General features: G+C 45.1%; 3 protein-coding genes and 1 non-coding gene across 4 annotated transcripts in view; all 4 read left to right on the top strand.

Moving 5' to 3' along the window:
* Window positions 1-34,036: 34,036 nt before the first annotated feature.
* Window positions 34,037-60,486, top strand: LOC132808619 (zinc finger protein 226-like). Its single transcript, XM_060822181.1, has 4 exons — window positions 34,037-34,209; window positions 34,895-34,982; window positions 53,163-53,370; window positions 60,338-60,486. Exons 1-4 carry the CDS (start codon window positions 34,037-34,039, stop codon window positions 60,484-60,486), a joined length of 618 nt encoding a protein of 205 aa, XP_060678164.1.
* trnae-uuc (transfer RNA glutamic acid (anticodon UUC)) lies at window positions 48,491-48,562 on the top strand. The gene has a single exon. It is a non-coding gene; the product is annotated as a tRNA-Glu (tRNA).
* Window positions 60,487-66,546: 6,060 nt separating the features above from the next.
* Window positions 66,547-67,667, top strand: LOC132808613 (zinc finger protein 239-like). Its single transcript, XM_060822178.1, has one exon. The coding sequence runs from the start codon at window positions 66,601-66,603 to the stop codon at window positions 67,498-67,500; it is 900 nt and encodes a 299-aa protein (XP_060678161.1). The 5' UTR covers window positions 66,547-66,600; the 3' UTR covers window positions 67,501-67,667.
* A 2,203-nt stretch (window positions 67,668-69,870) lies between these two features.
* Window positions 69,871-72,089, top strand: part of LOC132808620 (zinc finger protein 420-like) — an 8,545-nt gene continuing 6,326 nt past the window's right edge. Inside the window, exon 1 of the mRNA XM_060822182.1 lies at window positions 69,871-71,138. Coding sequence (XP_060678165.1) covers window positions 70,275-71,138 — 864 coding nt within the window. The 5' untranslated portion in view covers window positions 69,871-70,274. The remainder of the gene's footprint in view (window positions 71,139-72,089) is intronic.

The following is a 72,089-nucleotide window of genomic DNA, read 5'->3' on the forward strand; positions in this document are numbered from 1 at the left end:
AAATGGAAAAGCGAAGAAAATCAATTGTTTTAAATTTCGCCATTTCAGGCACCTTTATCCTGTCATATTTGTTATTTGTAATAACGATTATCTATGTCCGAGTTGCTAAGGTTGCTTACTTCTCAGAATCCGATTTAAGTGAAGAGTCATTCCTTCTTTAAGAAACCGGATACATGCTTGTCTTCTTGACTTCCTGTGTCAATCCATTCATTTATGCTGGGACCCAAAGGAAAATCAGAGTCGAGTTAAGGCATGGGCTGAAATATCCGCTGAGAGTATTCATTCAAATGTTCAAAATCTGAAGATAGGCAAAACTTCAGTCGCTGTACATTATTGCCCAGCACGTTTACCTATTGACCAATGCATTTATGTTACCACAAGTTCACTCAGCTTAAACCTTCACCCAAAGTGAGAGTTGAAGAATGAACAGAGGTTATTGCACCCCCCCAGTACAGGATTTGTATTCAGATGTTGATGATTTGGAAAACAAATCAAATGAAAAATTATTTGATGAATGTAATTATTTGTATATTTATACTTATTTATTAGTTTGTATGTTTCAGCATCTATTCATTCATAGATTGTGGGCGTTACTGAAACACACTGCACTCACTTCCCTTTTTGAGTCAGAATCGTGACTGTTCGTTAGGTTTGGAAGATGTTCTGCATCATTATCGCATTCCTTTTGAATTTAAGTGAAAACTCTCCATATTTCTTTCCACGACATTCCTCTGTGCAATTCATGCTAACTTTAAGCTAATATCAGCTTCAGACTAACTATTCCCCTGGCACTCTTCTATTTTTCGGAATGTGAATGGCCGGAGCCATCACTGTCTGTTTCTGCTACTGCATTTTGTCTATTCTGCACTCGGCTGCTTGCATGCCTATTAACACTTCCATGGCACACTTGCCTACTTGAGAATATGTTTACTGGTGGAAACTTTACGAGTGTTATCCAATATGCACCATGAGGCCTTTTGGTCTTTTGAAGAAGAGGAGTAACTTTCCAGGGACTCAGAATCGAGCTGCAGATTTACATGATCTGCACGAGTGAGAAAAATGACGAGAGGACAAAAGAAGTTTCTGACTGGTCATCATTTAGGTATTTAGCTGCTGGTCGTGCATATGTGAGCAACATACCTTTTGACGCACAGCTTGTCTCTCAAGCCTCTCCATTCGGTAATTACCTCTAATGTGACGTCACTTGCGTAGCATCATGAGTAAATGGTCTACCTCCTTTTCTTCCCACCGTAGGCCATTACCTTCACAGATGTGGGGGTGAACATACTGCCTCCTATCCTTGACCATTGACTTTTCATTTTAGCTCTCTTCCCCTGCTGGTATATAATTTCTCCAAAACATATATTGGACACAAATGAACATAAACACAAACGTTCAACAAAAACACACACAAAAACAGGCAGCAACATGTTGATGAGCAACTTCCTTGCTGTTTTTATACAGCTGAACCAACCTCTCCAAATTCAAATACCATTGATCTTTCTAATGCTGACCTTATTTGTGCACCTCATGCACAAACATAATCTTGTTATGAACAGCTTAGAATCTTTATGTACTTGTTAAGTCTGATCTTTTTGCAATGATCACAATACAAAAATTTACACTGTACTCAGGTACATGTGACGACAATTCATGAAATCAAATCAACACTCACACAGGCACATGACGTCCATGCTCTTGTAGGCAGACGTGATTCTGGAAAGGGCAAGGCCCTTGCCCGTCCTCTCTGCACTGATTGTGCAATGATCAATGAAAACATTCACACTGTACTGTGGTGTAGCGTGAATCTGACATTGTTCTGGCAATGAATGGTGATACTATCTGGGACATTTCTTGCTGATCACATCAATGCCATTCAGTCGAATTAAAGGCTGCAAATTTAATATTGTACACTCCCCTGGCCTGAATGTTTGAGGCACCGGTCCATCTTTGAATTCTGCAGACATTTCGGGATGTGAAATCATAACACAGTTTGCCCACTATAACAGAGCAGTAAAGCAGTATGAACCACGACAGCGGGAAGCAAAATGTCTCAACACACATCAATGAGTTCAGGCAAATCCATTTGCCATTCCAGTTTCTTCTGTTGCGAGGTCAATGCTGCAGGTTTTGCAAATTATGCCAGCTAGCTTTCACTTGTGGCAACTCCTAATTGACTACCGCCCCAAAATGTCAGAATTTAAGGGTAAAACATTAAGAAGATGGTAATCTCATTTCTGCTTGTATAGATATGCTCTCCATTAACGTGCAGTGTACAATCTTCGCAATCGTTGTGGCAGCCATTGAAATCTAGGTGTAATTCATTATGAAACATTCTCTTTCTAATGGGCAATAGACAATATTGATTATTATTTAAGCTGATATTATTTACTATTCCTCTGTGTAATTACCCGACATTTAAATTAAACCGCCAATCTGAAATTCAAGAGACTTGAAATGGAAGCGTTACGTGCATAGTTCTAGTTCCATACAGAGTAATTGCACTGATTGAAACTAGGTTTCCCCAGTTTTTGTGTCATTGAATTACAATTGCAGATGTTTACACACACATCACATAGTTCTCCGTTTAATATCAAAACGTATCGACGTTCAGACTTCGTCATAAGTTCTAAAAGTTGGCATCAGTCGACTTTGTCAAGTAACAGTCAACGAATGCATCACTGTCTGCAAAGAGAAGACTTCCATCAATGCAGACTTTGGAGAAAGGTGGCCAGTGATTTGTGCCTTTTGGGTCTGTTCACAATAGGACAGTGTGATATGATGCTGCACATAACAGGAGGCCAGAAATTCATCTGCAACATTTAACTAAAGACCTCGAGTTCAGGGGCTGTGCAATTTAAGTCCAGTCACTAGGAAGGTGAAGAAGCGAATACTTGATGATGTGTTCACAAATTTGAACGTCTGCAACCTTATAATGAGACTTCACCACAAGTGAAGAACAGGCTCAGTTCAGAAGTAATATTTTATATTCGCAACCGGACAGTTTTTCTTTCTTTGTTGTAAGGCTCTTATCTGTGAAGGGAATTTCTGAGCTGCAAGAACTGGATTTAAATTCAGATTATCAGAACTGAAAAGTCTTACTCGTTCTCAAATGTCAGACAGTGGAATGTGAGGCGTGTGTGAGTTATTATGCATTCATGTTTCTTTCGAAGAAATAAAAAGAATAGGATCTGGCGAACGTGTGGTCAATTGTTTCAGTAAGGCATTTTAAAGCGAATGAAGCAGTGATACGTCATTGGGGTTGATGGGCTGCACATGATATTTATAGGGAAATGAGTATTTTTTTCAATTAGTTGTTGATTACATCTCGAAAAAATTTGTTTCATTTTGGGATTAACTGTATTGAAATACTGATACAGTAAAACTTCAAAAATAAAACTGGCAATCATGGAGACTGGCCCATATTTAAGAACACAATGGCTGACTGAAATATCTAAGCCACTCCAGTTGAAAAAGGTTGCGTGCCAAAGAGTCAACTGGAAAACGTGAATGAACCAGGATATCCCTTGCCTACTCAAGTAAGTTTTCACTCTGGGATCCATGTTGTTCAGTGTTAGCACCATATGGGATAACAATATTGTGTTACATTTCTGTCAAAGTCTGTATCATGCTCAGTGTTGCAGTTCATTGTCTGTTGAATGTCTCCAGCAATGAAAACCAATGTTCCATTTGCTTTCCTGATCACCAGCTGCCCCTGTAAATCAACTTTTAGTGATTCATTTATGAGCATTACTGAGTTCCTCTGCACAGCAGCATGCAGCAACCTTTCACAATTTAAATAATGCATTTACCTGCTACTTTTACTTCCAAAGTGGATAACCTCACATTTACCAACATTGTACTCCATCTGCTCGACCCTTGACCACTCAGTTAACCTATCTAAATCGCTCTGCGCAGGTTGCTTTTCCACTCAATTAAGTTTCGTCAGCAAACTTGGATACATTACACTCGGGGTCCTCTTCTGAATAATTTATACATTCCATGAGCAGTTGCGGGCCCAACACCGACCCCTGCATCATCCTGCACACCATTGATCTCCAACCAGAGAAACACCCATTTCTTCCAACTCTCTACTTTCTATTGGTTACCCAGTTCTCTATCTATTCTAGTGCACTCTCCACAACTCCATGCATTCTTAATTTATAGATGAGCCTTCTATGCAGAACCTTCTCGAGTGTTTTCTCGAAAATCTAGTACATAACATCCACCTGTTCCCCTCCATTCACCGAACTTGTTACATCCTCAAAAGTGAATTTTTCAAACTCGACCTTCCCTTCCTGAACCCATGTTGCACCTACCTGATGGAACCCTTTCCTTCCAAATGTCTCAGTATTTCCTCTTTAATAATAAACACCAGCATTTTCCCAACTACTGAGGTTACGCTGACTGGCCGATTGTTACAAGCCTTTTGCCTACACTCGTTTTTAAACAGCAGCATGACATTCACTGTCTTCCAGTCCACTGGGACCTGTCCATAGTGAAGTGAAATTTTGTAAGTTATAACTAACACATCTACTCATGCCGTTTCTTTCAATACCCTGATAGGTATTCCATCAGGATCAGGGAACCTATCTATTTTTAGACTCCCAGGTTTGCTCAACACTATCCTTGCAGTGCTAACAATTGAATTTAGGTCCTTACATCCTAACATATCCTTAAAATTATTTAGATTAGATTACATTACTTACAGTGTGGAAACAGGCCCTTTGGCCCAACAAGTCCACACCGACCCTTGGAACAGTGACGCATCCCCCTACATTTACCGCTTCACCTAACTGTACGGACAATTTAGCACAGCCAATTCACTTAACCTGCACATCTTTGGACTATGGGAAGAAACCGGAGCACCCGGAGGAAACCCACGCAGACACGGGGAGAATGTGCTGCCCTACCCCCTTGCAAATAACCTACCATCGCAACAGTTCCAATGAACAGATGTTATCCCCCTGACCCTATATTCAAGTCTGAATAACAAGGATATCTACAGCAGTCTCCTACCTATTGACTAAAGTACCGCATTGAACATATAATTTCAACGGAACTATTCTCCACCCTCTCGCACCGAGGTCTCTCCTCCACTCTCTACAACTGGATCTTTGACTTCCTGACCACAGACAGCAATCAATGAGAATGGGCACCTACACTTCCTGCACAATGATCCTCAACATCGGCACCCCACAATGCTGCGTCCTCAGCCCTTTGCTCCGCTGACTCTATCCTAAGGACAGTGTGGTCTCATTCTGTGCTACCCGCATCTTGCAAGATCACTGATTACACCACCATTATCAGCAGGATTTCACTGATTCGCACTGATTGCCGTTTTGCTCAGGTTTCTTGAAGACACTTTGACGAATGTGCCCTTGATATCATGGGCTATGACTTTTGCCTCAACCTTGGAATTCAGCGCTTTTGTCTATGTTTGAACCAAGGCTGTAATGAGGAAAGGAACAAAGTGGTCCTGGTGCAAATCAAACTGCATGTTATTGCGGAGCAGGTGTGGCTTTTTCTTTTTGCTACTGTTGATGACACCTTCCATTACTTTATTGATTCCTGGCAGTTTACTGATGATGTGATTGTAATTGTTGAATTTCTCCCGCTTTATCTGCACAGTGCATACCTGAATAAATTTTCCCACTGACAGGTATGAGTCAATGTTGTAACTGCAATAGAAGTGCTTGTCTCAGAGAGCACCAGGTTTGGGAGTGCATGACTTCAGTAGTATTTTCGGATGCTGTCACTTCCATAGTCTTTGCATTATCTAGTACCTCCAATAGTTTCTTGATACCATGTGGAGTGACATGAAATTACTGGCGTGTACTGGGGAAGGGGAAGGTCGGTTATCTACTTTGTCCATCTGGCTGAATGTGTCTGTGAAAGCTTCAGGTTTATTTTTTAGCACTGATGTGTTATCCTCCTCCTATTCCTGAGGACGGGAATAATGGTGGAGCCTCTTCCTCGAGTTCTCCGCCGCCATTCATGACCTGATGTGGCAGCACTGCAGTGGTTGGTTGATGGCTTGTTTTGGTGTGACTGTCAATTCCTGCTGGTTGCTACTTTCATAGTCAAGTGGTCATGGAGTCATTGTGTCAGAGAATCCTACAACTCGGGAACAAGCTGTTTGATGCAAACTGGTCCATGTTGACCAAATGTCTTGCTCGGCAGCTCAACCACGTAGATACCTCATTGTTATATATTCTTGCTGCTGCTCCTGAAATGCCCTTTTGCATTCTCCATTGAACTGGACTGAGTTGTAATGGTTGATTGGAGACATGGCGTACTATGATTTTAAAGATGGCGCTGGAGTGCAATGCTACCGCTATTGATGCTCACAGTGCTCTCGGGGTACTCAGAATTGAGTTGCTAAATCTGTTCAAGTCTTGTCCAATCTAGAACGACGATAGTACCAAACAACACCATGGAAAACATTCTCAATGTGAAGTCACAACTTCGCCTTCACAAAGACTGTGCGGTGGTCACACTTACCAATACTGTTATGAGAAATGCATCTTCAGCTGGCATGGATAGGGCTGAATATGCATTTCCGGCCGGTTGTTTCACTCCCACAAGCCACGAATCAGTCTTGCACCATGTACGTCAGGACCCAACTAGTTCAATATTAATGCTGATGCTGAGCTCACTCTACATGACAAACACTGAACTCCCCAGACAGAGTACATTCTGCGCTCTTGACACTCTCCATGCTTCTCCAAATACCTACGTTCTCACACAGAGATTCAGGAACATATTGTGCCAGATTGATGATCACATTCTCTGAGAGCAGTGTGCGAGAACTTCCTTGCATTCTTCAAGCGAAATGGTGCATTCTGCACTGAAGTCAGTGGTTAATCCCATTGATTTCGTCAGGCTCCAGTATCGAAACATGTAGTTCATTTTTCATAAAACAAGGAAATGCAAACTGTATTATGTCATACATTTTATTTTAGAAACATCTCCGATTCCACAGGGAAAAAATACTGGCAGATTCTATTTCATCAAAACATAAGGACCAGCTGGGCAACAGTCGATGCCACCTCTTTCCACAAAGTAAATTGCTTATTGTGAAAACAAAATTAGCTCCCTGGTGCCTGAAAACTTGTGTAAATTTGTCAGGTTTTCAATGTTGTGTTGGACACGGTCAGAGTTTCTCTTAGAAATGCATGGAATACCAAGAGGGCTGGTGTTTGCCATTTACTATCCCGTCCTTGCAGCTATTGGCCTTCCAGGTAATTATTGTAGTTAGTTACTCGCTGCGGGAATCACTGGTCAGCTGGATCGATTCTCCCACTTTAACAATCATCCATCTTCAAACAGTCTTTACTCTTTGTCCCGTTTAATGTGATGTATTATTCCACTTTGTGAGTAGATTTACTTCACTTGGCTCATGTGTTTGTGTTTGGAATGTTTTTTAACTGCTTTCAATTCTTAACACGTCTATAATTCATTCAATTTGATGATTTCATTTTCTCTGTACATTCTTGTAATTTATTTAGGTGTAACAATGTCTTTTGTATAACATGGATAACATACTCTAAGTGCCACCTCACAAATAACTGAGACAACTGTAACATAATGTTCCATTTCCTTTACTCAACACCCTGATTGATGAAGGCCAGCACGCTAAATCCCTTTGCACCACTCTGTTTCCTTTAAAGCCCTTTTCTCCAACCAATGTACATGTACTTCTCAATTCGACAACACTCCTCAGGAACTGTGGCGCTGGAAAAGCACAGCCGGTCAGACAGCATCCGAGGTGCAGGATAGTCGACGTTTCGAGAATCAGCTCGTCATCAGGAATGCATATTCCCAAAACGTTGACTCTGCTTCTCCTCAGATGCTGCCTGACCAGCTGTGCTATTCAAGTGCCACATCTTTTGATTCTGATCTCTAGCATCTGCAGTACTCACTCTCTCCTTGTATTCAGGAACTGACCGTTTTTGTACATATTCTGCCGTGATTTGACTTTCCAGAGTGCAACACCTCATATTTCTCTGTACTGAATTCCATTTGCCAATCGTCTTCCCACTTCCCCATCTGACCAATATCCCTGTGTAATTTTTAATGACCTTCCTCGCTATCAGCAATACCTCCTAACTTTGTGTCATTTGCAAACTTACTGATCATGCCTACTGAATTCGCATACAGATCATTTATGGAAATACCAAATCACAAAGAGCTCAGCACCTACCCCTTTGGCACAATATAAGTCACAGGCCTGAAGTCCACAACCATTCGCGCTGCGCCCTACTATCGAGCCAACTTTGAATCTAATCATCTCGCCCTCCTTGGATTGCACGTGATCTAACCTTCCGGACTAGTCTCCTGGAAATGAACCGATTTTGAATCCACTTGATCAAATTCCCTTGTTTCCCATGTGCTTAGGCCTTTTTGATAAGTCAACGATGTGGACATTGTCAAAAGCTTTGTTATACTCCATATAAACTACATTCACGGCACTACCCTCATGTACACACCTGGTCATATCCTCGAAAAATCTATAAAATTTGAAAGGCATGACCTCTCTCTGATGAAAGCACCCACAGTTCATTCACAGGCTCTCCTTGCTTGTTAATATTGCTACCATCGTGGAGCGAGTGGTATCCTACCTATTTCCTTTTGAACAGATTCAATTGCTTTTCTCCTCCATCTAGCTTGGACAGACCCTTCCTTATTTAACTAAGTGCTGCACCCGCCCAATCCAAAACTTCCGTTTTCTAAACATAACTGTCAGTTTTTGTCCTGAAGAAGCTTAATTTTTACCATGCTTCGATCGCTGTCATGAAAATGAAAATGCGAGCACCCACCAGTCCCACATTATCACCTGCATTAGCTGCCAGGCTTCATTCCCCAGAATTAGTTCCAAAACAACTTTGTCCCTTTTGCTCTCTGTGCATATTGCTCTGAAATCTCTTGTCGACACATTTCAAGAAATCTACTCCATCCAATTCCTTAACACTGTGTCTACTGAAGTTAACGATGAGAACGATTAAATCACTGCCCCTTTTGGATTTATCTTTACACATCTCCATGTATCGGTCACAAATGTGCTCCTCAGTTTCCTGCCTACACTCCGGAAGTCGATAATAAACACGTCACAATGCAGATGACGCTTTTTACTTCCTTTTTAATCCTATGCTGCATCCAGAAAGCAACAATGCACCCTCCAAGATATCATTTCGCGCTATTGCAGGAATTGACTACTTAAATAGTATTGCAAAACCTCCTCCTCTTTTACCTTCTTGTATGTCGCCTGGAGATTCTATATCCTGGAATGTTAGGTTATCAACCCTGCCCATCCCTTAACCACGTCGTTAGGATAGTTACAATCTCAAACTTTATGACTTTAGTTCATCTGTTTGTCTGTGATACCTTCAGAATTACAATAAAAGTCAATCAGCCATGCCTTAGCCCCTTGAAAATTGATATCGTTGCACTCTCATTGGCTTGATTGTTTCACAAACAATGCGACGCCCTTATTCTGCTAACGGTCTGTGGCCCCTCCCACTTCCGAATTAGGCTAAACTATTTTGATGTGAACCCAGTTCCATTGTGGCATTGGCAATATTCCTGAAGAAAAATTCTCATCCACGATTAAAGCTGTGTTGCAAATGATGTCAGTATTGCAATTAAACGAACCTATCAAATTATTACTTCTTTGTAAATGAAGGGCCACAGCAATTTTCACACAGTCCATGTGGCGAATGACTGTACCGTAATTAGCATGCTGATGTGGGCCCATGGTGTAATTTCCATTGCCACATAGAACATAGAACAATGCAACGTGGTACAGGGCCTTTGGCCCTAACTTTTGAGCCGACTTGTGCAACCAATCTGAAGGCCATCTAACCCACACTATTTCATTTTCATCCGTGTATTTATCCAATGCCCATTTAAATGCCCTTAATGTTAGCTAGTCTATGACTTCACAATAACTGAATTCTTCTCATGATATCACGTAAAAAATATAGATCTATCACAGCATTGACTTCGACGGTGACACAGTAAATATCAAATTAGTCAGTGACCCATTTGGCTGAAACAAGAAAATTCTCTCCATCTGACGGGACTTGAACCATTGTCAGTAATAGTTTTGCTCATTGACCAGAAGTTTCATGTTTGGGTCTCACTGCATTTCTTTGTGGACCACGCAATGTACATTCATAATGTAGGTGAATAGATTAAATGTCATCTTTCATGTTAATCGTAGCTATCTCAATCAGTTTCCGGATAATTTGTTGAAGGAGCATCATTAAGCCTTGAATGATTAATAGATACGTGAATAATCTGAACGACGCCTTATACTGACTGATATGTGTTTGGCCAGACCTCACAACACGATATTTCTGTCGTCTGTCACTAATAGTCATTGTTTCAACCGATCTCTCCTCTTTCACATGTTCTATCACTGAAGATTCTGAATTTCTTACCGCTGAATTGAGACTTCCTTCTCGTCCTTGAATTGAACATTATTTCATATTGTTCATATCTTCTACAGTTTCTCTGCATTAAAGATGTATCACAGCTGATAGTATCACTTGCATGTTTTCTGTTTTAATTATTGTGGGGCGGCACGGTGGCTCAGTGGTTGGCACTGATACCTCACAGTGCCAGTGACCTGGGTACAATTCCTGTCACGAGCAACTGTCTGCGTGGAGTTTGCACATTCTCCCCGTGTCTGCGTGGGTTCATCCCTCAGACCAAAGATGTGCACGTTAGTGAATTTATCCATGCTAAATTGCAAGTAGTGCTCGGTGCATTAGTGAGGGGTAAATATAGGGGAATGGGGACGGGTGGGTTGCTCTTTGGAGGTTCGGTGTGGACTTGTTGGGCCGATGGACCTGTTTCCACACCCCTGTAGGAAATCTAATCATAACAGAATGACAGAGATCAGTTATTTGTTCCACCCAATGCCCAAACAAGGAAGCGTTTCATTGGAGAAGTCGATATATCTAAATTAGACTGCAACATCTGTCATGTCCAATTTTCAGTTTGACACCAAAAATCTCAAGTATTTCGGAGAAAATCTCAGTATTTCATTACTTTCCCGATGCTGATTTACTTGGACAAATGTAATCGCTATTCATTTCATTCTGGTTGAATGTATTCACAGAATTAGATGATCCACAGCGTTTGGAAAGAAGCCACTCCCCCAATAAATATGCAAAGACCATGCCACCCAGGCTCATCCGCAGCTATTCCTACAACTCTACATTTATAAAGGGTAATTCACATCCACCGCATATTCCTGGACAATACAGGCAATTTTGTATGACCAATCCAATTTCCCTGCACATCCTTGGACTGTGGGATTAATTGGAGCCTCTGAAGGGAAACCCACAGGAGTTTTGAATAAATTGTATGCCAAAGTTGCCCAGAGAGAACAATTTCACAGCAAATCATTGGAAGCAGCCACATTTGATCGCCACTGAGACATTATCCACGGGTTTGTTGGTCTCCATACTTAAAGTTGTGAGATAAAACCACGTTCGCATTTTCATCAATGAAGTGATGTCTTCTGATAGTTTCTACTGTATTTGAGTTTGGGGTTACTTTCAATGATTATACAATTTTTTTTCTTTGTCTTCGAATATATATTATTTGTCGGTTCAAATGTCTTTGACACACTTTGTAGTGTCATAGAGTCACAGAGATGTACAGCATGGAAACAGACTCTTCGGTCCAACCCCTCAATGACGATCAGATATCCCAAACCAATCTAGTCTCAGCTGCCAGCATCAGGCCCATATCTCTCCAAACCCTTCCTATTCATATACCGTTGCAAATGCCTTTTAAATGTTGCAATCGTACCAGCCTCCACCTCTTCCTCTGACAGCTGATTCCAGACACACACGACCCTCTGTGTGAAAGCGTTGCCCCTTAGCTCTCTTTATGACTTTCCACTCACCTGAAATCTATGCCCTCTAGTTCTGGACTCCACAACCCCAGGGAAAAGTCTTTATCTATTTACCCTATCTATGCCCCTCATGATTTTGTAAGCCTTTATGAGGTCATCCCTCAACCTCCGACACGCCAGGGAAAACAGCCCCAGTCGGTTCAACCTCTCCCGATTACTCAAATCCTCCAACCCTGGCAACATTCTTGTAAATCTTTTCTGAACCCTTTCAAGTTTCGCAACAACTTTTCAACAGGAAGGAGACCAGAATTGCACGCAATACTCCAACAGCGGCTTAACCAATGCCCTAGCCGCAACATAACCTACCAACTCCTGTACTCAATACTCTGACCAAACGCCTTCTTCACTATCCATCTACCTTTGGCTCCACTTTCAAAGATCAATGAACCTGCACTCCAAGGTCTCTTTTTTCAGCAACACTTCTGAGGTCCTTACCATTAAGTGTATAAGTCCTGCTAAGAGTTGTTTTCCCAAATTGCAGAACCTCGCATTCATCTGAATTAATCTCCATTTGCCACTTCTAAACCCTTTGGCCCATCTGGTCAAGATCCCGTTGTAATCTGAGGTAACCCTCTTCGCTGCAGATTACACCTCTAATTTTGGTGTCATCTGCAAACTTACTAACTGTGCCTCTCATGTTCACATCCAAATCATTTATATAAATGACAAAAGATAGTGGACCCAGCACCAATCCTTGTGGCGCTCCACAGGACACAAGCATCGAGTCTGAATAAAAACCCTCCACCATCACCCTCTGTCTTCTGCCTTTGAGCCAGTTCTGTGTCCAATGGCTAGTAATCCCTGTATTCCGTGAGAACTAACTTTGCTAACCAATCTCCCATGGGGAACCTTGTCCAATGCCTTACTGAAATCGATGCAGATCATATCTACCGCTCTGCCCTAATCGATCCTCTTTGTTACTTCTTCAAAAAAAGCTCAGTCAGGTTTGTGAGACATGATTTCCCACGCACAAATCCATGGTGACTATCTCTAATCAGTCCTTGCCTTTCCAAATACATGTTTATCCCGCCCCTCAGGATTCCCTTCAACAACTTGCCCACCGCTGACGTCAGGCTCACTGGACTATTGTTCTCTGGCTCGTCCTTATCACCCTTCTTAAACAGTGGCAGCACATTAGCCAACCTCCAGTCTTCCGGCACCTCACCTGTGACTATCGAAAATACAAATACCTTGGCAAGTGGCCCAGCAATCTCTTCTCTAGCATCCCACAGAGTTCTAGGGTACACCTGATCAGGTCCTGGGGATTTATCCACATTTATGCGATTCAGGACATCGAGTACTTCCTCCTCTGTTATATGGACCTTTTGCAATGTGTCACCATCTATTTCCCTACATTCTATATCTTCCATATCATTTTCCCCAGTAAATATTCGGGTATTATTTCCCCAATTTTCTGCGGCTCCACACAAAGTCCGCCTTGCTGATTTTTGGGGTCCCTTATTCTCTCCATATTTACCCTTTTGTCCTTAATGCATTTGTAAAAACCCATTGTGTTCTCCTTAATTCTATTTGCCAAAGCTATCTCATGTCCCATTTTTGCCCTCCTGATTTCCCTCTTATGTATACTTAGACTGCCTTTATAGTCTTCTAGGTTTTGACTCAATCTATCCTGTGCAAGCCTTATATATGCTTCCTTCTTTTTTTTAACCAAGTGCTCAATTTCTTTAGTCATCCAGTATTCCCCATACTAACCAGCCTTTCCTTTAACTCGAACAGGAATATACTTTCTTTGGATTCTCCTTAAGTTATTCCTGCATGTTTTGCGTTTTCCAGCTATCCCTCTACCTATGAACATCTGCCCCCAATCAGCTTTTAAAAGTTCTTGCCTGATGCCGTCAAAAGTTCCCTTTCTCCAGTTTAGAACTTCAACTTTTAGATCTGGTGTATCCTTTCCATCACAGCTGTAACGCTATCCCTTATCGCCACTCTCTCTCCTCTCTCGCCACCCTTTCTGTCCTTCCTGTAACATTTCCTTCCTAGACCATGAAGCTGCCAGTAATGCCCATCCCTGAGCCATGTTTCTGTAATTGCAATGATATCCCAATCCTATGTTCCCAACCACGCCCTGAATTCATCTGCCTTCCTTGTTAGGCCCCTTGCATTGAAATAAATGCAGGTTTAATTTATTCCTCCGAACTTGTCCCTGCTTATCCTGACTGCTTGACACTCTTCTGTTCTCAACTGTATCAGTCTCAGATTGATCAGTTTCCTCACTATCTCCCTGTGTCCCACCTTCCCCCTACCGCCCCTCCTCCTTCCTGGTTTAAATGCTCCTGAGCTGCTCTAGCAAATCTCCGTGCCTATATAATATTCCCCTGCCAATTTAGGTTCAATCCGTCCCTCTTGTACAGACCACTTCTATTCCAAAAGAGATTCCAATGATCCAAAAACGGGAAGCCTTCTCTCATACACCAGCACCTCAGCCATGTATTCATCTGCTCTATCCTCTTACTTTCGCCCTCACTAGCTCGTAGCACCGGGAGTAATCCAGATATTTCTACTCTTGAGGACCTTCTTTTCAAATTCCTGCCTAACTCTCTGTAATCACCTTTCAGAATGTCAACCTTTTCCCTTCCTATGTCATTGGTTCCAATGTGGACAAAGACCTCTTGCTGGCCCCTCTCCCCCTAGAGAACGTTCTGCACCCCCCTGAGACGTCCGTGATCCTGGAACCATGAAAGCAACACACCATTCTGATTTTTCACTGCTGGCCATGGAAACGTCTGTCTATACCTTGGACTAGAGAATCCCCTAACACAATTGTCTATTCGAACCGGACGTACCTCTCGTTGCATTCGAGCTTGTGTCAATACCAAAAACTTGGCTGTTCGTGCTACTTTCCACAGACAACCCTTCATTCCCTACGTTTTCCAAAACAGAATACTTGTTTCAAATGCATATAGCCACTGGAGACTACTTCACAAGCTGCCTATGTCTCTTACCTTTACTGAAGTTAACCCATCTATGTGACTGTAGCTGTGACTTTTCCCCCTTCCTATAGCTGCCATCCAACAAATACTGTTGCTGCTGCAAATTCCTCTTTGCTTCTAAGTGTCTCTCCAACCGATCCACGTGATTGGATAAGACTCACAACCAACAGCATTTATGGCAGAAGTAATCCACAGTAACATTAAACTCTGTTTAAACTTCCAAATCTGACAAGAAGCGCCTATTACTCTACTAAAGGCCGTTTTTGCTCCTTCGCACAATCTCAAGACCCAGAAAATAACACTGTCTTATTTCTCGACAAAACACTGCCCCAGGTTAGATTAATAAGTACGGCTTATATTTTAAATTTAATCAAGAGATATATCTCAAAAAATATATAGTCAAGAAAGAACACACTCTAATCACTGCTACAGACTTTCATTCATAAGACTGCTGTAAAAGTCAAGATCACATCACAAAAATGGACAGCATCGTTAAAATGTATGATGCTATTTGGAGTGAAAATGTAACTTTTAGATTCACACAGTGTCACACACATTCATTCTGTATGTCAGACTAACTGTCTCTCTTGTTGTCTCTATTCCAGCTAATCTGGCAGTGAATGTCATCCTGTGCCGAAGAAGATGCGGTCTCTCTGCATGTATAACGTACTACCTGGTGCCCATGGCAATAACGGATCTCATGCTCCTAGTCACGGCTGTAATATTAAAACTAATTGCTGGGATTTATTTCCCATACAGCTTCCTGTTTATCGCCCCAGTATGCAGCCTCTGCTTGGCCTTTAATCATGCAGCTATTGACAGCTCTGAATGGCTCATAGTGGCTTTCACCTTTGATAGATTTATGGCTATTTGTTGCCAGAAGATAAAAACAAAATATTGCACAGAGAACCTGTCAGTGCGCGTGATCGGAATTGTATCTGCACTGACCTGTTTAAAAGGTGCCTTCATGTATTTTGCATTTGAATCCATGTACGTACTTAACAATATTCCTTGGTTTTGTCGGGCAAAGTTAATATTTTACACTTCACCAGCTTGGACTGTGTATGACTGGATGCGGCCGATTGTAAACCCTTGTCTCCCCTTTATTGTGATTTTACTGCTGAATATTCTGACCGTCAGACACATTCTGTTGGCTAACAGAGCCCGCAGGAGACTGCGGGTCCACAACAACAGGATGAATCATGGTGATCCCGAAATGGAAAAGCGAAGAAAATCAATTGTTTTACTTTTCACCATCTCAGGCACTTTCATCCTGTTATATTTGTTGTTTGTAATAACGATTATCTATGTCCGAGTTGCTAAAGGTGCTTACTTCTCAGGATCCGATTTAAGTGAAGATTCATTCCTTCTTGAAGAAACCGGATTCATGCTTGTCTTCTTGACTTCCTGTGTCAATCCATTCATTTATGCTGGGACCCAAAGGAAAATCAGAGTCGAGTTAAGGAATGGGCTGAAATATCCGCTGAGCCTATTGAATTAGTCGTTCAAAATCTGAAGCTACTCAAACCTCGCGAGCTGTACACTATTTTCCAGCATGTCCACCAACTGACTATGGCATATACATTACAGTGCACTTGGTTTAACCCTTCATCCAAAGAATGAGCAGAGGACATTGCACCCCCGCCCCACCCCACATTTCAGGATTTGTAATCGGACCTTGATGAGTCAGAAACTTCAAATGATGGATTAATTAATGGATGTAATTATTGATTAGATGTACGTTTAAATGTGTATTTATTCATCGGGTTTGGTAGTTACTGAAAAGCTGTGCACCCACTTCCCTTTGCGATTCAGGTTCCTGCATCGTCTGCAACTGCCTTGAATCGACGTTAGAACCTCGCCACATTTATTTTCCCATATGAACTCTATGAAACATTGCAGTGGGACGCAGCATGTCTCGAAAGACATCAATGAGTTCAGGAAGTTCCATTTGATATTCCACTTTCTATTGTTGCGAGGTCAATGCTGCAGACTTTGTGAATCACGGTGGCTGGCTTTCATTTGTGGCAACTCCTAATTGTCTATCGTCCCATCCCGTCAGAATTTAAGTGAAGAACATTAAGATGATTGTAAGCCCAATTTAGATATAATTATCAGAATATTTGTGGCCACCTTCGACATCTGAGTGTAATTCATCACAAAACATTCTGTTAGTCATGGACAATAGACAATATTGATTATGATTTAAGTTGATATTATTTTGTGTTCCTCTGTGTAACTACCTGACATTTAAACAGCCAATCTGAAATTTACAGATTTGCATTGGAAGCACTATGTACAGACTTCTAAGTCCGTATAAAATATTTTCAATGATTGAATCTATATTTCTCGGGTTACTGTGTGATTGCATTGCAAATTAGGGATTATACATAATATATGGACATACACACACACGGACACAACCTGCGCACACACACTTAGGGTTTTCTTTTTTTTTCGTAAACATATTCGACGTTCAAACTGCATCCTAAGTTATAAAAGTTGGCATCAGTCGACTTTGTCAAGTAATAGTCAGCCAATTCATGACTGCCTGCGAACAGAAATCTTTCAACAGCAATGCAGACTGTGGAGAAAAGTGGCCAGTGATTTGTGCGTTTAGGGTCTGATCGCAATAAAACAATGTGTTATGATGCTCTACATAACATAACAGGAGGGCGGAAATTCTTTTGTACTATTTCGGTGAAGACGTCGATTTCAGGGGACTGTGTAATTTAGGTCAAGTCCCGAGGAAGGTACTGAAACGAATACCTGATGATCCGTTCATAAATTTGAACGTCTGCAACCTTACAATGAGACACGACCACAAGGAAAAACAGGTTCAATTCAGAAGAAATATTTCATATTAGTAACAGGACAGGTTTTTCTTTCTATGCAGTGAGCCTCTGATCTGTGAAGGCAATTTATAAGCGGCTGGAACTGAATTCAAATTCTGATAATCAGAACTGGAAAGTCAAACTCGTTCTCAAATGCCAGATATTGGAATGTGAAGAGTTTGTGATCTGATCTGCTTTCTTTGAAGAAATAGGAAGAACAGCATCGGGAAAAGGTGTGGCTAATTGTTTCAGTAAGACATCTCAAAGCGAAATAGCAGTGATACTTCATTTGGGTTGAAGGGCTGCAAGTGATATTTATGGGGAAATGAGTAAGTTTTGCTCTTTCTTGCTGATTAATTGTCAAAAGATTTGTTTCATTTTGGGAATAATTGTACTGAAAGACTGACACAGTAAAACTTCAAAAATAAAACTTGTAATTTTGGAATTGGGAGACTGGCACATATTCAAGAACACATTGGCTGACGTAAATAACCATGCCACTCCAGGTTACAGATGTAATTATCAAGTGTGGAAAAGACTGTGAGCCATGGAAGTTAATCCACATGATCCTCAACTGGAAACCGCGAATGAACCGGGATAGCGCTTGACTACAAAAGTAAGATTTCACTCTGGGATCTGATCTGCTCAGTGTTAGCACCTTATGGAATGATAACATCGTATTACATTTCTCTCAAACTCTGTATCACGATAAACGTTGCAGCTCATCATCTGTTCAAATCAATAGCAGACATCTTGGACTTTATTGTACCAACGGCAATGTTACCCTGAGACACTGTCTTGCTAACCACATGAAATCAATTTTTTTTCCAGTGAGTTCAGTTTGCAATTGATAAGATTTAAAACCATCATGAGTTCTTCAGTGAACTAAATGTTAAGTTGATTTTAATCATGAAGACAGCCACATTCACTATATTTACGGAACTATCTGAACAACTACGGTACATAGTCAAGGATCCCACTACGGCATATCTCGTCGGTTCTTCTGAAAATCAGAATACAATGGTATTTTCCTCTTTCTGGCTTGTAAGCACCCAGAATAGTAAATGGCACAGTGCTGATCTGAGGCGATGGAACAGTTTCTATTGGACTGTTTGAGATTGGTAGACTGTCCTTACTCAAGAACCCAGAAGCCAACGTAACTGAATATGCAAACCAGTTACACACTTTGCTGGTATCATAGTAATCACAACAGCAGGAAGCTATTTTGCCCATCGAGCTTCCTCTGCTATTGGTTAACTTCATGACTGATCTGTACATCATCTCAGCTACTCCTATCCCCATAACCTTGAATTCCCCTACCATGAAAATCCCATCCAATTGTGTCTTGAATATATTTAATCAAGCTGCCTCTACGACTTCCTTGGGCGCAAAATTCCACAGATTCACTACTTTTTGGGAGATGCTGTTCTTCCTCATTTCTGTCTTAAATCTACTCTCCTAATCTTGAGTCCATGATCCCTCGTCATCGTCTCACCCAGCAGGGAAACAGTTTGTCGGCCTTTATCTCATCTATCCATTTCATCATTTTGTATTTATCTCTAATATCCCCGCTCAGTCTTCAAAATTTTAGCGAGTACAGTCTCAGGCGGCTGAACCTTTCACAGAGGAATAATAGAGTCATCGAGATATATAACACGGAAATAGACCCTTCAGTCCAACTCGTCCATGCAGACCAGACATCCCAACACAATCTAGTCCCACTTTCCAGAACCTGGCGCACATCGCCCCAAACTCTTTCTATTCATATACCCATCCAAATGCCGTTTAAATGTTGCAATTGTACCAACCTATATCACTTTGTTTCTGGCAGCTCATTCCATACACGTATCACACTCTGTGTGAAAAGATTGCTCTTTGGGTTTCTTTTATACCTATTCCCTCTCACCATAAAACTCTGCCCTCCCGTTCAATTTATCCAATCCATGTCCCTCATGATGTTGCAAACCTCTACAAGGTTACCCCTCAGCCTCCGACACTCCAGGGAAAACAGTTCCAGTGTATTCAACTTCTCACTATACCTCACATTCTGCAACTCTGGCAACACACTTGTAAATATGTACTGAACCCTTTCAAGTTTTGCTTCGGACAGATTGATCAACCGTGAAGGTGTGTTGGGTTTGATTAGATTAGATTTCGTACAGTGTGGAGACAGGTCCTTCGGCCCAACAATTCCGCACTGTCCCTCCAAACAGTGACACAGCCAGACCCATTATCACTCTGACTAATGCACCTAACACTGTGGGCAATTTTAGCATGGCTAATTCTCCTACCCTGCACAACTTGGAAGGAAGCCAGAGCACCCGGTGGAAACCCAAGCAGATACGAGGAGAATATGCAAACTCCACACAGAGAATCATCCGAAGCTGGAATTGAACCTGGGACTCTGCTGCTATGATGCAGCACTGCTAACCACTGAGCCACCGTACCGCCCCAGTTGTGCTGTGGTGTCCAGTTAAAACCTCACTTGTCGAGCTCTCTACAAAGAATGGCTGTCATGAAAACCTAAAATCAGAATTAAATAAAAGAAACCAGCTTCTTTCAATCTTCAACCGATTCTCTGAGGACTTCCTGAAGTTCCCCAATGGCGACAAAATGTCTTTGAATACATTTAGTTATTGTCAACAGGGAGGTTAGAATACCTTGTTCTTATTCTATATACACATATGCTCACAACTCTATTAACCAAAGCACGGAATATCTGCCTGTTCCACACAGTACACAACACAGTTGCTTCCTTCGCCAGTGAAGATTTGCAACTGCTCATTTAATGGTACTTAGAAGAAGTTCTGGTTGTAGAATTTTGAAAGATATCCAAGCTTTCACTTTCAATGCAGATAGAAAGGAGATACGAAGCGATGTGATGACGAATCGGAGAGGCAGGGAAAAATGCAAGTCAGAAGAACACCTTGAATATGTAAACCACTTTCACGAAACTTCCTATATTTAGGCACCAACAGGCAACAGCCATTTACATACAGACAACAAAGTGGATACACACAACGACGAAATAACAATGAAGATTTTCCGTTTTGGTTAAAGTACCTTAATCAAACTGCAAGAGGAAATGTGTTTAGGACACTATCGAGGACTCGATCAGTAAGGCAATATGGGCAGAGCTGAGAAATGGGAAGGGTGCGGTAAGAATGTTGGGGATGTACCACAGACCCAACAACAGAGAGTGTGTGATACAAATATGGAAGCAGATTATGGAAAGATGTACGAGCTACAGGGTCGTGGTGATAGGAAATTTTAGTTTTGGCAACGTTGATTGGGGTTCCAGTCGTGTTAGAACTCTAGATGGAGCAGAATTTGTAAGGAGCATCCAGGAGTGTTTTCTGAGCATAATGTAAATAGTCGAATTCGGGAAGAGGCCATACTGTTCCTCGTACTGCGGAATGAGACCGGCAAGGGGCTTGAAGATTGAGTGAATAGGAGAGAATGGGTTATGGTCCCAACACGCACCCGTTATGCCAGGGGTTACACTTCGGGTCCACTCTTCCTTCACTCGCAACACCCCACACCCACCTCCCATACTGCCAGGTCACTTTCGCCTGCAACTGCCGAATGTGTAACACCTGCCCATTTACCTGCTCCCTCCTGAATATTCAAGGGCTCAAACATACCGGGCAGGTGAAGCAGCACTTTTGCCACAACCTAGTCCACTGCATTCGCTGCTCACAGTGCCGTTTCCCCAATGTAGCATGAAGCATAAACTGGGTGACTGCTTCGCAGAACATCCCGGTTCTGCCCGCAGGAAAAAGGCCTCACCTTGCGGTTGCCTGCCACTTTAACACATCACCCTGTTCCCTGACCAACATCTCTGTCTCAGGCTTGCAGCAGTGTTCTAGCTCCAGATGAAAGAACAACACCTCATTTTCCACTTGGAGACCTTACATCCCTCCGGGCTTCAATATCGAGTTCCATAACTTTAGCGCCTGAACTCCCCCATGTCCTTGACCCCTATCACACAAACGACTCCTTGTTATCACCTCGTCTGCTATGACACACTACGTATTGTTAGCCACTAACAGTCTCCATGAACATTTATTCGCCCTCTCACGCGGATCATTATTCACTCATACGTCCTTCCTATTGTTCTCTCCCTGAGCTGGCGGCAAACACAGCAATGTGCATTGGAGACTCTGAGTGAGCTGAAACTTGCTCAGTGTGAAGTACATTCCACGTTGCTCCAAAAATTGCAAGCAGCAAAGCGTTTCCAGAACTTCTGCTTGTCATTCTGTCCCCGGGGCAATGACGTTTGTATCATCCCAAGGAACTGGACTATCTCCACTGCTCGATAATTAAACCAGTTTATTTTTACTTGCACGTTGTTCTGGCGGGTGGGGCGGGGTGTAGGGTGGGGTGCGGGTAGAGTCCATTCGCTCTTCTGCACTCTCTCTCTCTCTCTCTGAAAACCTTGGGGTGAGAGGTGTCAGTTGCATTAATGCGGGGAACATGAACAACTTTGATTGTGAACTTTCTCCAAAGGTCTGTTATCGGAGAGATAGAAAGATGCTGTGCTGGCAGGACAGAAAGAAATGGACACCGAGGACTCTTCGCCCAGGTAAATTCACATTGTTGTGCAGCCTTCTTGGTGTTCAGAAATCGTCTTCACGCAGCAATCTTACGGAAAGTCTATTGCAAAGTGGGCATTGCTTTCTTTGTTGCTACCGCGCAGCAGTTAACATCTGAGCCCCAAATGTCCCAGATGAAGAGAATCCGAGTGAAACCTTCACTCACTGAGAGTCATCCCCACGGCCCTGAGCTGAGGGACTGCAGGCAGTCCAACACGGAAGGGACGGTTAAAAATGAACCAGTTTTGCTCCCTCAGCCTCTCTGTCCCAGAGACAGGCAATGGGATGGCATAAACACGTAGCACCATTCTCGCGCAGACGCAAACCGTTCAACCCATCGAGTCCACGGCGACTGCCTGTCTCTCTCTCTCTCTCTCTGAGGTTACTCACAATCGGTGGGATCCGTCCTAATAGTGGGGGAACTGTGTCTGAGTCGTGATGCGGTTTTTGTCATATTGTCATTCACGTCTGAACCAGGGTAGCGAATTACTGCAGGGAATGGACGAAAATGCAAGACATTTGTTTCAACTTGACCAGCTGATTGGCATCGCAGAGAACTGGTTTTGCGATTCAGTTAAGAGAAAACCGCCGGAAGAACAAAATGTCACTGAGACTTGTAAAACAACGCCACTTGAATGGAGTGGATTTGGCGAGGATACGCTACCTGCCCTTCGGGTAAGTCGATGCAAAGGAAAGCAGCTCGACTTGCGGGTGGGGCGGGGTGTAGGGTGGGGTGCGGGTAGAGTCCATTCGCTCTTCTGCACTCTCTCTCTCTCTCTCTGAAACCCTTGGGGTGAGAGGAGTCCGTTGCATTAATGCGGGGAACATGAACAACTTTGATTGTGAACTTCCTCCAAAGGTCAGTTATCGGAGAGATAGAAAGATGCTGTGCTGGCAGGACAGAAAGAAATGGACACCGAGGACTCTTCGCCCAGGTGAATTCACATTGTTGTGCAGCCTTCTTGGTGTTCAGAAATCGTCTTCACGCAGCAATCTTACGGAAAGTCTATTGCAAAGTGGGCATCGCTTTCTTTGTTGCTACCGCGCAGCAGTTAACATCTGAGCCCCAAGTGTCCCAGATGAAGAGAATCCGAGTGAAACCTTCACTCACTGAGAGTCCTCCCACGGCCCTGAGCTGAGGGACTGCAGGCAGTCCAACACGGAAGGGACGGTTAAAAATGAGTGACCGCTTGAGTGACCTGAGACGTGCTCACTATGCAATACATTTGAGATTGCTCTAAGAATTGCAAGTGAGAGCACGAGGTGGCACCGATACAGTCATCAACGTAGCTGCAGAAGACTGACTTTTCTATTTACCCGACGAAGAGACAGGCATAACTGGTGCCCACTCCTGTGCCCATGGCTACCCCTTCGATCTGGCAGAAGTGGGAGGATTCAAAGCATAAATTATTGAGGGTGAGAACCAGTTCAGCCAAATGAATAAGTGTGTCATTGGAGGGGTACCAGAGGGGACCCCAGGAGAGGAAGAAATTTGAAGGCCTTGGAGCCTCAGTGCCAGCCAGTGATGTCCATGTATTTTAAACTGCCTGTCTCGTATTGGTCAACCGCCTTCGCATCATAAAGATCATTGTGAGCTGTGCCTGGAGATTGACCAATTGAAATTCCTGGAGGACCAGAAGGCTGTTCAGTTTTCCTGTCAATCAGAACCCCCTATTGTCTGATTGTAGAAGTTGGACCATGAGTTCCTGAAGCTGCTGCTGCTGCGCCTCTCTCTCTGAATGAAGATTGAGCTTCACCCCAGACTGCAACCTCCTTCCTCTGTCTGATATCTGTGAGTACTACACACTCGTTTCTCACCCTTTCCTTTTCCTTTTATTTTCACATTCTGAGGTTAACTTGTTGCCTTTGCAGGAAATGAAAGTGGGATAGAGTTTATAGGATGAGAGGGCTTGTTCCAGCTGCTCATGGTATTGGTGAGACCAGAGCTCAAATATTCTGTGCATTTTTGGTTCATTTCCTTAAGGAGGGAATTGGAAGCAGTTCAGAGAAGGTTGACTCGACTGATTCCTGGCATGAAGAGGATTGTCTTACGAGGAGAGGTTGAGCAGATTGGGGAAGCAGTCACTGGCTTTGAGAAAAATGAGGGTTGACGTCATTTTAAACAAATAAAGCTCTGAGGGTCGTCTCATCAACACAGGTTCTGATAAAATGTTTCCTAGTCAGAAAGTCGAGAGCTCACTTACAAAGATTTCAAATCAGGGCTCTCCCAATATCATGCAGAAATTATGAATTTATTCTCTCGCTATTGTGTGTAATGCTTCCCCACAGAGAATAATGGAGACTAGCCCATGGAATGTCTTCAAGGCTGAATTGAACATAATTTTGAGTGACAGGGATATGAAAGGTTATAGACAGCAGGCAGGAAATGGAGTTAAGGCCATAGCAGCACAGACATGACCTTGTGGAATTGCAGAGCAAGCCCCATGAGCTGAATGGCCTACTCCTGGCCCAGTCTTTTACAGCCTGTGTTCAGGGCAGGAGAAGGCGAGCATAGATCAGTCAGTCAACATTTTTCAGCATTGTTAGGAGAACGGGAATGAGGGTGATAATAGCTACAGCAGAGTAAGAATGGAGGGAGACTGTAGCATTAAGATTCAGATTTTTTAGGGAAGGAGAAAAGAAAGAATGTTCCACAGAAACCAGAATTGTCTGTTTTGAATTTCTATACTGTGTAGACAGCAATGTCTTCTATAATCTCCTTTTACAGGAGACGAGAAAGGGAGGATTTACAGCCAGAAATCTGAAAACAAAATCTGATAGAGACAATCAATTCATTGGCACGGTAATATCATCGGCCTTTGAATCTAGTAGAATTTTTTTTTAAAATTTCTCTCCTGTCCTGTCTATTTCACAAGGTTTCAAATATCAGTGAGACTAAGGTATGCATACCTGAGTGAGAGCGTTCCAATGAAGTGACTGTGGGAAGAGCTTTAAGCGGGTACACAGCCTGAAATAGCTTCACCCCATTCGCAGCAGCAATAAATGGAACACGTTCCGTACATGAGTGGTCTTTCAACCGATTGTCAAAGTTGGAGAGAGACAAGGATTCCCACATCATGGAGAAATCGTGGGAGCAAAGCAATATCTTCGCCCTTTCCATTCCTCATCCTAGGAGGGAGAGACAGACAGGTAGGAAACAATATTCAGTTGTAGCAACTGAAGTGAATCCAGGGAGGGAGCAGACTCTGCAAAGGTGTCAGATGTTCTCTGTCCTTCTTAATGATATAGTCATTTTTTTTCCCTCAGTTTGACACGTTTATTTAAATACAATTTGCATTGTGGAAAAAGATGGCTTCTTTCCTCATGTTCAGAATTAAAAGGATAGTTACTCATGGGATGGAGCAGAATCTAAGGGATTGGCACGTTGATATAAAATGTAGACATGCGTTGCTTCATATGGTGTATGCATGATATTATTCACTGTTATAAAAGCTTTGTAGCTATTATTTTTCACATTCTAATCTAGCACTGAAGTTATATTCTGTATTTCTTGTCATCTTTTTAATCGAATAGGATAGCAGAAAGTCATTCAGCAACTTTACTGGTTTGTTTTTCTCATGTAGCCTTGACATTTCATTTCCATTGTCCTTGATTCCTCCCACCATATCTCCTGCATATAAACCGGCATTTTCCCAATCACCATCAGTTCTGTGGAAGGGTCACATGCAACTCCTGTTTTTTGTTTCTGATATACAGCATCCGCAATTCTTTCGGATTTTCATTGAGAGGGAGTTGGAAATTGTTTCGAGAGAGAGGGGGAGAAACAGAACAGACATGAACTGTTGATCTCCGTTGTTACTCATAACGGAAAATCATTGCAGTGCGATCACTTCCCTTAAGCATGAATAGAGGGCAGCTGATGTCACTGCGCTTGTGGCGCAACGGTAGCACGTCTGACTCCAGATTCGAAGGTTGCGTGTTTAAATCACGTTAGACTCAATAAAAATCGGCTTCTTACATTTCAAATCAAGGAAGGATTACGTTTACTCCGTATATCTGTTGAGCCAAGTCTTCTTTGGGGAAACTTTCGATCACACGTGAAGCTTTGCTGTCAGTTTGATTTGTGAACACTGTGTCAGGGAGGTGGTGTGCCCAGTGTTTGGGTAAATGCTCAGCTTCCCCGAATGTGAGAATGAAAACACAAACTGTTCATCACGGGATTTAAACACAGCCTCTTCGGTCAGTTGGTGACAGCGTGGTGTGAATAACATTATACCAACAGTTTTACAGTATAATCCATAACCTCCCATCTTTATATTTCAATCTATCAGGAGGTCCCAGCTCCTCCTGTTGCAGCAGAGTGAGAGCGAGTTCAGATAGAAATGTTTCCCACCAACAGCAAATTCTTTCCTCTCACTGGACACAGTTAAAATTATCTTTATTCAACAGAAGGAGCGGAAACTACAGACTGACGGCCCCTCTCCACATTAACGGTGAGCCTGAATTGTATAAACGGTGTCAGTAAAATCCAATGGTGGACACTGATTTGGTTCAATCGTTTTTATTTGCCAAGTGTAATTCACCGAGAGGATGCTGCTGTGTGAAACAGCGTGGGGAATTACTGCAGGGCCTCCTGCGCATGGAACACACCGCAACAGATGTGTTTCACCTTCACCAGTTTATTCCTACTCTCGGAGAAGAGAAGTTTGATTATTCGGATCACAGCAGCCAGACTGAGAACAGGAGAAGAGCACTCAGCCCTTCACAAGCTTGTCACCACAGCTGGGTCATCGTGGCCCGTGTATCAGTATGGGATAGTAATCTGCATCTACTGACTGGAAGCAGAGCAAATTGGAGTGCTGGTGGGACTATCACACAGGAGAAAACGGCTTCGACAGATCAACTGGAGTGGTGCCCAATGCGCAACTCCGCTCACCTCAACTGAATAACTGCAAACAAATTACTCAGTGATTCAAAGGAATACTCAGTTTTGAATCTGCATTGTGTCATGCACCTTCGAGAATGATGTCAAAACACCTTCATTGCTGTAATGGAGTATCCTGTTGGGCAGAATATATCCGTTGTCAAATTTCCTCCATTCTGTTGGTCCAACTCCGATTTCACTCAGAATCACGAAATCTGTGACAGCGCAGACTGAGGCCATGCAGCCCACCTTAGCTCTGCTGGTTCAAAACAATATCTAAATAAGTGTCCCACTCTGTCGCCTGTTCTCTGTAAATCTGCACGTTGTTACATTGAACATGTCCACCGAATTTCCGTTTGTGTCCATTGAATCTGCCTCTTTGTCACTGTTAGATAGGGATTTACTGACCCCACTCCCTGTGCGAAAACGGTCTTCCTAATGTCACTTTTACTTATTTTCCTGATGACTTTAAATCTCTGCCAAATCGTTCTCGATCTTTTCAGGCCTGGGATCATTTTCACTACATTATTTCCTCTGTCTAAAACCCTCATGATGTGGAAAACCTCAATCAGGCCAGCTTTCAGCCCTCTGTTCTCCAAAGAGAATTGCCCCAAACTTTCCAATCTCCCTTCATTGCTGACATTCCTCAGGACGGCACCATTCACTTCAACCTGTACAGTGCTGTCTGCAATCACTTCACTTCCCCGCTTCCTGAAGTATCACCCTCAGAATTGAGCGTAATGCTGGTGGAGGATTCATTCAGACTCGGATTGCGCGGGCGAAAAATCTGCAATACTTGTTTTCACTTTCAACACGTGTTTCCCTTCGCCTTGTTCACAGCAATGGCGGCTCCGCGCCGTCCCTAATTCAGGCAGTCCAATCTTATTTAAGAAGCGGCTTTTTGAGAAAATTGATTGGGCATTTTCGCTCATGTCAATTTAAGAAATGAGAGTTCGCCTGGGATTGGAATCCGGGAACTCTCATACGGCTGCATATACTAGAAGACCCAAAGCTAGAATCATATCCCAGACTAACGAGCCCCCAGCCATGGGTGCAGCCACCTCCTGAAGTAGCTGAGACTTGCTCAGTACGAAATACATTGTACATTGCTCCCAGAATTGCAAGCTGGGACGAGTTTCAAGAACATCTGCTTCTCAATCTGCCTCCCTGCTCCCTGGACGCTGCTGTTTGTCCCATTCCCTAGGGACCGCTATCTCCACTGGTGGATAATTGAACCATTTTGTTTCTACTTACAAGCTGTGCTGGTGGAAGCCAGAGCCCATTCGTTCTTCTGCTCTCTCTCTCTCTCTCACTATTAAGTGAGGCAGGAGAAGTCAGTTACAGTCATGCGGAGGAAATGGGCAACTTTGAACGTGTTCCAAAGGTCCTGTTAACGGAGAGATAGAAAGATGCTGTGCTGTCCGGACAGAGAGAAATGGACACCGGAGACTCATCCCTCAGGGAAATTGTGATGAGTGCATTTTTGTGCGGCCTGCTTGGGGTTCAGAATTTGTCTTGACACAGCAATCCTACAGAGAGTCTTTTCTTACACGGGCGTTGGTTTCTTTCCTGCAGCAAATGCACAAAAGCAGCAAATCATGTGTTTCAACTTCACCAGTTCATTGCCATCTGAGAGAAGAGGTTTCACAAGAGATCAGAAGACAGCGACAGAGAACAGGACAAGACAACTCAGAGCTCCACCAGCGTGCCAGCGCAACTGTATAAATTTGACTTGCGGATCGATGTGACATATTTAACTCAGATACCCGAAGTTTTGGGAAGCAAGGTAGGGGAGAGAGCAGAGCGCCGTGATACGGGAAAGCTGCTAAAGATGACATTGAGTGAATAGGAGGAAATGGTTTCGCTTCTGGGTTATCATCCCAGCATGTACCCGCTGTGCCATTCTCCTGCACCTGCACGGCAGCTTTTCCAGAGAAGCATTCAGCTTTTCATCTGGCGTGTGACTTGCAAGTTCGAGAATGACGTTAGAAGATCTTCACTGCTGTAGTGTCATGTGCTGTTGTGCAGATATGTCGTCAATGTGCAAATATAAACTCAGAGAGCAATGTACACTAGAGACTCTGAGCCAGCCGAAACTTGCTCAGTGTGAAGTACATTCCACATTGCTCCAAGTATTGCAAGTAGCAAAGAGTTTCCAGAACTTCTGCTTGTCATTCCGTCCCCGGGGCGCTGATGTATGTCTTATCCCCAGGAAGTGGACAATCTCCACTGGCGGATAATTAAACCAATTTGTTTCTACTTGCACGTTGTTCTGGGGGGCGGGGGTTGGAGGGCAAGGGTCCATTCGCTCTTCTGCTCTCTCTCTCTCAATTCCTTGGGATGAGAGGTATCTGTTACACTAATACGTGGGAAGTGAGCAACTTTGATTGTGAACTTGCTCCCAGGGTCTGTTATCGGAGAGATAGAAAGATGCTGTGCTGGCTGGACAGAGAGAAATGGACACCGAGGACTCTTCGCCCAGGTAAATTCACATTGTTGTGCAGCCTTCTTGGTGTTCAGAAATCGTCTTCACGCAGCAATCTTACGGAAAGTCTATTGCAAAGTGGGCATCGCTTTCTTTGCTGCGACTGCGCAGCAGTTAACATCTGAGTCCCAAGTGTCCCAGATGAAGAGAATCCGAGTGAAACCTTCACTCACTGAGAGTCATCCCCATGGCCCGGAGCTGAGGGACTGCAGGCAGTCCAACACGGAAGTGATGGTTAAAAATGAACCATTGTTGCTCCCTCAGCCTCTCTGTCCCAGAGACAGGCAGTGGGACGGCATAAACACGTAGCACCATTCTCGCGCAGGCAGAAGCCGTTCAGCAGATCAAGTCCATGGCGACTGTCTGTCACTTGTCTCTCTTTGAGGTTATTCACAACCCGTGAAATGCGTACTAATAGTGGGGGACTGTGTCTGAGTGGTGGTACGGTTTGTGACATACTGATCGACTTGTCATTCACGTCCGAACAGGCGTGGCGAATTACTGCAGGGAATGGACGAAACTGCAAGGCATGTGTTTCAACTTTATCAATTCATTGGCATTTCACAGAAGTGGTTTTGCGATTTCGTTCATAGGAAACCTATGAAGAATAGGGAAAATCCACTCAGACCTCCAAAAAGCATGTTACTTGAACCGCGTGAGTTTCTGAATGATACATGGCATTCAGACCCTCAGGAAGCAGATGCAAAGGCAAGATACAAAACAAAGTTCTATGACAAGGGGCAGCTTCGATTCATCGACCTCTGACTTAGGAGACCAGCACACTCTCGCTGTGCCACTCTGCACCTACTCTAGCTGCCGCTTTCCACAGGTCCCTTCAGCCTTTCATCTGGCACGCAGCAGGCTCGTTCGAGCCTGATGTCAAACACCTCCACTGCTGTCGTGTAATATGCTGTTTCGCAGACGTATGGAGACTGTGCAAATAGAAACGTTTTTTCTAAATTCCCACATTCTGTTGGTCGAACTGTGCTTTCATTCTGAATTACAACATGTGTCATAGCGCAGACGGAGGCCATGCGGCCCACCTTCGCTCTGCTGGTTCGAAACAGTAAGTAAATGTGCGTGTCTATTCGTATCATTCTCTTGCCTTCTCCATGTAATTCTACACATTGTTACTTTAAACATGACCACCAATTTCCCTTTTGCGTCTCTGCCTCTGTGTAAATGTCAGATCGGGATTTTCTGACCCCAACCACTCCCTGTACGAAAGCATTCTTCCTAATGTCACTTTTAGTTCTTTTCCTCAAGACTTTAAAACCCAGCCGATCCTTTCAGGTGTGGGAGCATTTTGACTACATTACTTTCTCTGTCGAGAACCCGCATGACTTGGTAAAGTTCCTTCAGGCCAGATTTCAAACTTCCGTTCTCCGAGGAGAGCTGTTCGCATTTTCTAATCTAGCTTTATCACTGACATTCCTCAAATATCGCACCACTCACGTCAACCTGTTTAACGCTATCTCCAATCATTTCACTTCCTTGCTTTCTGCACCACCCGTACTCCAAGGAGCCCAATCTCGTTTAACGAAGGTACTTCTTGTGAAATTTTTGAAAGCACTTTGGTACAAGCCATGAAACGCGGGCTCGTCCGGGATCTCTCGCAAGTCTGTGTAGAAAAAGACCCAAAGGGAGAATCATACCCCGAGACCAACGAGCGACACATCGAACCCCCATCCATCCCCGCCCTACCTCTTGAACCAGCTGAGTCTTGCTCAGTGTGAAATACATTTGACATTGCTCTCAGAATTGCAAGCGGCAAAGAGTTTCCCGAACAGCTGCTTCTCATTCTGTCTCCCTGCTGCTGTTTGCCCGTCCCCAGGAACCGGGCCCTCTCTACCGGCAGAAAATTAAACCGTTTTGTTTCTAAACTTTTCTCTGACCCCGGAGTGACCAGTGACAAGCATTGCCCTCCTCGACATAGGATACACAGAAAAGGAGAAGACCCCGCAGACCTCCACGAGTGTGCCATCTCACCTGTGCACATTGGGCCAGTATATCAATGTGAAATAATTATGTCGAAGATCTTTGGAAAGCAGATCAGAAGACGAGGTGCTGAACAGTGCGCCGTCATACGGGAAAGCTGCTAAAGATGACATTTAGTGAATGTGACAGATAGTTTCCCTCCTGGGTTATGCTCCCATCACGCACCCGCAGACATATCTCCGACGTGCAAATCGTACAAACTCTGTCGAAGTTCCCACATTCTGTTTTTCGAACTGTGATTTCGCTCAGAATCACACAATTTCAACACTCGCAATGTTCACACTTTAACAATATGCTTTTAGATATACCGCTGCCCAGATTCGATTTCCGGGCAGGGAAGAAATTTATAGTAGAGCTGTCAGCCAGTACCTGCGTCTCCCTGGTGGTCTAGTGGTTAGGATTCGGCGCTTTCACCGCCACGGCCCGGGTTCGATTCCCAGTCAGGGCAGCAGTTTTCAATGGACTTCTTGGCTACCCATTCTCCTTAAATGTGCTGTACAGTTACTTGTTGGTCTTCGTAGTGACTGGCTGCTACAGTGTGTATGGCTCGTTGAAATAGTGTCCTGATTCAGGATTGTTTGTATGTTTAGGGATGATTGCTCCTGTAGCTAAGTTCTTGGTTCGCATGTGTTGTCTTCCTGTAGACGCTGTTTTGAATATTACCATTGACTGTTCGCTCTACTGTGATATCTAGAAATGGCACTTTGCTGTTGTTCTCCTATTTTGTGAATTTTATGCCAGTAAGGAGATTGTTGATGGTGTTGTAGGTTTCTTCTAATTTGTTTCAGTTTTTGATGACTTTGTCATCGCTGTAGCTGACCCAAAGTTTGGGTTGGGTCTTTGGAAGGGTTGTTTGTTCGAGTCTCTGCATTATTGCTTCTGCTAGGAATCCTGATACTGGTGGTTTCATGGGTGTTTCATTGATTTGTTTGTAGGGCTTGTTACTGAATATGAAGTGTTTGGTTAAGGCACAGTTCCATGCGCTTGACAGTGCTATCTTTGCTGATGAAGTTGGTGCTGTGTTTGTGTCTTTGGTTCTTCAAATAGTTTCTTCAGTTTTCTTTGGCCACGTTGATGTTAATGGATGTGAACCGGGCTGCTTTGTCAACTGACATCATTATTCCATCCTCTTCTATCTTCGGGTCATTGATGTTCAGGAATTCTTGGGTGGAGTAAATGGAGTGGCATGAATCTTCGACTTGGTGTTTTAGTCTTCAGTGAAGGTCTTTGACTAGTCTGTATATTGGTGTTCCAAGTAGTGAGACTATGGCCTGAGGGGGTCTCCTGGTTTGAAGAGGAGGAGAACAACAACAAAGTGCCATTCTTAGATGTCACAGTAGAGCGAACAATCAATGGGGAACTTCAACTAGCATCTACAGAAAAACAACACACACAAACCAAATACTTAACCACAGAAGCAATCATCCCAACACCCACAAACGAAGCTGCGTCAGGACATTATTTCAACGAGCCATGACACACCGCAGCACAGAGAAATTAGGAAGAGCACAAGAGAAATACGTATATAGTGTATTTTAGGAGAATGGGTATCCAATAAACCCAGTCCGCCGATTTCTCAGTGATGCTTCCAAGCTGACTCTCAAAAATTCGGTTTGTCCTCCATTCTTTCCTGTTTGTTTTTTGTGGGTTTTGAAAGCTTTTGGAATCCTCTGACTGAGTATTGGAGTTGGGAAGTTATGTTGTGGTTGTAGAGGACATTGGTTAGACCACTTTGGGTTAATATTGAGTGCAATTCTGGTCTCCCTCCTATCAGAAGGATATTGTGGAAATTTGAAAGGGTTCTGAAGCACCAATGGGTCCACAGAGGGGAAAAGGCCCTTCTGCTGCCCTGAGTGTGGGAAGGCCTTCAGTGATTCCTCTGCCCTGCTGACGCACCAGTTGTTTCCACACCGGGGAAGGCTGTTCTCTGGCCCTAAGTGCGAGATGGCCTTCAGCAGTTCGTCCCACCTGCTGAGACAACAGTGGGTCCACACAGAGGAGTGGCCTTTCTTCTGCCCCAAGTTCAGGAAGTGTTTTGCTCTTTCTTCCGACCTGCTGGCCCATTGCTGGGTCCACATGGGGGAGAGGTCGTTCAGTTGCCCTAAGTGCAGGAAGGCCTTCAGCAATTCCTCAGCCCTGCTGACGCACCAGTCCGTCCACACCGGGGATAAGCTGTTCTCCTGCCCCGAATGTGGGAATGGCTTTACCTGCTCCTCCACACAGCTGATGCACCAGCTGGTCCACACGGGGATGGGGGTGGGGTGGAGGGAGGAGGCCATTTTGCTGCCCTGAGTGAGGGAAGGCCTTCAGCAATTCCTCCTCCCTGCTGAAGCATCAGTGTGTCCACACTGGGGAGATGCCCTTCAGTTGGCCCGAGTGTGGGAAGAGATTCATGTTTTCCTGCAACTTGCAGAAGCACCTGAGCGGGCACCAGTGCTCCCAGCATTCAGATCCCACCCGTGACGCTGCCTTAGGTCACCTCCCAGGACTGAACCTTCTGGCAGTTCTGACACTGGGTGCAGTGGGAGAGTAGGTGGGCTGTTTTTGTTTTCTGCTGGACTGCAATTGCCTCCCCTACACCCAACAACCACTCGGACTAGGTTAATTTAGGATATCAGGTCAGCATGGATAAGTTGGACGAAAGGTCTGTTTCAATGCTGTACGTGTCTCTGACTACTGGTCCTGATGTAAGTTTAAAATAGACTCCAAGTAACTTGGAATTTTTCAATCTTGTTGAGCTCACCTCCTGAAAAGTTTCAGATGAATGCCTCTGAGCGATACTGTTTAAACATGCTAAGTTAGACAAAATATCCCATCAAGTTCAACACAAACGCAGAGTTGAAGAAGTCAGAAGTCAGAACACCAAGGGGACCAAAACTGGTCACAATATTCCAGGTGCAGCTTCATCCACGTACTGTATAACTGCAACATAACTTGCCAACATCTATACTCAATTCCCTAACTGATGAAGGCCAGTGTGCTGAAACCTTTCTTCACTGCCTTGTGTACCGATGTTGTCAGAGATATAGGATCGACTTTAAACTGATCCACAATCCAGCTGCTGGGAGCACAGAAGCAGAGTAGTGCTGCGTGAGTGTGCTGGGCAGATAACCTTGAGGTCGATGACTAAAAATCATGTGATGTCTCTGTAAGCTGCTTTCATTTGCAAAGGTGCTCTGTTCTGTATCTTGCCTTTGCATCTGTTTCCCAAAAGCTTCTTCAATGGAGGAGTGGCAGCTGGAGCCCAGGGGTTCAACTACCCCCCGGAACTGGAGGAAGGTCCAAGCACCAGGAAGCGGGGGGTAAGGCTGGAGGCTGGATTTGCTCAAGGCTTGCATTTTTTACTCATTTAAATGGTACCTACTGTATGGGGCTATGGTTTACATTAAAACTGGAGGATCATATCAGAGTGTTTATATTTAGCTGTGGTAGTTGGTAAAATACACTCCCTGGAGGAGCACCTTCTATGATGCTGCATTTCTTGCCTTCTGCCCTTCCTCCATTTCTTATCTCCCATCTTGATTTTAGATTTGTTTGGTCAAATTTAATTTCATATTAATCAGACTTGGTATTCACTGTGTGCTATTAATTTGTTTGTTCGAATATTGTAAGTCAAAATTAATGGTGTAATTTCATTTCTGATGTCAGAGTTTGACATTGAATGTGCAGGTGTGAATACCAGTAAGTTGTGAAAATAAATCAAGAACTTGTGGTTTTTAACAAAAAGAGCAGTTCACTGATATTCATGGCATTGTCTCATTTGGGTGTGATGATTCAAATCTGACCATCAAACCGTTTCATGCAGTCACACAATTTAATAAAATTTTTCTTTAATTTAATGAAAGAAAATAACTCTGGCAGGCTAAGATTTATGCAATCTATTCATAAGTTAATGGCCATTGCTCGCAATATGGTCTCATCCACATTGGGGACACTGGATGCCAACAAGCGTAACGTTTCAGGGAACAGCTCTGGGTCACTGACACTAAACGACCAACCGCCCTGTGGCTGAACACTTTAACTCCCCCTCCCATTCCACCAAGGACATTCAAATCCTGGGCCTCCTCCACTGCCAAACTCTTGCTCCCCGACTCTTGTAGGAAAAACACCTCATCTTCTGCCTTCGGAACCTCCAACCACATGGGATCAATGTAGATTTCATCACTTTCCGCATTTCCTCTCCCGTACCTTGTCTCAGATCCAACCTTCCAATTCCCCTTGGGCCACCCTTTATTCTTGATCAAGAGCTTATGCTCTAAACCAAGACTGTGATGAAGCAACATCCTCAATAAATAAGAAATAGCTCCCAAGTCAGATTTCATCCCCTCTTCTGTTTCCCAGTTCTTTCAGAAATAAGAAATGTCTTTTTCTTCCACTAGAAAGTAGTCTTCCACTTTGCGCTGTCTGAAGTGTTAAGCCACACCATTACTTCAGCCACCTTTTAAGAATCCTTTCAACCTGTTTTTCTAACAATTGTGGAGGTGACCAAAAGCAAACATTTCACTCCTCCTCAATGTCCCATTTCTCCTCCTATCAGCCATTTTGTCATGTTGTCTATGTTACAAGCAGCCGAGTGCACTTGGTTTCTGAATTGAAATTGGCCATTGAAGTGAACAGGATTAATATTTATCGATGGCTAGCAGTGTTTGCACTAACTGTAATTATCCACCAGTACAATGTCTTTTGTTCCACCAAAACTGGAAACAATGATCTGTGTTTATATTGCAGTCGGGTGTAGAAAATCATTCCAGCGATCTTCCCGTTATTATAGTTTACTGAGGCCATAACAGCATTGCGTGGCAGTTTGATGTGACTAAAACTTGGATGGAAAGAATGTAGATTTATGAGATGTCAAAATGGCCGAGTCTCTGGCCACAATCGATCTGTCTGGCTTGGTTATATGAGTGGCGGCTCTTCAAGAGCAACTTCCACTCCATCACTTCAACCAGCAAGAGGAGATAAGTGTGAACACAACATTCCAACTGTGACATATACGCATTGCTTCAATGTTATTGATCAAAATCCTGGAACTCGATCCTGAACCTTCATTATAGACCACAACATATTTGTGAAGCAATTTAAGAGGCAGCTCATCACCACTTTTTCAAGGACAGTTTGGGAAGACTTGCTGGCAGAGCCAATGATATTCACATGATATTGGAGACATTCTAATTGTATGGGTAGATGATTGGCTAACCAATGATGCAGCAGGGATAAGAGGCATGTTCAGGATCGCAACTTGTAACTAGCAATGTGGCACAGGGATCAGTGCTGGGGCCAAAATTATTTACAATATGTATATGAATTACTTGGAAAAGTGAAGTGAATGTACTATTGCCAAGACTGCAGTAGAGACAGATGATGGGAATGCAGGTGGTGAGGATGACATGGAGAGGGATATCGACAGGTTAAGCAAAAGGTCTGGGCCTTTTAGCTAAGGGAAGATATACTGGCATTGGAGGCAGACTAGAGAAGGTTGACCAGGACGATATCAGGAATGGAAATAATGTCTTATAAGGAGAAATGAATAGGTTGGGCCTGTGGTTGTTAGAAGTTAGAAGATTTCGAGGTAACATTATTGTCACAAACAAGATGCTGAGGAGATGTGACAGGCTAGATGTGGGAATGTGGGCGGCACGGTGGCACAGTGGTTAGCACTGCTGCCTCACAGCGCCTGTAGACCTGGGTTCAATTCCCGACTCAGGCGACTGACTGTGTGGAGTTTGCACGTTCTCCCCGTGTCTGCGTGGGTTTCCTCCGGGTGCTCCGGTTTCCTCCCACAGTCACAAAGATGTGCGGGTCAGGTGAATTGGCCAAGCTAAATTGCCCGTAGTGATAGGTAAGGGGAAAATGTAGGGTTAAGGGTGGGTTGCACTTCGGCGGGTCGGTGTGGACTTGTTGGGCCGAAGGGCCTGTTTCCACACTGTAAGTCTAAGTCTAAGTTAACCCTTGTGGGTGAGTTTAGAACCTGAGGGAATAAATTGCAAATAAGGGATTGCATGTTTAAGACAGCTGTTGAGCCTGGATTGTTAAGTGCATTCAAAACTAAGATTTTTTTTAATCAGAAAGGGAATTGAGGATTATGGGGAAACAGCAGGAAATTGAAGTTGATGTTTCCCAGAATAATAGTGGGAGACAAAGTGCGACATCCCATGAATAAATAAAGAGAAATATTCAGGAGAACACTTTCATTGAAAGGAAGACTGGGATCCAGTGATAATGATTGAGCAACCCAGAGATCAAGGTCTTCTGAGATCACAAATTGAAATCCTATCATGGCTTCTGGTAGAATTTATGTTCAACTAATTAAAAGATCTGGAAGTGAGAGTTTCTCTCGGTCTTGGCAAACAGGAAACAGTTATTCACTAAAATAATGAATTGCAGATGTTGGAGATCAGCAACAAAAGGCAAAATTGCTGGGGAAACTCAGCAGGTTTGGCAGAATCTTTCGAGAGATGTTTTGAATCCAGTCAAGTTTTGAAGGACCACTGGACTCAAAGCAGTAACACTGTTGTCTCTTTATAGTTGCTACCAGAACTGTTGTGTTTCTCGAGAAACTTTCTTTTTTAAGGCAGGAAACCTACCATTCATGAACCCTGCATGCATGTATGCACGTGCGTGCGCACACACATACACACACACACACCTTGTGACTCCAGACCGACTATAATGTGGTTGACTCTCAACTGCCTTCTAGCATGTAGTCACAATTACTCTGTCCAAGGGCCATGAGGGTTAATGAGCAAATGTTGGATGTGGTCACAATTATCACATCCCACAGAATATTTTCTCATAACTGAAGAAAAACATAGATTAATGAAGGACAGCCAAAACAAACTGCTATGTGAAAGTCATGCCCAGCTAACCTGATTTGCTTGTAGGTATATTTTTTTTAAATCGTCTTCAGAGAGGACATTGATTACACCACTGTTGGAATACTGCATGCAATTCTGGGCTCTCTGCTACAGGAAGGACGTTGTGAAACTTGAAAGGATTCAGAAAACATTTACAAGGATGCTGACAGGGTTGGAGGGTTTGAGCTACAGGAAGAGGCTGAATCGACTGGGGTCATTTTCCCAGAAGTTTTGAAGGATGAGGGGTGACTTTATAGATGTTTATAAAATCATGAGGGCATGGATAGGGTAAATTGAAAAGGTCTTTTCCCTGGGGAGGGCGAGTCCAGAACTAGATTGCATAAGTTTAAAGTTATTGGCAAATGGAGTTTAATATAGCTAAGTATGAGGTCTTACATTTTGTATAGTCAAACCAAGTTCGGATTTACATGGTGAATGGTAGGACCTTGAGTGTCGTTGAACAGAGAGATTTTGAAGTTCAGGTTTTGGCACACTGGACTTCATCAGTGATGGCATTCATATAAGATACCAAATTAGAGGAGAGACATGCACCAAATATTAACGTCTACCAACAAGCAGCAAATCTTTTTCATATGCAACATTTTGAATCAAGAGATCTCGGGTTACGGGTTTTTAGTTCCTAGAAAATGGAGTCGAGGGTAGACAGGGTGGTGTAGAAGGCTTTTGGCATGCTTGTTTTCATTGGTCAGAACATTGAGCACAGGAGTTGGGACGTCTTGTTGCAGCTGTCACACATGCCGCACAACAACGAATCGCATGGCCTTGTCCCCCCTCTGAGTGGTTGTCACTTTGAATATCTGGGGGAAGATTAGATCCACACTCCTGTGTTTGGCTCATATGTACTTATCCAAATAATTTTAAACATTGTAACGTTACCTGCATCCACCACTTCCTCTGACAGTTCATTCCATACACGAACCACCTTCAATGTAAAAAGAGGTTCCCCCGCCCTCGTCCATTTTAAATCTTCTCCCTCTCATCTTAAAAATATACTCCCAAATTTTGAACTCCCTGGTTATTCAACTTATCTTTGTCCCTTATGATTTAACAAACCTCCATAAACTCCACCCACAACCTTCTACACTCCAGTGAAAAAAAAGTCCCAGCCTATGCCGTCAATAAATCATTCTGGCAACATCATAGTTAAAAAAAGTGAGCTTTAAGAATTGACTGAAAGGGCAGTGAAGATTCAACCAGCTGACAGCGGATCTGAAATCACATGTAGATCAGATCAGATCAGGTTTGGACAGCAGGAAACCAGATAAGATTTTTACAATAAACCACAACGGTTTCATCATTAGACTTTTAATTCCAGATTTCTATTGAATTCAGATTCCACCATCTGCCGTGGCAGCTTATGAACCCAGGTCCCCAGAACATTACTTGGGTGAATAGTCTGCTGACAATAACGTCGGCCATTGCCTCCCCTGAACACATTGGCATATTGTGTTATTGTGTTGAGAGGTAACAGAGGAGCAAGAGATTTCAGCAGCTGCTAAGTTGTTGATATTACACAAGAGAACATCAGCGCTCTCAGTAATGGCACATACTGAAGCCAGGACAATGTATCAGAGTTGAGGGCTCGGGAACCATAAGCAATAGGAATAGGAAAATGCCATTCAACCCCTTGAGCCGACTTCTCCATTCAATAGAATTGTGGCTGATCTGACATTCCCCACATGCACTCTCCTGCCCTTTTCCAGTAACTATTCATCCCCCAACTGATCATGAATCTATCGATCCTAGTTTTAAATGTAACATGAAGGCTGTCAACAGAGTTACTGGGATGGAGGAAGGGTGGCCTCAGGTCGAACTTGGGGACGAACACAATGCCTTCACACTTCACAATATATAACTAAGGGAATTTTTATAGTTTATAGTTAAAAATTCCTGAAGAAGGGCTCATGCCCGAAATGTCGATTCTTCTGCTCCTTGGATGCTGCCTGACCTGCTGCGCTTTTCCAGCAACACATTTTCAACTCTGATCTCCAACACCTGCAGTCCTCACTTTCTCCTCGTAAATTACAAAAGAAACCTAGCACAAAATACCAAAGCTTCCATCAACACCCTCTGTCTTCTACCTTCTATCAAGTTCTGTATCCAAATGGCTAGTTGTCCCTGCATTCCATGCGATTAAACCTTGCTCACCAGTCTCCCATGAGGACCCTTGATGAACGCCTTCCTGAAGTCCATATAGATCACGTCCATCGCTCTGCCCTCATCAATCCACTTTGTACTTCTTCAAAAACTCAATCATGTTCGTGAGACATGATTTCCCAAGCATAAAGCCATGCTGGCTATCCCTAATCAATTTTTGCCTTTCCAAATACATGTAAATCCTATCTCTCAGGATTCTCTCCAAAACCTTGCCCTTCACTGATGTCTGGCTCACCGGTCTATAGTTCCCTGGCTTTTCCTTACCACCTTTCTTAAATAGTGGCACCATGTTAGCCACCCTCTAGCCTTCCGGCACCTCACCTGTGACTATTGATGATACAAATGTCTCAGTGAGAGGCCCAGCAATCACTTCCCCAGTTTCCCACCGAGTTTTAGTGCACTCCTGATCAGGTCCTTAGGATTTATCCGCTTCAATGCTTTTCAAGATATGCAGCAATTTCCCATCTGTAATATGGACACTTTTTCAAGATGTCACCATCTACTTTCTCACATTCTATATCTTCCATGCCCTTGTCCATAGCAAACACTGATGCACAATATCCGTTCAGCATCCACCGCCACCCCCCCCCCCCCCCCAATCTCCTGCAGCTCCAAACAAAGGCCGTGTGTGGAAGGGCCCTATTCTCTCTCTTGTTATCCTTTTGTCCTCAACGTATATATATTAAAAAACCCTTTGGGTTACCCTTAACTCTATTTTCCAAAGCTATCTCATGTCTCCTTTTTGCCCTCATGATTTCCCTCTTATGTATGCTTGTACTGCCTTCATACTCTAAGGATTCACTCGATCGCTCTGTCGATACCTGACGTATGCATCCTTCTTTATCTTAACCAAAATCTCAATTTCTCTAGTCATCCAGCATTCCCTACACCTACCAGCCTTTCCTTTCACCCTAACAGGAACATACTGTGTCTGGACTCTTGTTATCTCATATTTGAAGGCTTCCCATTTTCCAGCAGTCCTTTAACCTGCTAACAACTGCCCCCAATCAGCTTTTGAAAGATCTTGTCTAATACCTGAGTCTTCATCCAATTTAGAACTTCAACTTTTAGATCGGCTATATTATTTTCAATCACGATTCTAACGTTAATAGAATTATGGTTGCTGACACTTAGGTTTTGTGCCCTCGCCAGTCTGTACATCCACATTTAGAATTAGAAAATTTCCTTGTACAGACTTAACAAATTCCTCTATTTGGCGGATAATTAAATGGGCAGGAGTTATACCTGGGGTCAACTCTTCCTTCATTCCCATCAACCCAACCCCATTCCCACCCCAATAGTCCAACGGCACTTTCCACTGCAACCACCGAATGTGTGACACCAGCCCATTTATCTGCACCCTCCTCACTCTCCAAAGGCCCAAACGTACCTTCCAGGTGAAGCGGCACTTTACCTGCACTACCCACAACCCAGTCTACTGCATTTGCTGCTCACCTTGTGGTCTCATCTACAATGGGGAAAACGAAGCCTAAACTGGGTGACTGCTGCACAGAACATCTACGTTCTGCCTGCAAAAAGGACCCTGAGATTCCAGTTGCCTGCTAATTCCACACCCCACCCTGTTCCCTGGCCGACATCTCTGTCTCAGGTTTTCTGTAGTGTCGCAGCGAAGCTCAGCACCAGCAGAACGAAGAGCACCGAATATTACACTTGGAGACAATCCATCCCTCCGGTCCCAATATCGAATTCAGTAATTCTAGGGCCTGAACTCCATAGTGTCCTCGTCCCTTCCATACAAACCAAGCCTTGTTATCACATAGTCTGTCATTACACACTACTTATTCCTAGCCACGAACAGTCTCCATTCACCCTCCCACGTGGATCGTTATCAACTCCCTTTCCTGTTCAACAGTTCTTCCCTCGCTTTAGGGTCTGTCCTAATTTATGATTTACTGCATCCGCCTTCCTCCCACAATATCTCCTGCATATAAACTAACGTTTTTCCAATCACCATCAATTCTATGGAAGGGTCATTGGCAAATACTGTTTATTTTTTGTTTCTGATCTACAGCATCCACAGTTCTTTCAGCTTTTTATTGACGTCGAGTTGGAAATTGTTTCGAGAGACAGAATGGGAGGGAGGAGAGAGAGAACAGACATGAACTGTTGATCTCCGTTGTTACTCATAACATAAAATCATTGTAGTGCGATCAATTCCCTTAAGCATGAATAGAGTTCCTGAGCTGTCTGTGAGTTTGTGGCACAATGGTAGCGCATCTAACTCCAGACCAGAAAATTGCGTGTTCAAATCGCATCAAGCTGATTGAAGCTGAAAATTTGTTGCTGGTTAAAGCACAGCAGGTGAGGCAGCATCCAAGGAACAGGAAATTTGACGTTTCTGGGCGGCACGGTGGCACAGTGGTTAGCACTACTGCCTCACAGCGCCAGAGACCTGGGTTCAATTCCCACCTCAGGTGACTGACTGTGTGGAGTTTGCACGTTCTCCCCGTGTTTGCGTGGGTTTCCTCCGGGTGCTCCGGTTTCCTCCCACAGTCCAAAGATGTGCGAGTCAGGTGAATTGGCCATGCTAAATTGCCCGTAGTGTTAGGTAAGGGGTAAATGTAGGGGTATGGGTGGGTTGCGCTTCGGCGGGTCGGTGTGGACTTGTTGGGCCGAAGGGCCTGTTTCCACACTGTAAGTAATCTAATCTAATCTAGTTTCGGGCCAGAGCCCTTCAGGAATGAGGAGAGTGTGCCAGGCAGGCTAAGATAAAAGGTAGGGTTGGGGGACGGGCGATGGAGATGTGATAGGAGGTCAAGGTGAGGGTGATAGGCCGGAGTGGAGTGGGGGCGGAGAGGTCAGCAAGAAGATTGCAGGTTAGGAGGGCGGTGCTGAGTTCGAGGGAATTGACTGAGACAAGGTGGGGGGAGGGGAAATGAGGAAACTGGAGAAATCTGAGTTCATCCCTTGTGGTTGGAGGGTTCCCAGGCAGAAGATGAGGCGCTCTTCCTCCAACCATCGTGTTGTTATGTTCTGGCGATGGAGGAGTCCAAGGACCTGCATGTCTTCGGTGGAGTGGGAGGGAGAGTTAAAGTGTTGAGCCACGGGGTGGTTGGGTTGGTTGTTCCGGGCGTCCCAGAGGTGTTCCCTGAAGCATTCCGCAAGTAGGCGGAATATAGAGGAGGCCACATCGGGTGCAGGGGACGCAATAGATGATGTGTGTGGAGGTGCAGGTGAATTTGTGGAGGATATGGAAGGATCCCTTGGGGCCTTGGAGAGAAGTAAGGGAGGAGGTGTGGGCGCAAGTTTTGCATTTCCTGCTGGACGTTGGGTTGGTGGGGGGTGTGGACCTGACGAAGGAGTCGCAAAGGGAGTGGTCTTTGTGGAACGCTGATAGGGGAGGGGAGGGAAATATATCCCTGGTGGTGGGGTCCGTTTGGAGGTGGCGGAAATGACGGCGGATGATACACTATATACGGAGGTTGGTGGGGTGGTAGGTGAGAACCAGTGGGGTTCTGTCTTGGTGGCGGTTAGAGGGGCGGGGCTCAAGGGCGGAGGAGCGGGAAGTGGAGGAGATGCGGTGGAGGGCATCGTCGATCACGTCTGGGGGGAATTTGCGGTCCTTGAAGAAGGAGGCCATCTGGGCTGTACGGTATTGGAACTTGTCCTCCTGGGAGCAGATGCGGTGGAGACGAAGGAATTGGGAATATGGGATGGCGTTTTTACAGGGGGCAGGGTGGGAGGAGGTGTAGTCCAGGTAGCTGTGGGAGTCAGTCGGTTTATAGTAGATATCTGTGTTGAGTCGGTCGCCCGAGATAGAAATGGAAAGGTCTAGGAAGGGGAGGGAGGAGTCTGAGACAGTCCAGGTGAATTTGAGGTCGGGATGGAAGGTGTTGGTAAAGTTGATGAACTGTTCAACCTCCTCGTGGGAGCACGAGGCAGCGCCGATACAGTCATCGATGTAGCGGAGGAAAAGGTGGGGTGTGGTGCCAGTGTAGTTGCGGAAGATGGGTGACTGTCTGTGAGGAGTTTGCACATTCTCCCAGTGTCTGCGTGGGCTTTCTCTGGGTGGTCCTGTCCAAAGATATGCAGGTCTGAGGTTTGATGAAGGCCTTCCTGCACTGAGAGCAACTGAACAACCTCTCCCCCATGTGGACCCACCAGTGGGCCAGCAGGTCAGAAGAAAGAGCAAAGCCCTTCCTGCACTCGGGGCAGAAGAACGGCCTCTCCTCGGTGTGGACTCACTGGTGTCTCAGCAGGTGGGAAGAACTGCTGAAAGCCATCTCACACTCAGGGCATGAGAACAGCCGTCCCGGGTGTGGACCAACTGGTGTGTCCGCATGGCAGAGGAATCACTAAAGGCCTTCCCGCACTCAGGGCAGCAGAAGGGCCTTTCCTTTCTGTGGACACATTGGTGCTTCAGAACCCTTTCTAATTTCACAATATCCTTCTGAGAGGAGGGAATCCAGAATTGCACACAATATTCCAAAAGTATTCCACAATATTCCAGTGTCCTGTCCAGCCACAACGTAACTTCCCAACTCCAATACTCAAGTCAGAAGATTGCAGAAGTTTTTAAAACTCACAAAATCAAACATGAAAAAAATGCAAGGACAAACCGAATTTTTGAAGTCAACTTGGAAGCATCATTGAGAAATCGGCGGACTGGGTTTATTAGGTACCTGTTCTCCTTAAATACACTATATACATCTTTCTCATCGGCTCTTCGTTGTTCACAAAACCAAGCTGAGTATCCTTGATCACATTATTCCTATCCAGATGTTAATAAATCCTATCCCTTACAATTCTCTCTGAGACTTTGTCCATAACAGAAGTGAGACTCACCGGCCTATTGTTACTAGGGTTATCCCTACTCCCGTTCTTGAACAAGGGAACCACATTTGCTATCCTCCAGTCTTCTGGCACTATTCCTGTAGACAACGAAGTCATAAAAATCAAGGCCTATGGCTCTGCAATCTCCTCCCTTGCTTCCCAGAGAATCCTAGGATATATGCCATCAGGCCCAGGGGACTTAACTATTTTCACCCTTTCCAGAATTTCCAATACCTCTTCCCTGCATACCTCATAGCCATCCACTTTAATTAGTTGTGACTCAATATTCACATCCGCAACAATGTCCTGTTCCTGAGTGAATACTGATGAAAAGTATTCATTCAGTGTCTCCCCAATCTCTTCGGCCTCCTTGCGCAACTTCCCACTACTATCCTTGACTGGACTTATTCCTACCCGAGTCATTCTTTTATTCCTGACATACCTATAGAAAGCCTTTGGGTTTTCCCTAAACCTACCAACCAAGGACTTTTCATGTCCCCTCCTTGTTGCTCTTAGCTCTCTCTTTAGATCCTCCCTGGCTACCTTATAACTCTCAATCGCCCCAATTGAACCTTTCACGCCTCATCTTTACATAGGCCGCCCTCTTCGCTTTAACAAGGGATTCCAATTCATTATTAAACCACGGGTCCCTCACACGACCCTTTCCTCCCCGCCTGACAGGTACAAACTTATCAAGGACACTCAATAGTTGATCCTTGAACAAGCTCCACATATCGATTGTGCCCTTCCCTTGAAGCCTACTTTTCCAAGCCACGCATCCTAAGTCATGCCTCACCGCATCATAATTTCCCTGCCCCCCGCTATAACTCTTGCCCTACAGTGCACACGTAACCTTCTTCATCACCAGAGTAAAAGTCACCGAATTGTGGTCACTGTCCCCAAATTGCTCACCTACCTCCAATTCTAACACCTGGCCTGATTCGTTACCCAGAACCAAATCCAGTACGGCCTCACCTCTTGTTGGCCTGTCAACATATTGTGTCAGGAAACCCTCCTGCACACATTAGACAACCACCGACCCATCTAAAGTACTCAAGCTATAGCTTTCCTAGTCAATATCTGGAAAGTTAAAGTCCACCATAAAAACCACCCTATTACTTTCGCTCTTCTCCTGAATCACCCTCACAATCCTTTCTTCTACGTCTCTAGGACTATTAGGCCTGCAGAAAACTCCTAACAGGGTGACCTCACTTTTCCTATTTCTAACCTCAGCCCAAACTACCTCAGATGGCGAGTTTTCATCCATCGTCTTTCCACCGCTTAATACTATCCTTGACAAGCAGTGCCACACCTCCCCCTCTTTTACCCCCACCTCTGACACTACTAAAACATTTAAACACTGGAACCTGCAACAGCCAGTCCTGTCCCTGTTCTACCCATGTCTCCGTAATAGCCACAACATCGAAATCCCAGGTCCCAACCCACGCTGCAAGTTCACCTATCTTATTTCGTATACTTCTCGCATTGAAGTATATACACTTCAAGTCACGTTCCTGTTTAGAGGCACCCTCCTTCGAGATTGATGCCATGTTCCTAACCTCCCTACACTCAAGGTCCTGCACCCTAAAGCTACAGTCTGGGTTCCCATGCCCCTGCAGAATTAGTTTAACCACCCCCCACAAAGAGCACTAGCAAACGTCCCACCAAGGATACTGGTGCCCCTCAGGTTAAGGTGTAGACTACCCTGTTTATAGAGGTCCCACCTTCCCCAGAAAGAACCACAGTTATCCAGATACCGGAATCCCTCCCTCCTGCACCATCCCTGTAGCCACACATTTATCTGTTCTCTCTCACTATTCCTCAACTCTCGATCAAGTGGCACGGGTAACAAACCAGAGACAACAACTCTGTTTGTTCTAACTCTGCGCTTCCAACCTAACTCCCTGAAAGTATGCATAACATCCTCATCCCTCTTCCTACCTATGTCGTTGGTGCCAATGTGGACCACGACTTCGGGCTGCTCTCCGACCCCCTTAAGGATCCGGAAAACACGATCAGAGACATCACGTACCCTTGCACCTGGAGGCAACATACCAATCGTGAGTCTCTCTCGCCCCCACAAAACCACATATCTGTGCCCCAAACTATCGAGTCCCCAATAACTATTGCTCTGCTCTTTTCCAACCTTCCCTTCTGAGCATTGGGAACAGGCTTCGTGCCAGAGGCCTGAACCCCACTGCTTACCCCTGGTAAGTCGTCCCCCCTACAAGTATGCAAAATGATACACTTGTTCTTCAGGGGAACGACTGCAAGGGGTCGCTGCACGGGCTGCTATCTCCAAGTACCCCTCACTATCACCCAGCTGTCTGCAATCTTTGGAGTTGCTACTTCCCTAAAGCTCCGATCCATGACCCCCTCTGTCTCCTGAATGATTCTAATTTCATCCAACTCCAGCTCCCGTTCCCGAAGACGGTCTTGGAGGAGCTGGAGATGGGTGCACTTATGGCAAGTGTAATCAGCAGTGACGACCATGCCATCCCTCAACTCAAACATGTTACAAGAGGAACATTGCACTGTCTTCACTGCCATCCCTCTAAAAGTAACCTTTAAAGAAAACTAGGTCTGAAGAATAGAACAAGCAAAATGCAGCACTTACCTGCTTACCATAACGGATCTTATTATAAGGTTAGAGGAGGAGGGCGGATGGGAGGGACTACCCCTGTAGTGCCTCGGGTTACTCTCCTGCGCGTATAGGAAGAGAAACCTACCCAGGTTAGCATGCGCTACACCAGCTTCCGGGTCCACTCCGCGCTTTTTTCCAATAAAGGCGCGCAGGAGAGTCCCGGAGATGTGACATGACTCTCCAGTCTCCCCAATGTTATAGAGCTCGCATCGGGAGCCATGGACACAAAAAAATTACATCGATGGATGTTCCGGTGAAAGTCTTCTTCCTGCCGCAGCCCGGGTTTGATTCCCGTGCAGCGAGGCAATTTTCAGCACAGCTACAAGGACGGACCCATGTCTCCCTGGTGGTCTAGTGGTTAGGATTTGGCGCTTTCACCGCCGCGGCCCGGGTTCGATTCCCGGTCAGGGAAGCAGATTTCAGCTGGCCTACGGGCTGTTCATTCTTCTGAAATGCGCTGTACGGTTGTTTATTGATTTTCGTCGTTCCTGGGTGCTGCAGGTCACATCTCCGCGACTCTCCTGCGCGCCTTTATAGGGAAAAAAGCGCGGAGCGGACCCAGAAGCTGGTGTAGCGCAAGCTTACCCGGGTAGGTTTTTTTTCCCTGCAGAGGCGCGCAGGAGAGGAACCCCAGGCAGTACATGGGTAGTGCCTCCCAGCCGCCCTCCTCCTCTAACCTGATAATAAGACCCGTTGTGGTAAGCAGGTAAGTGCTGCGTTTTGCTGGTTCTATTCTTTAGAACTAGCATTTTTTAAAAGTTACTTTTAGTGGGATGGCCGTGAATGCAGTGCAATGTTCCTCTTGCGACATGTTTGAGGTGAGGGATGCCATGGTCGTCCCTGCTGATTACACTTGCAGGAAGAGCTCCTCCAAGACTGTGTTCGGGAACTGGAGCCTGGAGTTGGATGAACTTCGAATCATTCGGGGGCGGAGGGGGTCATAGATCAGAACTTTAGGGAACCAGTAATTCCAAAGATTGCAGACAGATGGGTGACAGTGAGGGGAACTTGGAGAAAGCAGCCAGTGCAGCGACCCCCTGCGGTCGTTCCACTCATGAACAAGTATACCATTTTGGATAATTGTGGTCGCGGGGGGTGACTTACCAGGGGTAAGCAATGGGGTTCAGGCCTCTGGCACGGAGCCTGTTCCTGTTGCTCAGAAGGGAAGTTTGGAGAAGAGCAGACCAATAGTTATTGGGGACTCGATAGTTTGGTGCACAGATAGGCGGTTTTGTGGGGGCGAGAGAGACTCACGATTGGTATGTTGCCTCCCAGGTGCAAGGGTAAGTGGCGTCTCTGATCGTGTTTTCCGGGTCCTTAAGGGGGTGGGGGAGCAGCCCGAAGTCGTGGTCCACGTTGGCCCCAAAGACATAGGTAGGAAGAAGGATGAGGATGTTAGGCAGGCTTTCAGGGAGCTAGGTTGGAAGCTCAGAGTTAGAACAAACAGAGTTGTTGTCTCTGGTTTGTTACCCGTGCCACGTGATAGCGAGTCGAGGAATAGTGAGAGAGAACAGTTAAATGCTTGGCTACAGGGATGGTGCAGGAGGGAGGGATTCCGGTATCTGGATAACTGGGGTTCTTTCTGGAGAAGGTGGGAACTATATAAACAGGATAGTCTACACCTGAACCTGAGGGGCACCAGTATCCTTGGGGGGACGTTTGCTAGTGCTCTTTGGGGGAGTTTAAACTAACTCTGCAGGGGTATGGGTACCTAGACTGTAGCTTTAGGGTGCAGGACCTTGAATGTAGGGAGGTTAGGAACATGGCATCAATCTCGAAGGAGGGTGCCTCTAAACAGGAATGTGACTTGAAGTGTATATACTTCAATGCGAGAAGTATACAAAATAAGGTAGGTGAACTTGCAGCGTGGGTTGGTACCTGGGAGTTCGATGTTGTGGCTATTACGGAGACATGGGTAGAACAGGGACAGGACTGGCTGTTGCAGGTTCCATGGTTTAAATGTTTTAGTAGGGTCAGAGGTGGGGGTAAAAGAGGGGGAGGTGTGGCATTGCTTGTCAAGGATAGTATTACAGCGGTAAAAGGACGATGGATGAAGACTCGCCATTTGAGGTAGTTTGGGCTGAGGTTAGAAATAGTAAAGGTGAGGTCACCCTGTTAGGAGTTTTCTACAGGCCTACTATAAGTCCGAGAGACATAGAAGAAAGGATTGCGAGGATGATTCAGGAGAAGAGTGATAGTAATAGGGTGGTTGTTATGGGAGACTTTAACTTTCCAGATATTGACTGGGAAAGCTATAGCTCGAGTACGTTAGCTAGGTCGGTGTTTGTCTAATGTGTGCAGGAGGGTTTCCTGACACAATATGTTGACAGGCCAACAAGAGGTGAGGCCGTACTGGATTTGGTTCTGGGTAACGAATCAGGCCAGGTATTAGAATTGGAGGTAGGTGGGCACTTTGGGGACAGTGACCACAATTCGGTGATTTTTACTCTGGTGATGGAGAGGGATACGTGTGCACTGTAGGGCAAGAGTTATAGCTGGGGGCAGGAAAATTATGATGCAGTGAGGCATGACTTAGGATGCGTGGCTTGGAAAAGTAGGCTTCAAGGGAAGGGCACAATCGATATGTGGAGCTTGTTCAAGGAGCAACTATTGAGTGTCCTTGATAAGTATGTACCTGTCAGGCAGGGAGTAAAGGGTCGTGTAAGGGAGCTGTAGTTTAATAATGAATTGGAATCCCTTGTTAAAGTGAAGAGGGTGGCCTATGTAAAGATGAGGCGTAAAGGTTCAATTGGGGTGATTGAGGGCTATAAGGTAGCCAGGGAGGATCTAAAGAGAGAGCTAAGAGCAGCAAGGATGGGACATGAAAAGTCCTTGGTTGGTAGGATTTGGGAAAACCCAAAGGCTTTCTATAGGTATGTTAGGAATAAAAGAATGACTAGGGTAGGAATAGGTCCAGTCATGCATAGATGTGGGTAGTTGCGCGTGGAGGCTGAAGAGATTGGGGAGACACTGAATGAATACTTTTCATCAGTATTCACTGAGGAACAGGACATTGTTGCGGATGTGAATATTGAGTCACAATTAATTAGAATGGATAGCTTTGAAGTATGTAGGGAAGAGGTATTGGAAATTCTGGAAAGGGTGAAAATAGATAGGTCCCCTGGGCCTGATGGCATTTATCCTAGGATTCTCTGGAAAGCAAGGGAGGAGATTGCAGAGCCATTGGCCTTGATTTTTATGTCCTTGTTGTCTACAGGAATAGTGCCAGAAGACTGGAGGATAGCAAATGTGGTTCCCTTGTCCAACCCTGGTCTTTCAATTGATATCCTTCAGAAAAATTAACAAAGTAAGTGTGCTGTTAAATGAACATAGCATAGGCACCAAATTCCTGTAACTGCCAGATGCCTTCTGATCACACGTTATCCAGGACACCAAAACTGAAAACTGTCATGCAGTCAGCCAGCCTTAAGAATCACCTAAGTGAAGCTTTCCTCCATACACAATGGCATAGAACAAAATGCTGTCAAAGATGCTGTAAATGGAGCTGAATCAAGGACATGAAAATGAAATATCAAGGCCGCTTGAGAGAAGAAAGCTATTTAAGTTGCTGAATGACTTCCTTCTATTCTATTAAATGAAAAAGATGACAAGAAATATAGAATGTTATTAGAAGGTGAAACATATTAGCCATTAAACTTTTACAACGGTGAATAATATTAGATATACTCAAAGTGAAGCAACACATATGTACTGTTTATAACAATGTGCTAATCCCTTAAATGCTGCTCAGTTCCATGATAAACTACCCTTTTAATTGTGTACGTGAGGAAAGAAGCTATCCGTTTCTAGGGTGCAAATTGTATTCAAATGAATGTGTCAAATTAAGGAAAAAAGTGAAAATACATTTAAGAGGGACAGAGAGCATTGAGCACCTTTGCAGAGTCTTGTACCTCCCTGGATTCACTGCAGTTGCAATAAGTGAACAGTTTCCCCCCATCTCTCCCTCCCAAGATGAAGAATGGAAAAGGGGAGACATTGCTATGCTCCTCGGTGTTGTCTAGAGGAGGGAGTTTTACACTGAAATTGAATGAAGACAGAGCTTCATTCCGGACTGCAACTTCCTTCCATTGTCCAACATGTGAGTACGGCACTTTCTGAGGAGGGGAGGCTTGTCAGGATAGATGCCAATAAAATGCTTCCTTGTCAGAGAATCTAGAACTCGATGACACAGATTATAAATAAGGGCTTTCCCATATCAGGCAGAGTGAGGAATTTATTCCCTCTTCTTTATTGCAATGCTCCCACACAGAGAGTAATAGCGACAGGCTCTTTGAATGTATTTAAGGCTGAACTGAACTGAATTTTGAGTGACAGGGAATGAAACGTTATTGAGTACAGGTAGCAAATGAAGTTAACTCTACAGCAGGACATGCATGATCTTCTTAATTGGAAAGTAAGCCTGATGAATGGCAGTGGCAAGAGATTTAACACGTTCCATGTGTGAGTGGTCCTTCAAACAGTTGTCGAAGCTGGACAGAGACATGGATTCCCACATCATAGAGAAACCGTGGAAATGTGAGGACTGTGGGAAGGAATTCAAAATTCCATATTTGCTTGAACGTCATTGCCATGGTCACACCGGGGAACAGCCATTTGCCTATTCCATGTGCAGCAAGGGCTTCATTCATTTATCCACCCTGGTGATCCACTGGTAGAGTTTCACGAGGAAAAGACCTTTCATCTGCTTCGTGTGTGGGAAGGAGTTCATTTATTTATCACCCTGGTGACCCACCAGCCGGCTCACACTGGAGAGAGGCCGTTCGCCTGCTCTAAGTGCATGAACGGATTCACCCAGTCATCCGCCTTGCTGATCCACCAATAGGTCCATACCAGGGAAGAGACCATCCTGCTGCTGTGTCTGCATGAAGGTATTCATTAATTTGTCTGCCCTGCTTATGCATCTTCGAGTTTACACCAGGGAGAGACTGTTCTCCTGGTCCGTGTGCAGGAAGGGGTTCATTCATTTATCCACCCTGGTGACCCACCAGCAGGTTCACACCGGGGCGAGGTCCTTCACTCGGTCCAAGTGTGGGAAGGGATCCACTAACTCCTCTGACCTGCAGACAAACCGGCACATTCACACCAGGGAGAGGCTGTTCACTTGCTTCGTCTGTGGGAAAGGGTTTAGCCATTCATCCATCCTGCTGGCGCACAGGCGCATCCACACTGAGGATAGACCGTTCTCCTGGTCTGTGTATGGTAAGGGATTCACAGATTAATCCAGTTGCAGGGACACCAGCGGGTTCACACTGGGTAAAGGCCTTTCACCTGCTCCACGTGCAGAAAGGGATTTAGTCAGTCATCCCATCTGCTCAGACACCAATCCAGTCACACCAAGCAGAGCACGTTTGCATTCTTTGTGGGTGTGACTTGTATTAGTATCAAGAGGAAGGGGAGTATTGCTAAGGCTGGACTGACTGCAGGGAGAGTAGGTGGCGGTGTGTGGCTGATAGCATGGAGCAGAAGATCCGGAAAAAGAATTGTTGCTGAAGGTTTTGAATTTGTAGGTTTACTGGGTATTCTGATCAGGTTCAAACTGTGTTGGGCTGAATATGGTCCGGAGTCCATGTGAGATCAGATGGTTCCATAGGCAGTTCTGAGGAATAGCTGATTTTGATGAAGGGCTTCTGCCTGAACATCGATCCTGATGAAGGGCATATGCCCAAAACATCCATTCTCCTGCTCCTGGGATGCTGCCTGACCTGCTGTCCTTTTCCATCAACGCATTCCCGACTATTAATACTCAAGAATGCTGACATTCACTGGTCAGTTGAGCACCTATTAAGGCACACTTACTGATTTGGAACATGCAGCGGAGTCGGGAGATGTAAACCTTTTATGTTTGACTCTGTGAAGAAATCTATCCCATGGAAAGATTGGCTCCAGTTTGTCCCTTCCCCAGGAGGCTGTCAGGACGATAACATGGGAAACAGAGAATGCTTGTCCATTACTGAAGGTTGAACAAATTGGAAAAATGAGAGTTTCTGATAATGTCTTACAATCCTGGTGGCTTTTGGAGGTATTTTTTGAAATTGTCATGGTCTGTGTGACCCACTGATGTTCCCGGGGCCGGGCCACACCACAAATGGCAGGATGGAGAAGGGAATGCAGACATGGGTTATATCCCTACCATAGAGTCATAGAACCTGACCGCATGGAAACAGACCTTTCTGTCCAACTCATCCATGCTGACCAGTTATCCCAAATTGGTGAGGCCACTTCTGAAATATTGTGTTCAATTCTGGCCTTCTTGCTATCAGAAGGATGTTAAAGTTGAAAGGGTTCAGAAAAGATGTACATGGATGTTGCCAGGCTTGGAGGGTTTGAGCTTCAGGGAGAGTCATAGAGCCTTAGAATCATGGAGATGTACATATGGAAACAGACAATTCATTCCAAACTGTCCATGCTGACTAGACATTCAAACCGAAACTAGTCCCATTTGCCAGCACTTGGTCCATATCTCTCGAACCCTTCCTATTCGTATACCCATCCAGATGCCATTTTGAATGTTGTCATTGTAGCAGCCTCCACCAGTTTCTTTAATAGCGCATTCCATACATGCACCACCCTCTGTGTGAAAAAGTTGCCCCTTAGGTCCCTTTTCTCACCGTAAACTTATGTCTGCTAGTTCTGGACTCTCCCATCCAGGGAAAAAAAACCTTGTCTATTTCCCCTATCCATGTCCCTCATGATTTTATAAACCTGTATAATGTCACCCCTCACCCTTTGACTCTCCAGAGAAAGTAGCCGTATATTGGTCAGAGCATTGAGTATATGAATTGGGAGGTCTCTGTCCAATGGTCACTTACTGTTCCCTTCAATATTTCTATAATTGGAAATATATGACATAGCTAAAGGACAAAAATACAACAGATAATTGTATTTGAATCTCGGAGGCTAGCATATTGAATACATAATCATTTAATAACACTAGGTAGATCTCTGTCCCTTCTCAAGTTCCAGTCCTGATAAATGCCTTGCAGATCTGAAAGCCTTGGGAGACAGAGAATCTGAAACCCCTTCTATTTGATTCACTTCCTCTTTTTCCAGCTGCTATATTGAATAGTTTTACACCTCCCCCTCTCATTCCCCGTCTCCAAGCCAGGATGACGATTGGAAAGGGGAGACATTGATTTGTTCGCAGATGTTTCCCAGAGGGAGGGAGTTTCCCTCTGAAACTGGCCTCGTCCCGCGTTGTGACGTTCACGATGGAGGGCGGGGCGTCGTGAAGGAGCCAATAGGAATCGCAGCGCCGACCGGTGACGTCGCTGTGTTCTACGTCCTTTTGGCCAACGGCCCGTACGTCGCACAATGACATGAACCATACTTGGCGACTGACCAATTGCAAACCCTGGAGAACCCGAAAGGAGTCTGGTCCTCCTGCCAATCAGAGCTCACCTACTGTCACAATGAGCTCGGGAAGCTGTTACGACTTCTCTGAATGAAGATAGAGCTTCACCCCAGACTGCAACTTCCTTCCTCTGTCCAACATCTGTGAGTACGGCACTTTCTTTCTACACCCTTCCCATCCTTTTCAATTTCTTTTCTCATTCTGGGGTTAAACTGATATCCCTGCCCTACCTCAGCTCCTCAGAGCACATCTCTGTTATGCTAATCCCAGTATACAGGCGTGTCAGACCGGTTCTGAAGCAGGTAAAACCGGGCCAGTTGGAGCCATTTCTGCTCTTCAAGACTGTTTTGAGCGCACTGACTGGTGGGTGTTCAGGGAGACCACAAATGATAGCGATTCCATCAATTTAGAGGAGTACATGGTGTCGGCGATTTCCTACGTTAGCAAGTGTAGTGACGGTGTAATTGTGTTCAAGACCATCACTTGTTGCCCCAACCAGAAGCCATGAATGACTGCAAAGGTGTGTGCAGTGCTGAGGACCTGTGATTCTACCTTCAAAGCAGATGACAAGGTGGGCCTAACAACAGTGACGGCCAACCTGACCCAGGCATCAAAGAGTCAAAATGTGCATACACACAGAAAATACACAGCCACTTTCAGGACAGCAGTGATAAACTGAGCATGTGGAAGGGCATCCAGGCCATCACTAGCCACCGAACAGCATTGTCTGGTTGTGCTGGTGGTGCCTCCCCACTGCTGGATGAGTTGAACAACTTTTTATGAATAGTTTGAGGCGCAAAATTATGTGGCAGCGAGGAACTCCAACCCCCCCCCCTCCCCACAACCCACCTCCCCACAACCCACCTCCCAATTCAGTCCCTCACGACCAGATTGTGCAACAGTTTCTTCCCCCAAACCATCTGACTCCTTAACACTGTATGATTGGACTCTTTTTCTATCTGAAATTTTTTGCACAACTTCGAATTGCTGCTAGAAAAATGTCTATTGTTTATCATTCTTTTATTATGCTGTAACTTGTGTGTTTTGCACTTCTGGTCCCTCGAAGTAGAGGAGATGACAGAAACATTGGAAGCTGCTGAGAGAGCGTTCTCAAAATTAATCCTGGGAATTGACATGTTTGCAAATGATGCAATGTTGAGAAGCTTAGTTGAGCATTCGTTCAAGTTTGGAAGAATGAAAGGAGATCGTAATGAATAAAAAGCAGAATCTTAGTGGGCCTAAAAAGTTCGTTGCCAAAAAGGTAGTGTTCATTTGTGGGAGAGTCTCAGATCAGAAGGAATAGCCTCTAATCTTAAGTGTTAGCATATGTATTATGGAGGTGAGGTGGATATCTTCTCTCAGAGGGTAATGAATGACAGGGCTATTTAAGTTCTATCACTAAGTATAGTCAAGGCAGATGGTGGGCAGAATTTTAATCAATAAGGGAATCAATAATAAGGCATGAATGTGGATTTTTGGATTATAATATTAGACATTATGGTAATAAATGTTGGGCAGATTCAATGGGCTGAATGGATTATTTTGGTCAAGATTTTATAAACATCCTGTGGGATCTTGACAGGGCAGATATGGATAAAGTGCTTCAACCTATGCACGATATTCAGACCGAGGGTTCCACAGCAACCAGAATTGTCTGTTTTGAATTTCTATCCTGTGCAGATGGTGATGCTTCCTGTAATCTCCTTTTACAGGATATGAGAAAGGGAAGGAATTGCAGCCAGAAATATCAAAACAAGATCTGATAGAGACAATCATCATCAGCCTTTGAATCTGTCAGGATTTATTATTTCTCTGTTGCCCTGTCTGCTTCTAAAGGATTCAAACATCAGTGAGACTGAGGCACACAGACCTGAGTGAGAGTGTCCCAGTGAACTGACTGTAGGAAGAGCTCTAAGCGGATACACAGCCTGAAATAGCAACATCCCATTTGCAGTGACAAGAGACAGAACATATTCCGTATGTGAGTGGTCTTTCAACCGATTGTCAAACCTGGAGAGAGACCAGGACTTCCACGTGATGGAGAAACCATGGAAATGTGAGGATTGCAGGAAAGAATTCAAATTCCTGTGTCTGCTTGATTCCCATCATCGTGGTCACACTGGGGAGAGGCCATTCACCTGCTCAGTGTATGGGAAGGCATTCATTCACCTATCCACCTAGTGACTCACCGGTGGGTTCACACTGGGGAGAAGCCATTAATTTGCTCAGTGTGTGAGAAGGTCTTCACCCATTCGACTTCTCTGCTAACTCACCAGCACATTCATACCAGCGAGAAGCCATTCTCCTGCTCCACCTGCAGGGAACACAGATTCCTCCGCCCCGCAGATACACCAGTGTGTTCACACCGGGGAAAGACCATTTACCTGCTCAGTGTGTGGGAAGGCCTTCAGTCGGTCATCCCATCTGCTGAGACACCTCTTCAGCCACACTGAGTAGAGAGTTTTGAAATTCTTTATGTAGGCGTGACTTGCATTAGTATTCAAGATAGCACACATTTACTGGTCAGTTGAGCATCTATTAAGAAGCTCTTAACAATTTGGGACATGCAGTGACATCAGGAAATATATACCTGAAATGTTTGACTCTTTGAAGAAATCTGAGTTGGAAAGTGTGGCACTATAAGAAGTACAGCAGGTCAGGCAGCATCCGAGGGGCAGGAGAGTTGATGTTTCGAGCATAAGCCCTTCATCACATTCCAGTGCCATATATTTTGACCCTGAATTTCTAGTATCTGCAGTCCTCGCCTCCTCTGAGTCTGTGACGAAATCTGCCCCTTGTAAAGATTAGCTCCACTTTCTCCCTTCCCAGTGAGGCTGTCAGGATGATTACATGGGTAAAAGAGAGAGCTCTTCCAGTGCTGAAGGTTGGACAATTAAAATTAGGAAAAATAAAGTTTCTTACTGCGGCTACAATCCTGGTAGCTTATGTGAGAAATGCCTCAAGGTATTTGGACATTGTCAGAGTCTGGTGACCAACTGAGATCCATGGTTTGAACCACACAACAAGTGGCAGGATGGAGGGGGGAAATGTAGCCATGGGTTATGTCCCTACCATAGAGCCATAAAACTCCACTGCACAGAAACAGACCTTTCAGTCCAACACATCCATGCTGACCAGATATCCCAAATAATTGAGGCTATTTCTGGAATACTATGTTCAGCTCCAGTCTCTCTGTTTTGGGAAGGATTTAACACTTAAACGATTCAGAAAAAGTTTACAAGACTGTTGCCAGGGTTGAAGGGTTTGAGGTAAAGAGAGAGGATGAATAGGCTGGGACTGGTTTTCTCTGAAGCCTCAGAAGTTGAGGGGTGACCTTATAGAGGTTAAAAAAATCATGAGTGGTATGGATAGGGTGAATACTGATGTTGCTTCCCCAGTGTGGGCGAGTCCATACCCCGCCCCCCCCGCCCCACCGCCCCCGGATAAGGAATGGAAAGAGGGAGACATTGCTTTGTTCCCAGATCTTGCCCAGAGGGAGGGAGTCTCCCTTTGAAACAGGTAGATAAGATAGTGAAGAACATGTTTGGTATGCCTTCCTTTTTTGGTCAGAGCATTCACTATAAGAGCTATAAGTGTTGCGGCTGTACAGGACGTTGGTTAGGCCACTTTTGGAATATTGTGTACAATTCTGGTCTCCTTCCTATTGGAAGAATGTTATAAAACTTGAAATGATTCAGAAAAGATTTACAAGGATGTTCCCAAGGTTGGAGGATTTGAGCTATATGGAGAGGCCGAAAAGTCTGGGGCTGTTTTCCCTGGATCGTCGGAAGCTGAGGGGTGACATTATAGGGGATTATAAAATAAGGGGCATGGGTAGGATAGAAATATTGGAACACAGACTTTAACCTCATACTTTCAATGCATTATCTGAGCTGAGATGGCACTGATTGTTAAAGCTATCTTGAGAATGTAACTTTCGAAAAGTTGTGGGATTTACATATGAAGGAACCAAAACTAATGTGAGCTTTTGAATTAGTGGAGGTAAAAGACATCTGATTGACTCATATCCTTTTTAGGGAAGGAAATTGCCATTGTGGGAAAGGATTCACTCAGTTGTCCTAGCTGCATTCTTTACCCAGTCTGGCCTACATGTGACTTCAGACTCATAGCAGTATGGTTGACTCTTGATTGTCCGTCCTCCCCCCGAGGAGAAATTTACTTGAATGACAGCACGGTGGCTCAGTAGTTAGCACTGCTGCTTCACAGCACCAAAGTTCCAGGTTCGATTCCAGCCTCGGGTGACTGTCAGTATGGAATTTGCACGTTCTCCGTGTCTGCGTTGGTTTCCTCAGAGTACTCCGGTTTCCTCCCACAATACAAAGATGTGCAGGTCAGGTGAATTGTCCATGTTAAATTGCCCATTGTGTTAGGTGCATTAGTCAGAGAGAAATGGGTCTGGGTGGGTTACTCTTCGGAGGGTTGGTGTGGACTGGTTGGGCTGAAGGGCCTGTTTCCACACTGTAGGGAATTTAACTGATTTAACCATATCCCTCTAAACCCTTCCTATTCAGATTCCTATTAAACATTGTAAATGCACCAGCCTCCACCACTTCGCCTGGCAGTTCATTCCGTACACACACCACCCTCTGTGCGAAAAAGTTGCCTCTTCGGACGATTTTAAATCTTTCTCCCCTCACCTTAAACCGATGCCCTCCAGTTCACAACTTCACCTGCCCTGGTGAATAGACTTACAATAGTTGAGCAGCCAGACAAAATGCAAAAAGAATAAAACGTCGAGCCACAGGGAAAAATAAAATTGTGGCTCCAGCCGTTTTTTCTCCTTTTGGCCTTTAGATTCTTTACATCTGTCAGAAACAGTAGTCACCAAAGCGCACACTGCGCATGTTCCGAGGTGTCAGCGAGGAAGGCGCATGCTCACCCGTGTCAGCAAAGTAGTACGCATGCTCCTCGAAGCCCGAAGAATTGCACGCGACTTCCTGTAGATGGACCAATGGTAAAGCCTGGAGGACCGGATGGAGATTGGTCCTCCTGCCAGTTAGAGCACCCCTATTGTCTGAATGCAGAAGGAGGAGAATAAGCTTTTGTCGCTGCTGTGAAGATTGAGCTTCACCCCAGACTGTAACTTCCTTCTTCTGTCTAACATCTGTGAGTACAGCACTTTCTTTTCTCACCCCCTTTTCCATTTAGTTTTCATTTTGGTGTTCAATTATAGTCATAGAGATGGACAGTACGGAAACAGACCCTTCGGTCCAACTCGTCCATGTCGGCCAGATATTGCAACCTAATCTAGTCCTGCTTGCCAGCACCCAGCCGATATTCCTGTTCATGTAGTGTTGGTTTGCAGCAGCTGAAAGGAAAGGGAGTGATTCTCGGGTGCAGACAGACTCTGGAAATGCTGGACAAGGTCTGTGTCACAGTTGGCAAACACATGGCAAATGCAGTACCTCAATGTGAAGCTATAGCCTTTGTTATGGCAAAAAAAAGAGCAGAAAGGAGGTGCGTTTTTAAATGTGATACATTGGGATGTGGAGAAAGTGAGGATTGCAGATGCTGAAGATCAGAGAAGCAGTGTTGCATTGGAAAAGTACAGCTAGTCAGGCAGCATGAGAGATGATGTGTAGATGTACAATGGGACCTTAGTGTCCTTCTGCACCAGTCACTGCCAGTTGTCAGACAGGTGAAACAAGCAATCAGCAAGGCAAGTGGTATATTAGCAAGAGGAATTGAGTTCAGAAGTGGGGATGTCTTCCTGCAGTTAGGGGGTCATAGAACGTATTCACTGCTGAGTTCATCTGATATTTTGAACAACAGTGAAATGGATGTTTATGGGCGATGTGAAGAAAATGGTTTCAAGACCAGTATAGAACTGTTCCAGTGTCAGACAGCACAGAAACAGCCCCTTCAGTCCAACCAGTCCATGCTGACTATGTTCTCAAACTAAACTAGTCCCACCCACCAGTATTTTTTGTCCATATTCTCTGAATCTTTCCTATTCAGATACTTATCCAAATGTCCTTTAAATGCTATAACTGCACCTGCATCCACCACTTCCTCTGAACATTCATTCCACACATGAACCACTCTCTGTGTAAAATGAAAAATAGTGTCCCTCATGTCTTTCAAATCTTTCTCCTCTCTCCTTCAAAATTTGCTCCCTAATCTTGAAACCCCCACCCAAGGGAAAGGACACCTGCCATTCACGTTAGCTATATCTGTCATGATTTAATCAACTTCAGTAAGGTCACCTCTTAACCTCCTATGCTCCACTGAAAAATGTCCCAGCCTATCCACCACAATGTAGGTATTTTCATATCCAGTTATGATCGGTGCAATACTGGTCCAGGCTTGAAAGACCAAATGTCCTAGTCCTGCTCCAATTCTCACCCTCTGTGTCCAGGACAGCAAGAGACCATAAGACATAGGAGCTGAGATTAGACCATTCAGCCCATCAGGTCTGCTGATAGCACACAATCGCAGCTGATAAGTTTCTCAGCCCCATTCTCCTGCTTTCTCCCCATAACCCTTGATCCCATTGATACTCAAGAACCTGTCTCCCTCCATCTTAAATATTCTCAATGACCTGTCCTTTACAGGCTGCTGTGGCAATGAATTCCAAAGATTCACCACTTTCTGGTTGAAGAAGTTTCTCCTTATCTCTGTTCCAAAAGGCCTTCCCTTTACTCTAAGGCTGTGTCTTCAGGTTCTTGTCTCTCCTACCAATGGAAACATCTTCCCAACATCCAGTCTGTCCAGGCCAATCAGTATTCTGTATGTTTCAATTAGAGTGTCGGTCTGTGTATCAGCATGAACCAGATCCTTCAGGATGAGATGCAGCAGGAATTAGGTTCAGCAAAGTGAGAATGGAGGGAGTGTGTGGGATGGAGATTTTCAACTTCGAGGCAATAAGGGAGGAAAGAGAGTTTGCGATCAATGGGAATTAAGCAGATGGGTCATTGGGCCAAGGAGTGGGAGATGGAGTTTAATTCAGACAAATGTGAGTTGTTGCATTTTGGTCAAGCAATCCAGGCAGAACTGACACAGTTAAGGGGAGTATTGCTGAACAAAGACCTTGGAGTGCAGGTTCATAATTCCTTGAAAGTGGAGTCTTGGGTAGCTAGGATAGAAAAGAAGGCGTTCGGTGTGCTTTCCCTTATTGGTAAGAACATTGAGTATGGGAGTTGGGAGGTCATGTGGCCGCTGTACACGAAATTGGTTGGGCCACTTTTGGAACACTACATTCAATTCTGGTCTCCTTGATATAGGAAAGATGTTGTGAAACTTTGAAAGAGGTTTGAAAAGATTTACAAGGCTGTTGCCAGAGTTGGAGGGTTTGACCTACAGGGAGAGGCAGAATAGGCCAGGGATATTTTCCCTGGAGCATCAGAGACTGAGGGGTGATCTTATTGACATTTGTAACGGGCATGGATAGGGTGAATACCCAAGATCTTTTCCCCAGGATGGTGCAGTCCAAAACTAGACGGTGCATATTTGAGGTGAGAGGAGACTGATTCACAAGTGTGGTTGTGAAGACTGGACTTTCAGAGCAGCTGTCAAAGATGTTTGCCCTGACTGGGAGCAGAAGTTGTAATAGTGAAATCTTTCATTTAAGAGCAAACAACTGAGTGAGTCCGTCTATCCGGGATTTTGTTGGAAAGTGGGAATTCGTTGCTGTTGGGTGAGACTAGACCTCAAGATTAGGGGGAGTAGCGTTCAAACAAAGATTAGGAGGAACTGTTTTTCCTGGAGAGTAGTGAATCTATGGAATTCTCTGCCCAGTGAAGCAGTAGAGGCCACTTCAGTATATTCAAGACACAGTTGGATGGGTTATTGCATGGTTGGTGAATTAAGGGTAGCTTTGACAATGCAGGGAGGAGGAACTGCGATGGTGGATCGATCAGCCATTATCTTAATGAATGGCAGAGTAGGCCTGACAGGACAAATGGCCTACTCCTGCTTTTATTACTATGGAACTATAACCCTGCATTTCCCATGGCTAACCCAGCTTCAGGATGACAAGGATTGTATCCTGAATATTGAGGGGTTAGTCAAATGGGAAGCTAGGTAAAGGTCAAGGGTTGGCACTGCTAATCAAAGCATTGATCCCAGGGTAGTCTGGTGTCAGCTCAGATTTCAGGTCCTGATTTCTCTCTCCTCTGTTGATCTCCCTGTTCGCTAAGAATAAGATGTTAGTCTGTCAGCTCTGCTGGATTTCTGCTGAAGCTTTGACACCCATTTTACACCATTTGGAACAGCAAAACATTGAAGTCAATTGAGGCCCAACCCACCATCTCAACCTGTCAACCATCCAGATACAGTGTTGTCGTAGCAGGGAATCAAACAAGAAAAACGAAATAAAATTAGAAATAAATAGATACTTGTGCTTAATGTTTGTTCACTAGTAAGTAAACCAGAATAGGGTTCTCCCAGGTTTCTTATAGTGCCCTATTTTGAGGAATTCTGTCCCTTACATATACTATTAGTACCCAGCTATAAATTACAACAATATTTACAACCACAGAAATAAAGCATCTGTTATCTCAATGTCTGTGTGATATGCAGCACAGAAATAGACTTTTTATTTCTCTCGTGCGTGTGTGTGTAGACACAAGTCCATGGCAGTGAATTTGTGTTTGCGGCAGTATATTTGCCGATACATTTTATTTTGCTCCAAAAATGAACAATCTCCAGGCAATCAATACATGTAGTATTATATAAATTCAACTTTGAAAATAGAACCAGGCTGACTTAAGGTTAGGATAGACAGGCTCTGATCTCACACCTTTCATGTATTGTCTGAGCTGAAATAGAGTCATAGAGATGTACAGCACAGAAACAAACCCTGCGATCCAACTTGTCCATGCTGACTAGATATCCCAACCTATCTAGTCCCACCTTCCCACACCCAGCCCATATCCCTCCAAACCCTTGCTATTCATATATTCCATCCAGATCCCTTTCAAAAGTTGCAATTGTACTAGCCTCCACCTCTTCCTCTTGCAGCTCATTCCATACACATACCACCCTCTTTGTGAAAAGGTTGCCCTTAGGTCTCTTTTATATCTTTCCCCTCTCACCCTAAACCTATGCCTTCTAGTTCTGCCCTCCGGTTCGGGTGGATTAGTCAGAGGGTGAATGTAGAGGAATGGGTGTGGACTCGTTGGGCCGAATTGCTTGCTTCCGCACTATGGGGATTTGTTGAAGGGAAGAGATTTTCCCAACTGTGCAGGGCAGCGCAGGTCCTGCGGCGGCCGTCTGGAGCGGGCGGAATGCGGGTCAGTCTGACACCGACCGCAGCAGGCGCAGTGAGGGCCAGCCAGATGCCGTCCGACCGCAGCAGGCGCAGTGAGGGTCAGCCGGACGCCGGCCGTCTGGAGTAGGCGCAGTGAGGGCCAGCCGGATGCCGTCCGTCCGGAGCAGGCGCAGTGAGGGTCAGCCGGACGCCGGCTGTCTGGAGTAGGCGCAGTGAGGGCCAGCCGGATGCTGTCCATCCGGAGCAGGCGCAGTAAGGGTCAGCCGGATGCTGCCGTCCCTCCGGAGCAGTCGTAATGCAGGTCAGTCCCACGCCGGCGTCCGGAGCCGGTGCAGTGCGGGGGCTGAGTGTTGGCCTGGGTCCACCCTTGTGAATCACTATTGATGTCACAACGCGGAAGTGGCCCTGTCAGTTTCAGAGTGAAACTCTTTCCGTCTGGGCAACTCTTCATCCTGGGGGCGAGAGAGAGAACCTTTGTTCACTTGAGCAACTGGAGTGAATCCAGGGAGGGAGCAAACTCAGGTGTGAATCTTAATTATCTGGGTGAGTGAAGATGGAAGTATAGGATGGGGTTGTTTTCCCTAGTGCGGCAGAGTCTGAGGGGTGACCTTATAGACTTGTATAAAATCATCAGTGATGTGGATCGGGTAAATAGACAAGGTCTTTTACGTGGGACGGGGAGTCCAGGACTAGATAGTACCAAGGTTTAGGGTGAGGGTGGGGTGGACATTTAAAAGCATAAGAAGGGGCAAATTTTTCACACAGAGCCTGGTCATGTTTGGAATGAGTTGCTAGAGGAAGTGATGGAGGTTGGTACAATTACAGCATGTAAAAGACATCTGGATGGGTGTATGAATAGAAAGGGTTCAGAGGGCCAAGTGCTGGCAAATGCAACTCAATTAATTTAGGATATCTGGAAGAGTTTGGCTGAAGGGTCTGTTTCTGTGCTGTATATCTCTATGACTCTGGCTTGCCACTAATGTTTGCCACATCTGTATGTTCAGTTTCTCTCTGGTGTCAGTGTTAATGCCTTGATGTCTCATTTTGTTCCCCTCTTCCTGGGGGCGTTAACCATTTTGTGTCTGGTTGTTCCTCAAGAAGCTGCATGGCGGGTTCACCCTGAATTAACATTTTTATTTGCTTCCCAAAATTAGACCTGCTCGCTCTCAGCAGCATCCCAATGTTGTGGAAGATATTAGCTTTCAGGTGGAGTCATCCAAACTTCAGAGAGATGTCAGTCTTGATATTTTTGCTTCTCTGCCCCTGTAAGATCCTGAATCAGTACCTTCAGGAGAATTAGTTAGAATGGAGTGAAAACAGAGGGAGAGAGTGGGATGGTGCTTTCAATTTTGTGGAATAGTAAAAGAAAATAATATTCTGCAGAAAGTAGAATTGCTTGTTCTGAGTTTCTACTCTGGACTGACAGTGATGACATTTATAATCTTTTCACAGAGTATTTGAAGATAGAAGTTTCAAATCAACAAATGAAGGACTTCTGCCCAAAACATCAACTCTCCTGCTCCTCAGATGCTGCCTGACCTGATGTGCTTTTCCAGCACACTTCTCGACTCACTGTACAGCATCTGCAATCCTTGCTTTGACATCAATATCTGACAGTCACTCAATCCATCAGGACCTCAGCTATTTTCAACTTAAATTCTGTGAGAAGGAGCAAAGCTTTTTGGTTCCTGTTTCAGTACATTTTCAGCATCTGTGGGACTGGATGAGAGACCCGACTGTTGAACCGCACTGAGTGTGGAGCATGGATGAGTGATACGGCCTGCAACGAGGAATTCACGGCGGGGAGGGGCTATACACATGTTTGTGTGCAGGTGAAGCTTTGGCCATGGAGAATCCCGAGGAATCTCGCCCTGTGGAGAAACCGTGGAAGTGTGGCGACTGTGGAAAAGGCTTCCGTGTCCCGTCTGCCCTGGAGATTCATCAGCGCAGTCACACCAGGGAGAGGCCATTCTCCTGCACAGAGTGCAGAAAGGGTTTTACCCAGGCCTCCACCCTGCTGAGGCACCAGCAGGTCCACACGGGGGAGAGGCCATTCTCCTGCCCCGAGTGCAGCAAGGGCTTTACCCAGGCTTCCTCCATGCTGAGGCACCAGCGGCGCCATACGGGGGAGAGGCCATTCAGGTGCCCTGAGTGTGGGAAGGGCTTTACCCGGGCCTCCATCCTGCTGACTCACCAGCGGGTCCACACTGGAGAGAGGCCATTCCCCTGCCCAGAATGCGGGAAGGCCTTCAGCAATTCCTCCCACCTTCTGATCCACCGGCGTGTCCACACGCGGGAGAGGCCCTTCAGCTGTCCCGAGTGTGGGAAGAGATTCAGTCAAGTGGGCACCTTGCGGAAGCACCAGCTGCTCCACGCCGGGGAGAGGCCCTTCAGCTGCCCCAAGTGCTGGAAAGCTTTCAGCGATTCCTCTGCCCTGCTAAGGCATCAGCTAGTCCATACCGGGGAGTGGCCTTTCAGGTGCCCCGAGTGCGGGAAGGGCTTTAGCGATTCCTCTAATCTCCAGACCCACCGGCGGGTCCACACGGGGGAGAGACCCTTCAGTTGCCCCGAGTGCGGGAAGGCCTTCAGCGATTCCTCTAATCTTCAGACCCACCGGCGGGTTCACACGGGGGATAGGCCCTTCAGTTGCCTCAAGTGCAGGAAGGCCTTCACCTGCTCCTCCCTCCTGCGGAGGCACCAGCGAGTTCATTTGTCATCGCAGGGGTTTGAAGGAACGATGGCCTAGACTCACAACCGAGTTCCGGCAAATCCTGCCACGGAAGATGGCGGAATTGGAATTCGGTCAGAAACCTGGAGTTCAGTATTTAACGATGAAACCATTTTTGGTGGTGAAGAAAACCAAAACTCAGGAATTCCTGAAGAAGGACTCATGTCCGAAATGTCGACTCTCCTGCTCCTTGGATGCTTCCTGACCTGCTGCGCTTTTCCAGCAAGATGTTTTCAGCTCTGGTCTCCAGCATCTGCAGTCCTCACTTTTTCCAGTTACAAAGGGATAACTAGGTGCTGACCAATAGTAAAGAAAGTGGGAGGAAGTGTGTGGGTTTTGACCTTGAGCTGTTTAAAAACATATCAGTTACTTTTTTCTATGCCATTTTGCTGAGGGGATCTGAAGCTGTAACAAAGTTGGGTCACAATAAAGGTTACCTGAACTTACCATCGGGCTCAGACTCACATTGAAAGCTTTGAGCTCCAAGTGATTTTTGTTTTAAAGCTGCTCATTTCTTTCAGCTTCACTAAGTTTCCAATGTTGTGTATCAGATGGAGCAGTGAATGAGGAGCTTGTATCATTAGAAATTGTAAATTTTTCAGGAGTGCAGGTACTGTATCATTTCATCAGCATTGTAACGTTTACTGGCAGCACTGGGAGGTGTGGGATGCGTTCGCTAGAAACTGTTTTGAGGAGCCGGTCTTGGACTGGAGTGGATAAAGTTAAAAATCACGCAACACCAGTTTATACTCCAACACATTTATTTGAAAGCACTAGCTTTCGGAGCGCTGCTCCATCATCAGGTAGCTGTGGAGCAGGATCATAACACACAGATTTTATAGGAAAGGATCACAGAGTCATGCAACTGATAGGCTATATTGAACAAACATAGATTGCTGTTAAGTCTTTCATCTTTTCGAATGGGTTGCAGGTTTCCTTAATGTATAAATTCCAGAATTTATTTTAAGTTACAATCTCATGATGACATAAGGTTTTATAAAAATAGGTGACTTCTCAGCTCAGACAATGCATGTCAGATGTGAGGTTTGAGTCTGTCTGTATCCCAATCTTGAATCAGAGTGGTATCATTTCTAAAGTAGGAATTTATAAAATACTACATGGATTGGCTGCCTGCATTAACTGTCTGCAAATTATGTGCTTTTTGAGCAAAATTGCATGTATCTGCAAATGTAATTCTGCAAATGCAATTTCACCACATAGATTTTATATATATGTGTGTATGCGTGCATGTGACCTTGTGCATCAGAGTGCACGTACCATGCTTCGTAAAGTGTGGGTGTGTTGGAGTATAAGCCTCAGGAGTGGAGAGTGTTGGGGTGTGTGTATGTCTGACAGAGTGTGTAAGAGGTATGGATAAAAGTGAGAGTTTGCATTTTGCTAAAACAAAGCAGTGCAGGACTTGTACAGTTAATGGGAGAGCCCTGGGTTGTATTGTAGAACAGAGAGATCTGGGGGTGTTCAGGTACATCTTAGTTTGAAAGTTGCATCATTGGTAGACTGGTTGGTTAAGAAGGCATTTAGCACACTTGCCTTCATTGTTCACACCATTGAGTATTGGAGTTGGGACATAATGTTGAGGTTATACAGGATGATGGTGAGGCCACTATTAGAGTACTGAGTACAGTTTGTCCTGTTATAGGAAGAATACTATTGGAGAGGGTTCGGAAAAGATTTGCCAGGACTGGAGGGTTTGAGTTATAAGGAGAGGCTGAGACTTCTTTCACTAGAGCAGAGGAGGTTGAGGGGTGACCTTAATGAGATATATAAAATCATGAGAGGTGTAGTAAAGTGATTAGCAAAAATAGCAAGGCGCACATGTTAAGATGTCAAGCTATGGGGGGGTGGGGGGGGTGAAAGGATGGGTGCGGCGGGGCGGGAGTGTGGTGGTGGTCATTGTGGCTCTATCTTTTTTTTTCTCACATTGGCCTTTGGACAGTGAGAAACTGTCAGTAACTCCATCTCCACAGAGACTACTACGCGTGCTCCTCGGTGTCAGCAAAAAAAACCGTGCATGCTTGTAGCTGTCCGCAAAAACGGCACTACATTGTTTTGATGGACCAATGATGAGTACTGCAGGACCAGTAGGAGTCTAGTCTTCTTGTTAATCACAGCCTCTCTATTGTCTGAAGGTGTCCTTCCTCATGTATATGTAAGGATGCTAGGGATAGTGGGTGATGTCTTTTTGTGGCTAGTTGATGTTCATATATCCTAGTGGCTAGTTTTCTGCCTGTCCAATGTAGGGACGCCGCATCCATCCTCTGATAAGGGTCTGTTTCTGTGTTCATTTCTGCAGAAAGTAGAATTGCTTGTTCTGAATTGTCACCCTGCACTGAATGTAATGACTTTTGTAATCTCCTTTTACAGAGTATTAGAAGATCTGAAGATGGAAATTTCAAAATCGACAGATGAAGGCCTTATGCCCGAAGCATTGACGCTTCTGCTCCTTGGATGCTGCCTGACCTACAGTGCTTTTCCAGCGTCACACTTTTGAACTCTTAACTCTCCAGTAACTGCAATCCTCACTTTCACATAAATGTCTGACAGTAACACTGGGATATCGGGACTGCAACGATTTTTGACTGTGATTCTGTGAGAGGAGCAAAGCATTTGCTTCCTGCTCAAGTACATTTTCGGAATCTGTGGTACTGGATGAGAGACCCTACGTTGCAGCGCAGTGAGAGTGGAGCCTGAAACAGTTATACGGCCTGGAAAGACAAATTCACGGCAGGGTGGGGCTGTACCCACGTTTGTGTGCGGCTGAAGTTTCGGCCATGGAGAAACCCGAGGAATCCCGCTCTGTGAAGAAACCGTGGAAGTGTGGCGACTGTGGGAAAGGCTTCTGTGCCCCGTCTGCTCTGGAGACTCATCGACGCAGTCACACCGGTGAGAGGCCCTTCAGCTGCCCCGAGTGCAGGAAGGGCTTCACCCAGGCATCTGCCCTGCTGACCCACCGGCGGATCCACACGGGGGAGAGGCCTTTCAGCTGCCCTGAGTGTGGGAAGGTCTTCAGCAATTCCTTTGCCCTGCTGAGGCACCAGCGAATCCACAAGGGGGAGAGACCACTCTCCTGCCCCGACTGCGGGAAGGCCTTCAGTGATTCCTCCCACCTTCTGACACACCGGCAGGTCCACACAGGGGAAAGGCCCTTCAGTTGCTCCGAGTGCAGGAAGGCCTTTACCCAGGCCTCTGCCCTGCTGATCCACCAGCGGCTCCACACAGGGGAGCGGCCCTTCAGCTGCCCAGAGTGCGGTAAAGGCTTCAGCGATTCCTCCACCCTGCAGACCCACCAGCGGGTCCACACGGGGGAGAGGCCCTTCAGCTGTTGTGAATGTGGGAAGTGCTTTACCCAGGCCTCTGCCCGGCTGAGACACCAGCGGTCCCACACCGGGGAGAGGCCCTTCAGGTGCCCCGAGTGCGGGAAGGGCTTTGCCCGGGCCTCCAACCTCCAGACACACCAGCGGATCCACACGGGGGAGAGGCCCTTTAGTTGTCCCGAGTGCGGGAAGTGCTTTACCCAGGCCATCACACTTCAGAAACACCAGCAGGTCCACATGGGGGAGAGGCCCTTCAGTTGCCCCAGGTGCAGTAAGGTGTTCACCTGCTCCTCCCAGCTGCAGAGGCACCAGCAAGTTCACGTGCCATAGCAGGGCATTGAAGGAGTGATAGCTGAGTGCCATTATCGACTGGAGTATTAACCCAGTTCCGGGGTCTCCTGGGTTTGAATCCTGCCCTGGCAGATGGTGAAATTGGAATTCAGTCAGTAATCTAGAGTTCCAAGTCTAACGATGAAGCCATTTTTTGGGGGGGGGGGAAGTTGGGGTGGGGTGGGGGTGAAGGGCGATAAAACCCCCATCTGATTCACTCACGTCATTTTTCGGGAAGGAAACTACCGTTGTGGGAAAGGATTCACTCAGTCGTTCCAGCAGCATCCTTTACCCTTTCTGGCCTATGGTTGGCTCCACACTGCACCCCCCCCCCCACCCCCCCACCCCGTTCTCTCCACCACTGGGCCCCTCCCTCTCCCCAGCAAATGAACAGGGAGAAACCTACTTGGATACAGAGTATACGTTGAAATTGCTGAATGAGGCAATACTTCCTACAGGCTAAGAAAGGGCGTGTGTGCGCTTTGACTTTGAGCTGTTTTTAAATAAAAAGCTACTTTTTCTACGCCTTTTTTCTGGGGACATTCTGAAGCTGTAACAAAGTTGGGTCACAATAAAGGGTTACCTGAACTTACCGCCGGGCTCAGGCTCTCATTGCAGGCTTTGAGCTCCAAATGGTTTTTGTTTTAAAGCTGCTCATTTCTTTCAGCCTCCTGCACTAAGTTTCCAATGTCGTGTATCAGATGGAGCAGTGAATGAGTAGCTAGTATTGTTGGAAATTGCAAATATTTCAGGAGTGCAGGTACTGTGTCATTTTATCAGCATTGTAAAGTTTACTGGCAGCACCAGGAGGTGTGGGCTGTGTTAATGAGAAATGATGTGGAGTTGCTGGTGTTGGACTGAGGTGGATAAAGTTAAAATCTACACAACTCCAGGTTATAGTCACAACAGATTTATTTGGAAGCGCTAGCTTTCGGAGTGCTG

The sequence above is a fragment of the Hemiscyllium ocellatum genome (assembly GCF_020745735.1).
Source record: "Hemiscyllium ocellatum isolate sHemOce1 chromosome 27 unlocalized genomic scaffold, sHemOce1.pat.X.cur. SUPER_27_unloc_8, whole genome shotgun sequence".
In the NCBI taxonomy this organism is placed as follows: Eukaryota; Metazoa; Chordata; class Chondrichthyes; order Orectolobiformes; family Hemiscylliidae; genus Hemiscyllium; species Hemiscyllium ocellatum.

Bases quoted from the DNA above. Each gene is read 5' to 3' on its own strand.
- LOC132808619 (XM_060822181.1), top strand. From the start codon at position 34,037: ATGCCCTTCAGTTGGCCCGAGTGTGGGAAGAGATTCATGTTTTCCTGC. The intron at 34,210-34,894 runs GTAGGTGGGCTG...GTTTCCCAAAAG, and splicing joins ACACTGGGTGCAGTGGGAGA to CTTCTTCAATGGAGGAGTGG. The intron at 34,983-53,162 runs GTAAGGCTGGAG...ACCCACCAGCAG, and splicing joins CAAGCACCAGGAAGCGGGGG to GTTCACACCGGGGCGAGGTC.
- LOC132808613 (XM_060822178.1), top strand. From the start codon at position 66,601: ATGGAGAATCCCGAGGAATCTCGCCCTGTGGAGAAACCGTGGAAGTGT.